Source organism: Pseudopodoces humilis, chromosome 17 (genome assembly GCF_049639895.1).
Source record: "Pseudopodoces humilis isolate 2021_Gansu_Grassland_sample_001 chromosome 17, ASM4963989v1, whole genome shotgun sequence".
Lineage (NCBI taxonomy): Eukaryota > Metazoa > Chordata > Aves > Passeriformes > Paridae > Pseudopodoces > Pseudopodoces humilis.
In genome coordinates this window covers 9,238,453-9,309,506 of record NC_142216.1, presented here as the reverse complement: position 1 = coordinate 9,309,506, position 71,054 = coordinate 9,238,453, and the positions used below count along the sequence as shown (strand labels likewise).

General features: G+C 47.4%; 1 protein-coding gene across 2 annotated transcripts; it reads right to left on the bottom strand.

The window, feature by feature from the left end:
• Positions 1-25,703: 25,703 nt before the first annotated feature.
• On the bottom strand, positions 25,704-42,126 carry PITX1 (paired like homeodomain 1). 2 transcript variants are annotated; one of them, XM_005523513.3, is made up of 4 exons: positions 42,054-42,126; positions 33,469-33,650; positions 30,548-30,753; positions 25,704-27,789 (listed from the first exon to the last, which is right to left on the bottom strand). In XM_005523513.3, the coding sequence occupies exons 2-4, from the start codon at positions 33,629-33,631 to the stop codon at positions 27,250-27,252; spliced, it is 909 nt and encodes a 302-aa protein (XP_005523570.1). In that variant the 5' UTR covers positions 33,632-33,650; positions 42,054-42,126; the 3' UTR covers positions 25,704-27,249. The 2 variants fall into 2 exon arrangements, with proteins under 2 accessions (XP_005523570.1, XP_005523571.1); XM_005523514.3 differs by lacking the exon at positions 42,054-42,126 and adding an exon at positions 33,772-33,903.
• Between the last annotated feature and the right edge of the window lie 28,928 nt (positions 42,127-71,054).

Below are 71,054 nucleotides of genomic sequence, written 5' to 3'. Positions count from 1 at the left end.
TATAATTATCCAGTCTGTAGATCCTGTACACCTCCTTGGTGTGTTCATCACATGTGCAGCTAAAAGTATTCAAACGGCACACAGACCTTAAAGTATCATAAAGGTGGGGGAAGGCCCTTAATCAGTTTTGTTGTGCTTTGTCTGAGTTTATTTAATTTCAAAGGGAAATTTAAAAAGAAACCCTTTTAGGTCATGTCAAGCCAAGAGCCCTGTCCAGAATGGCTTGGGCTCAATTTCTGTGAGCACTCGTGGGAGGTCGTGCTCCTTCCTGCGCTCTTGCAGCCCAGTAATGGGATGTATCCAAAATGCTACTATGGACTTGAAGCACATTCTGCAGGAGAGCTCTGCACTGCTTGATAAAGGGTTTTTGCAAAGCTGACTTGAAATAAATGCAGTAAAACTGTCACTGAAATGTAAATGATTAGAGCAACGTGGCTCCCTTCCCCCATCTCTTCTGCTCAATTCTTGCTTTTAGCAAATGTAATTTTAAAATAACCAGTTCAGGGTGACTTGGTTGAGAGTGTTCTTGCCTTTGGGCCAGAAAGTCATTGGTTCAGTCCTAGGCTGAGTGGGTCAGTGGTTTGGGTCCCACACAAGGGCAGGGGTCCCTGCAGAGCTGCATGTCCTGCCTGCCTGGGGGGGCACTGGGGAGACCCCAGGCTGCTCTCATGGGAGGAGCATCCCCATCAGCACCCAGGAGGTCCTGCCCTGCCTGGCACATCTGACTTCTTCAAAAGTGCATTGGGGATGGGGATCACAGACAACCCCTTTTCCAGGCAGCAGCTGGTGTGAAGCAAATGGAAGGCTCTATGCAGTGACAGCCCCAAGTGCCACCTCCTTCTTGCTGACAGTGCTTTCTTCCTGTGCTTGTTCTTTCTCACAGCACAAAATCACTGAAGATTTCAGTGAGCTGCTGGATGACATCAAAAAAACTTAGTGCCACTCTGATATCATCATTATGAATGGGTTTTGTTTCACCACCCCATTTATTGACCTGTATTGGCCCTTCCTGGACCTCCAGGATGACACACTAACAGTAATGGCAGAGCAGCTCTCACAAGAGAGACTTGAAGTCACAGAACAAGATACCCTTTGAGGTACTGAATTATTTTCTTGGAACAAATGGATATTTTGAGTCTGTTTTCCCTAGGGAAAAGGGCAGTGCTCTCAGCATGAGCAGTGCTGCGAGTCTAGGAAGGCACCATCATATGGTGCATGCTGGAAATAGATTGGTTTTGTTCCCATCAGGAGGACTAAAGTCATTTCCCAGCAGCATGCAGTATCCGTGTGGGATCAAGGTTCATCCCAAATGTGATCAGTTTCCTGCTGGAAAATTCACTGTTTTCACTGTTGTTCATTGTGCCTGGCCCCAACATGTCTGAGGATTCACAGAGTGCTGGGTCTCCCCAAAGTGCAGAGCCCTGAGTAAGTCTCCATTCTCATAGTCTGGCTCACATGTCCCTCCCCTCAGCACACCTGGGAGAGAGATGAGAACTCATTCCAGGTTTATGGGGACAGTGGGGTTGGAGAATGTGATTGCTTTAAATTTTGGGAGGTGAGGAGAACTTGACTTCTTCTTACAGCCCTAGTCCAGGCTGTTCTGGGCTTTCCCTCAGCAATGGACTTCCCTGGATCTTGTGTGGGGAACAACTAACCCCAGGCAGCAAGTCTAAGCCATGTAATGAGAAAAAAATCCCACAAATCCCCCAAATGGAGACTGCTGAGTTTTACATATCTTGGGTTAACCTTAATGTGACTCAAACCTATGATCACAGCTTGATACCCATTGTTTAAAAAACCCACAGTCTGGCCTGGAGTCCAGAAAAAATTCCCTGGATAGCAAAAAATTCCCTTTCACCCAAAACTCCAGGTGACTGTGGTTATTTTTAGGAGTCTCTGTGTTATTTCCTCCCTGTCACTCATCAGGTGACTTCTGCAAATGTGTTGTGTGCACATGGCACATGTTGTGAAGCCACTGTTGGGCTGCCTCCTTTGATCTTTTGGGAGAAAATTATTTTTAAAGTTTTTAAAGAAAGTAAAGATACTAAAGAGTTTGGAGGCTCATCACTAAAAATACTTGGGATGTCTCCACTGCTCCTTGCTCTGCAGGGTGGATGGAGGGGTGCTTGCCAAGGGTGCAGTGCTCCATGTGCCTTAGATGTGGCCCTTCTCATTTTGCACAGCATTTGGGGATCTTTTTACCATGCTCTTTTCTCCCTGTGGATTGCAACATCACCATTGTGAACATACTGGCATAATGGGAAAGATTGTGGAAGTCATGAAAGTAAAATCTTCACCAGATCATGAGAGGATGAAAAGTTAAACTCCTTTTAGGCAGAACGTGATCCTTGGTGGCTGTCAGAGCTCTGCCTACAACCTGTGCTTCAGACCTTCATTGAAATAAGCCAGAATGATTGATGAATAATTCTGAAAATATCTTCTCTTTCTTCTGTGAGTTAATGGGTGGAAGTGCAGCCACCAGCTCTGGCCCTGCGCTGAGGGCAGCTGCTGATGGAGGGAGGAATGTCGCCATTGAGAGCTGAAGTAGCTGTGGGCTGGGAACAGATCACAGCCCAGGTCCTTTTCCTGGAAACTTGTGGCAAGGCTGGGACTAGAGCCCAGGCCTCCAATGCTCTCCCTGGCAGCTCCTTCTTTCTAAGATCGAGCAGCCTCGGTGCAGCAAAAGAGCTGCCCGAGTCAGCAAACTCTAAACTTCCACACTAAGGAAATGGGCTGTGATACCTCAGAATGAAGCAGCTTGTTCCTGTGCTCTGATGCTGATTAGCACCTTGGAACAACCTGCTTGGCCTCATCTGGCAGCTCTAGTGCAAACACACCCACACAGCTCAGGGAAATCGGAGAAGGAAAGAGGAGACCTGTGAGCAGCAGCCGTTCTCGTGTGCAGCACGAGGTGTGCAGGGACAGAGCTACACCCCAAGGCCTGGGCATGGTGACTTGGATGGCAGAGGCTGATGTGCCAGAGATGATGAAGGCTGAGGCACCCTGACCCCTCCAGTCATGCAGGCAGTGGGGATTAGCAGAGCAGGACTAGCTGCACAGCCTCACTTCTCCCCCAGCTCGGTCTCCTGTTCTTGTGCTGTGGCAGGGTCCAAGAAGTGACTGTGGGGGTGACCAAAGGGAGCTAAGTGCCCGGGGAGAATGTACATTTGGGGGTTTGGCTCTCTCTTGGCTGGGTGGTGGGGGGAGAGGGGTGTGTGCCTTGCAGCAGGGATGCTGGGGGCTCAGGGGTACTTCTCTGCTCCTGTGCAAACAGGTTCACACCTTCCATGACCTGGCCATCGGGCAGCCACAAGCTGTGCCTTTGATGGCATTGCTGGTATAACATCAGGTGAGTTTTTCTCAGTTTTGTATGACCATTCCTTGTGATATAATCAGTGGGATTTCAGCATTGCCAGAGGGACATAGAATCCCAGAATGGTTTGGGTTGGAAGGAGCCTTAAAGAACCTCTGGTTTCAGCCCTGCTGCCATGGGCAGGGACACCTTCCACCTGACCAGGCTGCTCCAAGTCCCATCCAACCTGCCCATGAACACTTCCAAGCTGGGACATCAACAGCTTCTCTGGGCAACCTGTGCCATTGCCTCACCACCCTCACAGGGCAGATTTTCTAGAAAATATCCTCTTTTTCACTATATTAATGTCTTCCAGCCATAAAAGAAATGAGACCCCAACATGAGCATTATCTAAATGAAAGTATTGATGCATCCCTACAGAGCAGAGTGGGTCAATCTTGCAGAGCTCTCCCTGCCACTGTTGAGGCTGTGCCTGCCTCTCACCAACCCCAGAGAGCTTGTCTGCATTGCTCTCCAAAATCTGCCTTTCTGATCCCAGCCCTGGGTTGCCATTTGTGGTGTTTGTGCCCCAAAGCCTTCCCCAAGCCAGCTGAGAGCTGAGAACAGGAGCTCCTCGTAAAAGGGTGGGGGAGAAACCAGTGACACAAGCTCCTGCTGAATTTCTTTTTCATGTTCTCATTTGTAGTCATTTTGGGTTTTATGAGGGATACTTCCTAAAACTTTGCCAACATGATGGAAACATGTGGTGCTCTTATTCATGATGTGACCCTTTTGGTGGAGAGATGAGATGAAAATCTGCTTTTTTCTGACAAGTCCACAGCATATGATCCAATGAGATGGAAAATCAGTGGGGTGTGGGGTACCTGATATTCCCCCAGAAATGCCAACTCTGTTCACTCCTCCAGAAACGCATCCTACATAACTCTGTGTGTACAAACTCCAGCTGGTTTTTCTTGCCAATTGTTTATTTAAAGATTTTCACCTCCTTTTAAATTTTTGTCTTACTAGGGGTAGCTCAGCTCTGTGGCCTGTGGATGACACAAAAAGTATTGTTTGGATTTTTCTCTGAATTGCAGGTTTGCTCTTGTGCTGGCTTTCAAGGACAGAGCCAAACTGGGGGGAGCAAACTCTATCCCTAGAAATAGTTATTGCAGGTCTCAGAGCTAATGATGGATGCCAAGGTTAAAGGACCTTTGCTTATTTAAATTAGCAAATCCCTCTACAAAGGGCATAACTAAGTTATCAGCCTCACTGACTCTATTTGGGCCACACCACAGCTGTCACTGAACAGGGACAATTCCCTCAGCATTTGTGTTTGGGTGAGTGACAAGGGTGACCTTGAGCCCGTGAGCCAGGACTGCTGCTATCCCTGGGTGCCCAAAAATGCAGGGCTGGCTCTCAGCAGCAGCACTGCACCTGCAGCAGCATCACCCTGCTTGGCTGTTTGGCATCCCCAGCTCAGGATGTGGGTTGTTGGTAATCCTGGTTTTCATTATTTTTAGTGGTGAAAGAAAACTTTTTTGTAGTGTGAAAAACAATCCTGAGCCTTCCTGTGTTTATAGGAAGGTCTCAGGCTGAAGGAATGGTGTGCAAGGGCAGGAGACTGCAGGACAGCAACCAATGTGAAGGGACACCTGTCATAAAGGTTCTGGAGGTATTTTTTAACTGAAAATAGAATGTTAATGGCAGGAGAGTGCAACAATGACACTGGTGAGTAACTCAGGATAAATACAGGGGCCAGGCATCACGTAAAAGGTAGAGAATGGTAAAATCCTCTAACCTGATGATGGACTGAGTGCTGGGGTTGTTCAGCCTGGAGAAAAGAAGGCTTCAGGGAAACCTTAGATCCTCTTCCAGTGCCTAAAGGGACTACAAGAGAGATGAAGAGAGACTGCTTACAAGGGCATGAAGTGACAGGATAAGAAGGAATGGCTTTAAGCTTAAGGAGGGTAGATTTAGATTAGATATTTGAAGGAAATTCTTCCCTGTGAAGGTGGGGAGGCACTGGCACATGTTCCTTGGAGAAGTGGTGTGTTGGGATACTGCTCGACTCCTTTGATCAGGCAGGCAGGGCAGTGAGAAACAGCCCTTTGAACAATGTCTTTAGTCTTGGGAGGAGCCAGCAGCCATCCTGGTGCTGACCAGAGTGATGCTGGCCCTCAGCTTTGTCCTGGGGAGACTCTCTGAGCAGACAAATTAGAAACGGGGGTTCTCAGCAAGGAGACCTCCACTTATTAATGATGGAAATTAATGTACTTTGTGAGTTGAAGTCTTCTGCAATCTAGACTGGTGAAAATAGGGACCAGGCCAAAAAAGTCAAGGAGGTCTGCACCAGTGTGAACCAGACTTCATAAAATAGAGAGGAGAGGCCCCTTTTGTCAGGCGATGGCTTTTCCTCAGAAGCTAAATGATACATAATGTTTATATAGTGTTTTGCCTCTCCTAAATGCAGGCTAGACATTAATTGATTCCAGGTTTGCTCTGTGAAGTAGGTCAACTCTTTCCATTTTGCAGATAAAGGAGTGGTGGGGATTGCTGAGAGAAGTGCACGGGGGGTCAGCACCGGCGCCGGGCACCCACACGGATGGCTGCCCTCCCCGTGGGACCACGCTGCCACCCTAAATATACACCACTTCTGATGTATGTGGAAATCAGCTGGGACTCTGTAAACCCAGCTACATTAAGCCTGGTTCAAATGAAATCTGTTTATGTCTCCACCGCTTGCCACTGGTCAAAGCAGGACTTAACTAACCTAACGCTGTTTGTGTTCAAAGCCTCTTAAACCCTTGCTCTGACTGTCTTGAAGTGAGATATAAAGTACTTGCTGGGACCTGGCTGGAGGCCAGGGAATTGTTTCAGACCCCCCTCTCTCTTCTGCTCATGGGGCAGTTTAGAAAAAGCATTGCACATTTCAAACAGTGATGGAAAAAAATAATTTTAATTCACTTCTGTTTACATAATGTTGGAAGCTTGGGAGGATTTGGACAGACAGTTATTAATGGTTTAAATTGGCGTGATAAAAATGTTGCCTCGGTTTGGGAACACGAGCTGGCTCTCCAGGCCCTGGTGCTGGCTCAGCCAAGTTCTGGTTGCGGGATTCGGGGAGCGAGGACCCAATGCCTTGGTGGGTCCCACTGCTGTGTTTCCTTTTGGCATCTTGGAAAGAGCCTCCTGCCTGTTCTGCTGAGGCTGAACTGCGTAAACCCAAAGCCTGGATCTGGGGAAACACCCGCTCTTCCCAGTCACCTCTCTTTCTGGATGCCCAGCCTGGAGGTATTTGGTGATCAGATCAGAGGGACTCAGGGCATGCCCACCCTGGGAGCACTGCTCCTTCACTGCAGCCTTGAAGCTTAACTGCTTAAAGATTGTGGTCCAGCCTTAGGGGAGCATGCCCCTTTATTTTTGGTTAGTACCTTGTGTGGATCAGCTCCAAAACAGGTGGAGCCAGTCCCGAATGTGCAAAATGGGAATGAGAGGGTGACTGGATCCTGTGTAAAGTGCCCTGAGCTCTCCAGGTGTCAGAGGAGGTGGGGATGGGCAGGGAGAGGAGGCAGGCACTGTCACGTCTGCATTGCCACATCTGCAGTGAGTGCCTGGCCTGTGTGTTCCTTCCTCACATCCATCCCTCGGAAGACTCAGACACAGTTTTACTGGTCTATCGCTCAGCGGGATCTGGCACCTATAAAACTGCTCTTAATTACTTCCCAAGTTACTCACCAGGGTGATGTTGATTTTGTCCTATAGGACTTTGCCTATTTAGCATAGAGCACTGCCCACCATAATTCTGTTGTCTTATTTATTGGTGCATGATCATACACTGTGTGCATGTGGCTGGATTTTGGACACCACTGGACTGCTCATGGAAGCTGCCCACACGGGTTTTGCTTTCCAGCCTGTGCCTACCACTTTGCAGCACCTCCACACACAGAGCTGTGATGCTGCAGTGAGGCTCTAGCAGGTTTGTAAGTGCCTGCACAGGGGGTAACAGCATGAGAAGCATCTGTGATCCTGGTTTGGAGGGTGACAAATTCCAGGTCCTCCCTCCAGTGTGTCCAGCTCACATGCATAGGAAGCAGGGATTGTCCCCTCTAGCCATGGCACTGACTAGAGTGACTCTAATCCATTTTGCCCTACTTTGACACCTGAGATTAAAACAGGGGCTGTAGTAGCTAAGAAAACAGAGAAAATAATGGTTGGGAAATAAATCCATGCCAGCATCAGTTCCTGCAGCATCTAGACACTGCTTTGAAGCTCTGCCCTCAAAATATTCCCTCCATGATCCCTGGGATTACCCTGAACCATGGCATCTGAGTGCCAGCATTACGAAATTCATAAGCACTTGCTTTATCTGCCTACTTTGCAAGTCATCCTTGCACAACAGACAACAGGACTCTGCTCAAAGGCATGTTGGTGTTGGAGGCTGCATCTCTTACTGCTGCCACTTTGGCTTTGGCTGAAACCAGGGTAGGACTAATCTGAGCCCATTAACTGACTCTGATGTATTCAAAAACCAAATCTGCAATGTGTGAAATATTGTATTCAAAAGAGAAAAATTAATTTATGGGGATAGAGTTTGGAGGTTTTACATGCAGCTCAGTGACTGGTCTTCTCCAGAGGACTTCCTTGAGGTGTCATGACTTATTTCTCCTCTGCAGACCCTGAGCAGTGTAGTTACATGACAATGAGCCATGGACAGAGAAGAGGTTTCCCTCTGCAATCATTAGGTTGCAGTATGTTTTTTTCCTGTGCTGGGAGAAGGTGTTGCATTAAAGATCTGTGAGTAACACTGGACCTGAGGAATGCTTCATGAGCTTTTTCATCACCTGAGTGAATCAAACAGGGAAAACAGTCTTTATTCTGCAAGATAACTGCATCCCACAGATATTTGGCTTGAGAAAGGGCTCAAAGCTTGTTCCAAAATTGTGCTACTGACTGGAATCCAGCCTCACTCTGCACAAGAGGTAATCTTCAGATGGATGCTGGATTTGAATGCTCTGATACATAAAGTCATGTTACCTGGAGCCATCTCCAGGAATATTGTAGGGAAGGGTTTGAACTCAGTGGGAACTTCCCTAGTTTGACAAGTGGAGAGTCCACTTAAAAGAAGATTAGGAAAGGTCCTGAAAATGTTTTTTTTTTGTTATAAAAGGGATCAGTAACTGAATCCTGCCATTCATGCTCCTCTTGCATGTCCATGCACCAGGGCTTGTTCCAGCTGATGAGGTTATCCTGGACTGATGCTATCGTGGGAAGAGGATCAGTCCCAGTGCTTTGAGACCTGTCATTAAAATATTCATGGTTGTGAAAGAAAATGTGGGGAAAACGCAGCTGGGGACAACAGTGAGAGCAGCAGCATAACAGACCAGCACAGAAGCAACTGCAGTGAATGTTTCATGGCTTACCACCCTCAGCATGGGATGTGCTCCAGAGGCTTCTTTTCTGTCCAATTTTCCATTTTGCACTGGAACTGGGCACTTCTGAGCAGACGCCTGTGGATTTCTGTTGGCCTGATGAGCTGCTGCTCTGCGTGGCACGCTCTCCTCTAAAAATTTCTCTAAAATCTCCTCTGGGATACTCCCCTGGCAGGCTGAGCCCATGCCAGGTCCTGCCTCACTGTGAGGTTGCTGCCTGTGGGTGCAGGTTGGTGATCTGGATGGAGACTTTCTGGAGTCAGGTCCTCAGCCTCGGGCTTAGATGCTACAAAGAAAAAGATGGTAAATCAAAACATTTGAAAATCTGTTTCTTATTTACTGTACTGCCAAGCTGCTGTAAGGCTTGCTGGAATCACAATCCCAGAAAAGCAGAGTGGAAAGGATTTTCGTACTGATGTTGTTGGCAGTGAGAGAGACCTCGCTGCCTGCTGTGGGCTGGGACAGGTGGGGATAGGATCAGGGACAGACTTTCTGTTTGCTTGTGAGGGGAAGGTAAACATTGCAAACATTCCTTGTCTCCCCTCAGCCCTTTTCAAGAGGGGTATTTATTAAATATTGGGAAGAACTGAAGGCAGACTGAGTATTTGGGGGAGGGATACTTAGAGACACATTTTAGTGATGACGAATGGTAAACATGTCAGGTCACAGAGACAGGAGAAAAGAAGTCAGATGCTCAGGCCACAGCAAGTTTTGTTGGATGTTTTCATGCTCACAGCATCACCTGAAAGGATCTCCCAGCACTACTTACCCATCAGGCATGGGGAGAGATGCCAAAGTGTGCAGAAGATAGTTCATGGAAGCAGGGAGCTCTTCCCAGTGCATCAAAGTCTCACATCTTCTGTTTCCCCCCTCAAGTGCCTGCATCTCTCCTGGGAATGTCACACATCATCTCACACACTCCAACCAGGGTAAGCTGAGCAGGGAAAGTTTCCCAGAGGCTTTTGGGCTGTGATGCCAGGAGTCATAATTGCCTTGGCAGAAGCAGCCACAGTTGTTCAAACCTGCCCTCTATCCATGAGTCAGAGTGGAAGTGCTGGAGTTGTGGGATGGCTCGGAGCAAAGATGCAAAGTTGGGAGTTGCTTTCAGAGATTCTTACTTCCTCGAGGGAAAGTCTGAAAAAATATTAGTGAGGGAGCTAGAGGGAGTCCAGCAGCCTCAGAGCCTTCCTGCAGCCCATGAGGGCAGCACTGGGCTCTGCCAGCTGGGATGGCAGACAATAGCACCAGGAGCTTCCAGTGCCTGCAGGGGATGGGACCATCTCTGGGGCCCCCAGCAGTAGCAATGCCACGGCAGGGAAGGCAGCCATGCAGTTTGTGGGTGCCCATGGGTGGGCTGTGGCACCAGTGTCCTGTGGGCTGTTCAGGGCATGTTTTGCAGAGGCAGCATTCATTGAGCAACCACCTTCCTGCTTGGAGCACAAAGGGACACAGCCCACAGTGGGACAGAGCCCCAAGTCCTGTGGGAAGGTCTTGTGGAGAACCAAGCTCCCATGTGTGGGGCTGCATTTGAGAGTGTGTCCTGTTTAGGTCAGAAAGCACGAGGAGATGGCTCAGCAGGGTTTCCTGAGCAGAAATGGCTTTGGACATCTCAGAGGATCACTGGTAGTGAATGCACTTCTGCTGAGGGTGTTGCCAGTTCCCTTCTGGCCCATGGAATGGAGGAAAGAGCAGAGACAAGGGGAAATAAACCCTCAGCATCACCAGCTGAGGGACAAGGAATGCAAGCTGCTTGCTCTCCCAGCATCACATCCTTGCCCATGACACCTGGCTCCATCTGAGCACAGGGAGAGGCAGCAGAAAGGACTGGGAACCGAGGAAGTGTGGGATGGGTGCCCGTGGAGCCGGTGCTTTGCAAAGCTTCTGTGGGGAGAGCTTGGCATGAGAACTGCTTCCAACACATGGAAACTGTGATGGGATACACTCAACCTGGCCACACAGGATGGCTAAAGTGGTCAGAAGCTGGTGGTGGCAGGGATGTCCTAAGGTGGGTGTTGGACCAGTCTGAAAGCAGATGGGAATGGAAACCCCAGTACCAAGCTCTCCCCAACCTTGGGGAGGTCCTGTCGCCTCCAGACTCCAAGTTCATGGCTCAAAGCCATCTCTCGTTTAGTCCCAGTGAATTACTGAGCCCCAGGAAGCCAACCTTACTGAGGCTTTTGTAGAAGTCAAGGGCTCAAATTGAGCGGGAGCTTGGGGAAACCATTTCCCTTGTTAAAATAAATGTATTAGTTTAATATGTACCAGGAGAGGATAGGGAGTTCTCCTTGTTAAATATTTACCAGTCAAACCCTGCTGAGGACTTACTTGGAGCAATTCAGCTTTAGTGATTTGCTTCTATTGTGGTCTAAGTCTCCAGCATTGCTGGGAAATTGCCTGGCAGGGCCAGGATGGCTGGTGACAGACCCAAACCCCGGGCAGAGAAACTGCAGCTGGGATGGCCACCCACCTCTCTGGGGACACTGTGCTGTCTTGGCAGGTCCCCAGATCTGCCCTGGGACCTAAATGGAGATGTGGACACCTGTCTGGAGAAACAGAGGGAACAGCCTTGTTCCAAAAGGGGAGCAGAGCACAGGACAGATGCCCAAAAACCAGGCAAAAGAAAATAAACCTTAAAAAAAAAGGTGAGGAGAGACACAAAACGTTGCTCTGTTCCTCACCTGTCTGTCATTCCTGAGAGCATCCCGACATCCCAGACTCATTACAGTGCAGTTTAACAAGGATCATTATTTCTTTGGGGGCTCATCATCTTGGGAATGGGAATAGCTGTAAACAACAGAAATTGTGAATGATTTTAATTTATGTAAAATCTCCCGTCTGCTACCTGATGGTGGAGTTAAGCCATGTCCAATAGCTCAAGATTTCCTGACAAAACTGTTGGATTTATCAGACCAATTTTATATTTATGGGATTTACATGTATATATACTAACCTGACACACATTTACATAAGCAATTTGTCATTTACAAGTTTATATTCGAGCAATCTCTACAGTTCTTAAAACTGGAAACATATTTTTTTTGTAATCGAGTTAAATTTGGATCATTTCTATTGTTGGTGACTCCACCAACACTGTTTTGTAACACTGTTGCTTTCCCTTAAACTCCCTAGGATAAAATGGAAAAAAGAAGGGCATGAGGCATCTCTATGGAAATGCTCCTGCCTTGTTGGTTCCCTGCTCTCCTGAAGGCAGAACTTGCAGATTGTCAAGGATTGTGTCACTGTGTGTTTTTTAAAGAATGACTCTATTAATAATCTTAAGAGAAAACAGATGCACGAGGTTTGCAACTAGAACTGTGGATATTCGAGAAGACATCAATTGTTGGAAGTAAACAACAGTCCTGATTCAACAAAGCTCTTAAGCAGACGCTTAACTTTGAGCATGCACTTAGCCCAGGCTTCAGCGAGGTGTTAACATATGTTCTGCTATATAAGGAGGGACTTAAGTACGTACTTACAGTTAAGCTTGTGCTTAAGTGCCTTGTTGAATTGGGGCCAACAATTCAACTCTCTCTCTGTCTCCCTGACATTAACTGTGCCTGACATCCAGGAAATTCAAACAGGGGCTGCAGTAGTCACCTACCAGCAGGGCTTTTCCCTTCAGACTGGGGTTGCATCTATTTTGCAGCACGCCCAAAGTGCTCTGGGTGGCAGGGTGAGGTCACCCCAAGCACCTCTGTGCCCCCATCATGCCCCATCCCTTGGGATCCCCACGACACCACCTGTAGAGAGACAAAAAGCACATTATATTTTTAAGTCTTTTTGAAGACCCAACCTCGAAATTTATCATTTTTTACTGTTTTTATAAAATCAATAATTTTTTCCATAGTGTTCTGCATGTTCATTAAAGGTGTCTGCTTTCTTTGTGCTTATTTTCAAGTGGTTGGGGTTTAAGTCCTGAGCAGTAATACTTGCACTCTGCAATGATTTAGCCTCCATTGTCAACTTTTATGAATGAAAAGTTATTTTTTGCAATTTTTTGCCTTTGTGGTTTTTTCTCCTGTTACATCCTGCATCTGCGTTATATATAGCAGGTGAATACGGATGGGAAAGGCCCTAGTGTCTTCACAGGTTACTGATGACCTCCTGGACCAGCCTGGAAGCTCTGGATGCCTTTCCAATTACCTTGAGACCCTTCTCTTGGTTGTGATGAAATGAAGGCCACCTTCATTTCAGACCCAAATCACCAAAGAGGTGATCATCATCAAAGAGGATGAAGGTCTTTGCTCACTGCAATGACACTGAATTATCATCATCAAAAAATCCAAACCCCAGCTCACAGTTGTGCCTTGGGATCAATTCATCATCACTTGTTGGATTTTATTTGCAGTAAACCAGCTTTCTCTGAAAACTGAACAGATCTTGTTCCATGAGCCAGGGAGAACTCGGTGAAAGCAGCTAACAGAGTCGATACCTCCAGTTTCAAATCACACAAGGCAAACCCTGAACCAAACATCCCCAGATGTTTCCTGATCTCCTGATCTGAAGTTCTGCCCTTCTGGTAATCAAAGGGAACTTTGGAACTTGCTTCAATGGTGCCAGAGCTGCTTTCTCCCCAGGATTTTATTTATGGGTGGTTTTGAAACTGTGGGTATGGCAGTTGCCTTTCCAGTCCCAGATTTTGTCTATCCTGTTTCTCTCCAAAAGTCACAGCTGGGGAACCATGCTCACTGCCAAAAGAGGAGTTTGCTTTACCTGCCAAAACCAGGCGTGAGGGGCATGTAGCCCACACTTAAAAGTGTCTCAGGGACTGTCATCCAGATGCAACACCAAGTTTTCTTGAATATAAAAATGTAATAAAGACCTCAAGGACTAGCTCTTCCCTGCTTATTTTCTTTGCAGATGGCAGCATCCAAGTTCCAGTTATTTCTGTCTTGGAAAATAAAAAAAGTCTACCAGAGGAAAAGGAATGTGTGTTTGCAGCAAAGTTTGGTACCTGGAAGACTCCAGGCTGGAGTGCACACTCCTGATTTATGGTGTACTTGTTAAAACCACTTGTTCTTGTCATAACAAAACAGATCGAAGTAAAGCTGGGTAGAAGGTCCCTTTCTAGCTGGCACTTCATCATGGCTTCTTACTCTGTCTTAGGTTCTGGGGGTTTACAGTTATATAAAACTTAATGAATCAGTATACTTTAGATTTCCTTCCTAATGCATATGGGTTCAATTAACTGCACTGTTTGCTTATTTAAGTGTTTTCATTAAATTGCTTTACTATATTTTCCCGCAATTGAAAGGGAACATGGTGGGGCTGATGCCATCTGCCACCATCAGTTTAGCAGAACCTTTTTCTTTGTTCAGGTCCATTCTTTTTTATTAGAAGACACCCTCCTACCCCCAGTTCCCTGTGTACCACTCAGTTATTGCATTCTCCTCTTCTGACTGCAGACTGATAAATAAAAAGCTTGAGCAAGGGCCTTCATGTATGGTATTTTTTAAGGGTCTCTTTTACAAGATCGGTTGTGTTGTGCCCCCCACCCCCTTCTCTCCCCCTGCTTGCAGATCCCTTTTTTGCTCCAGCTTGTGAATAAAGAATTGTTGCTATTACAGTGGCTCTCAGCTCTTGCTGCCTGGCTCTGTGGGGTGGAGGATTGCTGTGGCCAAAACATCCAGCCAGGCTGCAGACACAGCCCAGGACAGCAAGAACAAAGCAGGAGAGGCTTTTTCCTCATTTTTAAGGAATAGCTGATCCTAGGCATCTCACCAAACCTTCCTGAAGGTCCTTCTCATGGCAGGGAATGGTGTCCCTGCCTTCACCCACAGCTTATTTTCTGGATCTGGTGCTCTTTGTGCTTCACACTCTGTTCTCCCCCACACACAGAGGAGGTGTTTTATTACATTCCTCCTTGATGTTTTGCTCCATCCTTTTGAGCTGCATCTTGCAGTGTAAATGCTCATTGTGAGTGGTCCTGTGTGTCCCAAAGGGCTGGTGGTCCCAAGAGGGCTCCTGCCCACGTTCCTCCAAAACACCCCACACTGCCCAGGGATGCCCTTCAGGGATGGACAGTGCATTCCCCTGTTTTACAAACTAAACTGAATAAACTCACCCACCTGATTTGGAGCACAGTCTGCATCCTGTTACACAAAACAAATGCTTTATACACATCACAAATAGCAAAAACCTCCTAGAGAATATAGCAGAAGAACAGAAAATATTCACCCTGAAGGACTCTTGTCCAAAGGTTGGATTTTTTGATTTGGAAGTGCAGTGTTTGATATTGCATTGTTTATCTGCCATCTCTGGGTTAGGGAGCAGAGAAGGCACTCATTCTCCTGTATTTTGCAATACAGTGTGAGGTGGAAAACGCCCCAGCATTTATCATTTTCTGTTCTCTGCTACAAGCATTTTATGTAAGAGAAGGTGCAAAGACAATAAAAAACTCGCCCTAAAGGCACACAATGAATCTGTGTCAGGGCCAGCAAGAGAAAGGCTTTTAACCATTGCTTGCAAAAGCCCTTGTCCTCCCCAAAGTCTACGGGAGCTGCTGTGTTTGTGGAAGGCCAGAGGATGCTGTGAGACCCTCACCACTTTTTGTAGAAGGGTTTCAGTTTGTGAAGCAATGTACCAGAATAAACATCTCCAGAAATGAGACAGAGAGAGAGGGAGAGAAAAAGAGAGAGAAAGAGGGAGGGAGGGAGAGAGAGAGAGAAAACACCCTTCATACTCTTCTGTTTACAGTAAAATGAAATTAAGAAAAAACAAAATGTGGGAAAATGCATTTAAACTGAAAGGAAGTCTTGCTTCCAGGTGGTAAGACTTTTTCTTCTTTCTCTTATTTTCAAGGTTTTCTGATCTCTGTTTTTTTCAATGAAACATGCACCTAAGGCACCAAAGATATTGCAAAACACCTCTGCGTTTTCAAATTAACCTTGGAGGGGGAGTGGGAGGTGGGGATTACCCGGAGAAGCATCAGCTTGTACCCACCCCCACCCCACCCCACTTAACAACTCCTGGACACAGGGACCCCAACCTCTGCTAACAGCCCCACAGTCTGCAGGGACCCACATGCAACTGCTGGGATCTGCCAAAATCATATGGAATCACCCAAAAAACACCCAAACTGATGCAGAGCCTGGGCTCTGGGAGACTTTTTGAGAGAGTGGTTTGACAGTCCTGCCAGCCCCAGCCTCTCTCGCTGGTGCCCTTTCTTCTGTAAGTGAGGCATACAATAAATTTAAGCTGCTGGCTGTGGTAAACATTCCCTCCAAACATGCCTGTTCTTGATGCCCCAAATGCAGATATTCAATTGTGGAAGAAAGTGGAGAGAGAAAGAAAATAATAAAAAAAAAAAAAAAAAAAAAAAAATTAAAATAAAAGAAAAGGATAGAAAGAAAACCCCCAACACTTCCAAGACACTAAAAATAGACTCTGATCACTTACCAAATGGTAAAATGAAAATGATTTGCTTTGAATAGTCTCCAGAAAGGCTCAGATACAATGTCTTGTGGAGCAAAATTGAATCAGTTGAAAGTGCAGACGCCAGCTCAGCCTAATCCCTCCCAGCTGCTTTGCTTTCCTTTTTTTCCAACAAGCAGCCCCTAAAAGTCATCTCCCTAATCCTGCAAACTGAAATTCAATCTTGTATTTTTTTTTTTAAATCAAATTTCAAGCCTGGGGCTTGCAGGGTGGGGGAAGAGGAGGAGGGAGGGCCTTGGGGTTGCCTCCTTCCCATTGCCCTGACTGCTGTAAACACAGCCTTGAATTCAAGGAAAAGCTTTAGACTACAATTCACTTGGCTTGAGTAAAACACACAAATTTGATGCCTTTAAAGCCCCTCCAGCAGACGGTAGATAGCTTTGAGATGTTCACTAAATGGCTGTCTGGTTGCTGCCTTTTTTGTTGCTGATTGGGGCCCAAGGAGACCTTGTCTCTGGGCTTTTTTTTTTTGTTTTGTTTTGTTTTTTGTTTGGTTTGTTTTGTTTTTCCCCTGTTTTTGGTGTCTGCTGTTATCAGTGATTTGGGGTTGGGCATTTACCTAATGCAAAGACCAAGAAAAACGATTTCTCACAGAGGCTAGTGATTGCAACCAGCAGTGCATGTATCAGCTCTGCTATCTCAGGGAATACCCAGAGGTATTTATGACACTTTCCCAAGAGTTTCCTGACTCCTGCCCTCCACTCCCCCAGTTCCTGCCTCGTGTGCGGCTTGCAAGGACTCGGGAAAGCCTCCTGGGGCATCCCAGTCCTCAGCTCCCTCCATGGCACTTGGAAGCTAACTCCACGTGCTTCCAAACCTGCTTTGTCAGTCATTGCCACCTGATGGTTCACTGATCCCAAATATTTTTGGCAGCCAGTTGTACTGGTTTGGTTTTGGAGAGTGATTGAGAATAAAATAACAGCAAATTGTTCAAAACCAAATCCTATGGCTCAGAATCCTGATAATTCAAATTCCTGGGTCTGAACTTTTCCAAACTCAGGGCTTCAGAGGTTTTCCCTCATTCAGCCATGCAGATTGGTCCTATGATGCTTTTGTTTGAACCCAGGTCAGGGTCCAGAGTCTGAGCAGGAAAAAAAAAGATGTCTAAGAGTGAGAAGAGGACACTGGTTTTACTGGATAGAAACTCCCTCACAACAGCTGCAGGCAGGTTTAGCCTGGTCAGGGAAAGATTCTGAGTGCCAAATGAAAACGGGAAACAAAATTTATAAGAAAGAGTGGAGAGCTGAGCTGGGAGCCTGTGATGACTTCTCTCACCCTGGCAGTATGATGGCAAAATCTCTCACCGTGAAAATCACACTTTTCACCAATGCAGAGATTATTATTTTGTCTGTTCCAAACACTTCTCTTACTTTTGTTAGTATAATGGCCTTGACCCCACCCAACATAACAGAGGCAAACTTCTACTTGTTCACAACTGATTGTTATTTCTGCTCTGAGATTCATGGGGTTACATGGCATTTACATGACATTTTCTCAGATAATATCCATTCTTGCTTTCTGCACCCCTGTGCCCATCAGCCTGATACAAGACTGGTCACTGAGAGTGCTGAAGTTATGTGGAACTGAATTACGTCTTGTCTCATGAGGGAGAGTGCATTGAGCACCCAGATCAAATGGCCCCATGTGCTGGGTGCTGGATTTTATGATGTAAACTGATGGACAGTTGAGATAAACATACATAATTAAATGGGTAGAGATACACAGGTACATGGGGAATGGATACATTTGAATAACTGGCTTAATTAGACAGAGACAAAGGGTCTGTGCAGAGGGTGGATAATTTGATATTAATGCAGAAGATGTGATGGTGGAAGGAAAGCCTGTGCATGTGACATGGACTGGGTGGCCTAGCCAGGGGTAAAGGTCATTGTGCTGCATGTCAGGAATGGAGGTGTTGTGTTAGAGCAAGTCCTGCCTGGGTGAGCAGAAAACTTATCCAGCAGCTGGATGGATGGATGGATAATGGATGGATGGATGGATGGATGGATGGATGGATGGATGGACGGATAATGGATGGATAATGGATGGATGGATGGATGGATGGATGGATGGATGGATGGATGGATGGATGGATGATGGATGGATAGTGGAGCTGGGAATGAAGGGGCTGATGGGCTGCACAGTGAACCCATGGGATGGATTCGCTATAAAAGAAATATTTTAAGAGGAAGGAAGTGCGGAAGTGGCGGAAGTGGCGGGAGGGAGGGAGGAAGGGAGGAAGGGAGGAAGGGAGGAAGGGAGGAAGGGAGGAAGGGAGGAAGGGAGGAAGGGAGGAAGGGAGGAAGGGAGGAAGGGAGGAAGGGAGGAAGGGAGGAAGGGAGGAAGGAAGGAAGGAAGGAAGGAAGGAAGGAAGGAAGGAAGGAAGGAAGGAAGGAAGGAAGGAAGGAAGGAAGGAAGGAAGGAAGGAAGGAAGGAAGGAAGGAAGGAAGGAAGGAAGGAAGGAAGGAAGGAAGGAAGGAAGGAAGGAAGGAAGGAAGGAAGGAAGGAAGGAAGGAAGGAAGGAAGGAAGGAAGGAAGGAAGGAAGGAAGGAAGGAAGGAAGGAAGGAAGGAAGGAAGGAAGGAAGGAAGGAAGGAAGGAAGGAAGGAAGGAAGGAAGGAAGGAAGGAAGGAAGGAAGGAAGGAAGGAAGGAAGGAAAGAAAACTGGTAGAGAACAAATTAACAAACAGTTAAACAATTAAATTAATAAATTAAAGGCCAAGGGAGAAAGAGATTAGATTGAGAGGGACAAGTTCACAGCAGACAGAATATGAGTTCTCTGGGTAAAGGAGTGGAAAGATAGCTGGAAGAATGGAATAAACATATGACAATAAAATGTGCTGATAGGGTGAATGGGGCATTGATCATGGGGAATGTAGATAGAAGGAGGAACAGATAAAAGAAGAACAATAGCAGAGTTAATAGATGAGCAGTGAATAGAATAATAGATGAGTAGCACCCATAGAGAAGGTATCTGGTGATCGAGACTGCCTGCAAACACACAGACAGAGAACTGTGAAAAAGAAGATGTAAAACACCTAGGGGAGTGGAGAAAGAATGGGGTCAATGCACACAAAAAATATAAAGTGCACAGGCAGGAGAGGGGTGTAGATATGGGAAAAAGCGAAAAAAAAAGCACTTTAGGAGGAGGTAAAATAGTAATGTGGTAAATATATTAAATATAAAATTATTGCAGAATAAAGAGATTATGCTGAAAAAAACAAGCTTGGAACAATTAGCAAGCTAACAGGTTGGACCAGATATTGGGAAGATAAGGAGACAGAGGAGTATTCATGAGCTGGGAGTGTTGAGAAACTAGCCTGATGGTATGAATTAGAAAGATGCTTAATGGAAGAGTAAATCCTGGACAGGATGATTGATGAAGAAGGATGTGGGAGTACTTACAGATGAGTGGGTACCAGGAAGCTCATCAGAGTGGGTACAAGTGAGCAGAGAAATGAATATGGATGGAACAAGTAGGGAGATGAAAATACATAGTTTGGGATGTACTATGGAAATCCAGAGAGATTAATTGAAATTTGCATCGGATTAATTAGGTAGGTAAGTAGTCACAGGCGCTACCTTAATGAGTATGTATAAAAGAAACTGAAAAAATATTGTTAATCGTGGCAGTAGTTGCATTGATGTCTTGGGCATGACAGGCAAAATCAGAAGGGGTGAATACATTAGTGCTATAAGAAAGGATGAGGGTGATTAGTATATGTGAGATAGATTAGACATGTGAGACATGAATGTATGCAAAATAGGCTAAGAGGTCAGGTAAATGAGAAAACATGGGGAAAATGGATTATTAAGTGTTATGAAACTCACCTATGAACACCTACAGGAGTGTGTAGGAGGGAAAATTAGATGGACAGAAAGAGAACAGATCTGTTTGCACAAGAAATAAGCATAGAAAGATTACATGATCAAGGCTGACATGTGACTCCCAAAACAATCCTAAAACTAACATTAATTCTAAATTCTGATACAAACACAGCTCTTAGTTTAATGTTTATTCTAACATAGCACTAAAGCAAATCTAAACCAAAAGTATCTGAACACAGTGGTAATCCAAACCCCTGGCCTCACCTAAAACTGCACCCACTACCTAATCCTAACACAAACTGAGATCTCCCACTGACCCTGATACCAATCAGATCCTACACCTAACCCATGCCTCATCCAAGCCCAGCCATAAACCAAACATAATCCTAAATGCTGAACCAACCGTATCCCAACTCTAAACCGATCTCTACCCAATTCCAACAAACCTTGTCCCTAACTCTAAGCCTTAACACTGTCTCTAACTTAACCTTGCATCTTAGAGGAATGGGTAGAAACATGTGATACATTTTTATTTAGCTGATACTAAATGTGTTAAACCATAAGAAAGAAGATCAGGTAAATATGTCAGAGCTGGAAAAGGTTTATGTATTCTAAAGTTATATGGTTTTGTTGCCAATGGGGCAGCAGAGGAGCAGGGTTGGCTAAATGAGTGGACTGAAGGTAGAGATGAACAAGTGAAATCTGTCCATCTAGAGGAGTTATGGCAGAGAGCTCAAAGGGTGCATGGAGATAAGTAATTCATAGTTTTGATTTCAGGTCGGAGATCAGACAGATGAAGATATATAGAACAGAGTGAGGTATGTAACCAGGGGGTGGACAGGTATTGGTATGGGATAGACAGGTGAGGAATGAGGTGTATGGGGGAGAAAGGTAAAACTGATCAATAGACACAGCAGGGGGGAGCCTTGGAATGAATATGTGTCTGTGATGTTGGAGCTTGTGGGGGTGTGGGGGTAGGACAAATAATGGGGTGGGTCCGGGTCAGGAAAGCAGACAGGGCCATGGGCTGGCAGTTTCTGACTTTTTCAAATGATGACCCCTGCAAATGAGACCAGCAAAGGTGCCAGCCCCTGCCTGGTGAGGTTTAGCTCGTGGTCTGTAAGGGGGTGGAGAGAGCTTTGTGCAGGGCATTCCAGCCCCAGGCTACATTTCTGAACCCACTTCTGGGATGCTCACCAAAGCTGCTGCCTTCTACAGAGCAGGGAGGGGACTCTGATGCCTGTGTTCCCCAGACCCTGGGAGGAGGAATCAGGATGGCCCCCAATCTTCTCATCTGCCTTTCCAGGTTTTCCATCAAAGGTTCAAAACCTGTCCCTGTAAATGTTTAAAGAGTGGGGTCTTGCTTTGTGAGACCATAAGATTGAATTTGGGATCTGACTTAAAAGAGGGACAGCGAGAGCACAACTCTCCAGAATGCTTTCAGCACCTTGTCTAACTTTATGCTTAAATTTAAGCAACTTTCATTTGCTGGCTTTACTAGCAGAGGAGCAGGGTGCTGTGGTTACCCATGGACCACAGCCCCACTGCACTGCAGCCAGTGACAGATGTCCAGCTGGCCTCCCTGAGATCAGGGCTTCACCTCATGCCTAGAAGCATTTCACTGAGTAATTTCCTTGTGTGCTTAAGTATTTTCCTGAATTAGCTCTTAAAAGAATGAACTCTCCTTCTAGACTTTCTGAGAAAAAAAAAAATAAAAAAGAAGGGAGTGGAGGGAGAATGGGAATTTTTGAGGGCTCCCAAATGCCAAGAGCCAGTGTTTGGAAGGGATTTGGGTTCTCACAGTTTCACCCAGGCAGTTAGAGGAGCCTCAGAAGGAGCCAGAGCAGAAACTTCTGGTAGACACAAGTACTGGGTGCTTTCAAAGATCCCAGTATGTACTTAGCTGTATCTTCAGACATCTAAATCCCTCTAAAAGTCTCACTCTAAGTGTCTAAATCCCAGGTACCTAACTCACTTCTAAGAAAATCTCACACCAGCACTGATTCAGTGATTATTTTTAAATTTTTTTTTTAATCCAGTTCTTACTCACATAGAGCTTTTGAAAATCCCACTGCTAATCTCCTATATACCCAGGCAGGTATCACTTTGAACCCTGTAATATAAATTGCTTTGTGCTTCTGGGGGACAGCCACTACTTTGTCTCTGCTCATACTAGGTCAGATTTTGGTTTTTTTGCATATTAACACGTAGGTTTTCTGGGGGTTTTTTGTGACAGGGAAGGTCTGAAGCTGCTCTGTAAGACTTGAATTAGCAACCAGGAACGAGTGGTGTTTTACATGCTATTCCAGGCAGGAATTGCAGGCTGCCATGCATTGCAGGGCTGCATCAGCAGAAGTGTCGGGAGGAGCTGGTTCTGGGCTCCTCATTTACATCGGTGGGGTTTGCCCCGGGCACCAGCCTTCACTCAGCTCCACTGATCTCCTGGGAAGACTTGTGAGCAAATTTGCTTGTCTCTAGCAGAGACTGAACATTGTTACCTGGCTTTCTGCAAGAAATTACTTGAGTGAAGAAGGGGAAAAAAAATCAAATACATATGTTCTTTCATTTTTCTTCTTTTATTTCCTATGAGAATTTTTATTTTTTGTGAAGTTATTTGGTAAATAAAATTTTTGCGCATATGCTTTCTTCATTAAAGAAATTGGAGTTGGGGATAAACAAATTATTTTTTCCTATAAAAAAACCCATCATTCTGCAGAAGAACAGGCTGGCTGCCATTGAAACATTTTTGATAGAAAATCTGCCTGCAGCCCTACTGCTTAATCAGTTTGGAACAGAGCGTAGCCTGTAGCTTGTTAATAAGAGCAGCTTGCCCAAGCAGTTCACACAATGGTGAGCTGCAGAGGAGGCTTGCTCTATAGCTGTGGATTTTATTTTGCAGCTCTGTTAATTAAAATATATTTTACTTTGAAGGAGGTTTTTACTGTTTTCTATGAGGCTGAGCAGAGAACTGTTCTCTTGGATAGATTAAAGGAGGGATATGAAGTATTTTCTTAGGAATAACAACTCAGCTTTGTTTGATGGGCAAGCTGAGCAAAAACAATGCGTAGTTTTGTATTTTTGTTTGTTCTCAGTCTTTGTATATGGGCTGGTTTATAAGTTGTATATATTGGGTGTCTTGATAACATCAAACTAAATATTTCATATACAAGTTGCCAGTCTGAAACAGAAAAGTCACAGATTCTCATTTAATTGATAAGGTAATTTTTACTTATACAAGCATATACTAAAATAATAAGGCCTAAAACTGTGCCACTGAAGTTAATGACAAACCCTTCATAGGTTACATATAAAACCTGTATTTTTATTATCCCAGTTCCACTGACTTTTGTTGCAAGATCGTAGCAAAATGTTAGGGCATTTCTAGGTGTTATTTTTATTATACAAAACCCCATTAAAATCTGTACTGAAGCATCCCATTAATTTAAATGGGATTTTGCATAGTTTGCTGAGTTCCAGGCCACAGATAAAAAGAAGTATGCAATTCAGAATTAAACTGACCACAGCTTTTTATTAGAAGACATTTAAGCTTGGACGGACTGCGCAGACTGAGGCACAAAGTATTTGTGAACTTCATCTGGTCTGGTGCAGCTCCTGGGCTGGTCTGGGACCTCTCAGGACCGTACAGCATTCCCGAGCAACCCCGAGCAAAGCTCTCCCCAGGCAGCTTTGCTTTGGAAATGCTAATAGGTAAGCCAGCACACCCAGAACAAATGGAAAACTCGATTCCGGTATTTCTCTGGCTCCGAGGATCTGCTTGCCTTGACAAAGGCTGCAGTCGGCAGGCAGGAGGCTGGGTCCCACCGGGATGGAGCCACGCGGGATGGAAGTGATGCAGCTTCAGGAATTCCAGCCTGAGCTTCACGCGCTGGAAACCACCGGGAGGAATGTGCAGGGCGAGGGATGGAAAACCATCACCTCCGGTGTGAGGAAACACCCACCAGCCAGACGCCGGCAAGGGGAGTTCAAAAACCAAAGTGAGAAGGGTGGTGGTGAGCAGCGTTTTATACCGGGCGTCCCCCCCGCCCCCCCGTGGGGCTTTGGAGACTAATGAACCATTAAATGACAGCCTGCCTCGGCTGCCCCCAGCGTGGGCACACACCTGGGCACCTCCAAAGGCACAGCGCTGAGGAAAATGTGCTCCGGCAAGGCAGTCCAAAGCCGTGCCTCAAACACTCCGAATACCCAAATAAGTCAAGCTCTAACCATTGTGGGGGAGACCCAAAGGCTGCTGGAAGCAGGGCATCCGTAAAAGTGCACAGGGAAGGTGAAGGAGCTGCTTTCTGCTCAGTGTCTCCTTGGAATTTTCCTTTCCCCGAGCCATAAATGTGTCAAGATGCCCAAATGTCGACCATCAGCAGCAGATCAGCTTTCCGTGATACAGTCACAGGGCGGGGGGACACTGGTGAGGGACAGCAGCACAGAAAGCTGTGTCCCTGGTCCCCCAACTCTTTCCTGCAGACAGTTTCGGGAGGGGCTGGGTGGTTCAGGACTCCGACAACAACTGAAACCTGGGGCAGGCTTTGGCAAAACGTGAGCGCCGCTGCTCTGATTTAGGACTAATGGTGCTACCTCCAGGAACAGGAGAAAAAGAACACCTAAAATCCTGGCCAAAATCCCAGCGGAGGGCTGGCAGATCCCCTCCCGCCTGGAAACTGGGGGAAAACCAGTCCTTGTGCTGCTCTGGTGACACTCCGGTGGCTCTAGTGAGGGATGGAGTGGCCGGGAAGACTCGGAGCTCTCTGCTGAGCCCCCGTGTTGAGAACAAAGCCCGGTGCAGCCCCTCGGCCTCGGGACGGGAGCTGGAGCTGCCGGGGCACAGAGAACTGCGCTCCTCGGGGAGCTCCGCCATCCACGGCCCCTCAAACAGCGCCTTCGAGCCGGGAAAGAGCCCCGGAGATAGCTACTCCTGCCCCGGCTCCGCATGTTTCATCCATTCCTTATATCAATGATGGCATTTGGGGCAAAACATTAATAGTAATCGCAATGGTTAATAAATAGTCATCAAATAGTAAATAAATATCAATGAAATCAGAGGGGTTTATGCTTGTAAAAACTTAAAGGAGAGGGAGAATTAATCGAACAACCTTTAAAATTCAGAATATCGGGGAATTTGGAGAAACTAGGGAAAAACGCACCTTAGCGAAAGGGGACGAGCGGCTGCGGGAGAAGGAGCAGTGCCAGGGCTGCAGCCCACCGGGGCGCTCCAGGCTGCGGGGATTAACTTTTTGGGGAGGAAAAAACCCGACCCACGGCTCGGAGCACTGGGATTTGGTGGGATGCAGCAATGCAGCGGCAAAGAGGGCTGGATCTCCGGTTCCGGCAAGCAGCGGTATCAGTCTGCCATAAAATTGGACCTGGGGAGGGTTTCCCCTGCCAGGGTTGCCCCGGGGAGCGGGGGCAGAGAACGGGGCTTTTCCCTCTCGGGATGCTGGGGGGGACGCGGACAGACGGCGCAACTACCGGGGGGGAGTCCCCAAAATGCCACCACGGGGCTGGGGACAGAAAGTTGCTTTTCTTCTTGTTTAGTCGCTCTCTTAAACACAGCCAGAAAAGAACATTAAAAGCATTTCTAGATTTCGTTTCGGTTTAGTTTTTTTTTTTTTTTTAAGTTTTCTTTTTTATTCCCATGCTCTTAATTTTGAAAAAAAAAATCACAAAACATAACTTATAAAACAATATATATACTGCATCCTTATCCACAACAGCATAACTGAAACATCCAGCGTAACGTTTACCACAGGTGTGAAATACACTGGGAAAGAAGTACCGTGTGCATTTTATGTCTCTTTGTCATCTACAGGTAATAAGTATCGACAAAAATAAGCAACAAATATGCCTGCAATTAAACTTCATATGCCTTTTGTATGCGTATTAATAAAAATCATATTTATAATTTCCATGTTTTGTTTGATGGTTTTTTTTTCCAACAAGCACTTGTAAAAGTATCTATATTTACATAATAACACCTTAAGATAATAACACCTTAAGAATTTTTTTTGGTTCCTTGTTTTTCCTTCACATTTACAAAAGCAAGGAATGCTTTCAGCTTTGCTAAGAACCTTTCCGGACGCCGAGGCTCGCTGTTTCTCTAGCAGACAGGCAGTATCTGAAATCACTTCATAACGAGCAATTTTTCGTCTTTTTTCCGAGACTTTATAAACGGGGGTTGGTTTTCGGTTTTACTTTTCAAAGAGAAAAAACACCCCCTGCATTTAAATGAAGATGAATGATAATTTCATTATCAGGATAAGACTTTGGATGGGGAAAAAAATGAACAGTTTTTGCATTGCTGAAGGGTTTCTGTGCTCTCTCACAACCAGGGATACTGCAGTCTTTTGGAAAGGATGAAGAGGTAGGAACCTTGAGCTGTTTAGTATCAGGAATGACTGGATTAGAGCTTCCAACTAAAGAAAAAACATCAAGAATCATGCATTTTAAAAACAGTTTATTCAACGGCCAAGGACAATGATCCGGCACAATGCAACGGTAGATATAAATATAACCTTCTATAAGTGGTTGACCCTTGTCATTATTATTTTAATAGTTTCATACCTAATATTTCAACCATTTTTCCCCTGCAGATTCTATTCTGCGATTTGGTTTTTTTTCCCTCCCCTCTTCCCCCAACCATTTTTTTTTTTGTTTCCGAGTGTGATTCTGTTTCTCAGTGGTAAACATTAACCAAACTCTTCCCGTGCGACAAGCGGCCAAGAACGGTCCCACCAGCTCTTACCACCGAGGCGTCCCCTCCTGCCGCCCTCGCCGCGGGGCAGCGGCCGCCCTGCCGGCTCCTGTGCAAGTTCAAGTAAACACATACAACCCGCATAATCCAGAGAAAAAAATTGCAACTCATCCATGTACCAAATTTCGGTGTCTCTTGCAAAAGTTTTCTGGTCCGTTTACGGTTTTAGATGGGGTTATTATTATTTTTTAAATTCTTTTTTTTTTTAAAAATATTTTTAAAGCGCTGTTTTGTTGGTTGCATCGTTGTTTTGCCTTTTTTTTTTTTTTTTCCTAGACAGTCGAAGTCCGCGGAGTTTTTGGGGCTTTTTTTTTTTTTGGGGGGTGGGGGTGGGGGTGAGTGCGTGGTTTATTTTATTTTTTTCCCTTTCTCACTTGCTAGGGTTTTGCTTTTAATTATCATCGGGTTTATTTTTTTTTTTCTTTTTTTTGTTAAACGTAGCTTTGCTTCCGCTTCGCTTTGTCGGGGGTGCTTTGTCGGAGGTGGTTTGTGTCAAGTCCGTCAACTGTTGTACTGACAGGCGTTTAAACTAGAGCCGGGGCTTTGCAAACTGCTGTAGCCGAAACTCGAGTGCTGCTTTGATTTCAGTCTGAGGCTGGCTAAGCTGGAGTTGCAAGTGTCCCGGTAGACGCTGTAGGGCGAGCCCGGTGGCCCGTAGGGACAGGCCGGCGAGGACATGGCCGAGTTGAGCGAGGAGCCGCTGATGTTGTTGATGTTGTTGAGGCCGGAGTTGGCCATGCCCGGCACGGCCGAGTGGCCCATACTGGAGGGCATGTTCATGGAGGGGATGCTGCTGGGCGCCGAGAACATGGACTGCGAGGAGAGGGGGCTCATGGAGTTGAAGAAGGTGAAGCTCTTGGTGGAGAGCGGCGCCGGGGTGAGGCTTTTGGTGGCCCAGTTGTTGTAGGGGTAGCCGGCGTACATGTCATCGTAGGGCTGCATCAGCCCGCTGAACTGGGGCACGTAGCCGTTCTTGCACAGGTCCATCTGCTGGTTCCGCTCCCGCTTTCTCCACTTGGCTCGGCGGTTCTTGAACCAAACCTATGTGGGGAGGGGGGAGCGACACGTGTCGGTGAGTGTGGGGCCACGGCAGCCCCCCAATCCACCGACGGTGTTCAGGGGAGCACAGGTACCCGCAGCCAGCGCCTGCTCCTCCCGGGAGCCCCTCCGGGACTCCAGAGCAGGCTCCGCGGCCCCGCACCGCCTGTCCCCGCCGCCCCCCGCCCCCGCGGGATGGGGTCCCGCTGCACAGGGTGCCTGCGAGCACGTCGGGCTCTGAGCATCCCTCTCAGTGCAGCGGGATGCGGCAGCCGGGATGAGGCAGCCGGGATGCAGCAGCCGGGATGCAGCAGCCGCCTTTCTGCCCAGCAGCCCCTCCAGGCTGTCCCGGCCCCCGGCTCCCCGCCGCCCCTTTCCCGATCCAGGCGGGGAGCGACGAGACGGCCCGCTCTGATTAGGGCCGGCTCGCCCGGGCTCTGCCGCGTTTCCGAACGCTAATGCTGTGTAATAAAAGTCCCCTGTTACAGATCATAAAAAAAGGGATTGGATTAGTATGTTTAGGTTTAAAAAAAAAAAAAAAAAAAGGAAGAAAAAAAAAAAAATCAATCCCCGCATCGCCTTCGGATGGATGCAGCCTCTGCCTTTATATCTAATGAGAATGTACAGCCCTAACCGGGAAACAGAGAAGAGGAGCTGGTCCTGATGTTTGATGCGAAAAACCGGTTCCAGTCTCACTCTTATTTATTTTTATATAATATATATATCGATTCCTCGGAAACCATTTGAGTCCCCTGTGATGGAAGCCGGGCAGCTCCAAAAATCTTTAAATATTGGTTTAAAATCTGCATCGTTCTGCGTTCCGCCGGCGAGGCTCCCTTACAACATCCTCCCCGCCGCACCCCGACTTTCTCCTACCGAGCCGGGGCCCACGAGCTCCCTGAAAACACCGGGGCCCCGGCCCTGGACAGGCTGCGCTCCCTCCGGAGCCGGGACGAGGGCGGGGGACGGCTCCTGGGGCCTCCCCTCCCGGCGCAGAAATGGCACAACTATTATTAAATACCGGGCTCAAGGATGGAAACTCCGTGGGGGAACGGATGGCGGAGTCTATTTTAAAAAATAACAATAATAAAAAGAATGTTGTATAAATAGGAAACGAAAGCCAACATGTTCAAAACCTGTAATATGCTCCTCGGAAGGTGCTTCCAGACAGGAATTTCCTGAAAATGAGGGTAATAGTTTTAATTATGGCTCCTAGACATTTTAAAGGAAGGCCCTCATAGCAAATTAAGGTTAGATTTGCAATCTGCCATCTCAGAACATCAAACCCAAACATCTCCACACAGAATGAGAACGAAATTATGTTAATTGCAACTCGTATTTTAGTTATATTTGCTCCCTGAAATATTCAACCAGTATTAATGCTCGGGCTTTGTTTTGTTTTAAACTCAATTAAGACAATGCTTTCAGACGCATTTGTTTCAGATGGGTGTTTACTTTTTAAATGTTTAAAGCAGATTCTCTGTAATCCGATTTGGCCACTCAAAGTTTAATTGCCAAGTTAAAAAGAAAAAAACTAGAAGAAAAAAAGAAAAAGTGGATTTTCCATGCAGTGGGGCTTCGCTCCGCAGTTCCCGTTTCCTCCGGTGCTTTAGCCCACGGCCCCGTGGTGTGCGACCACTGCCGAAACCGCTCGGGGAAATGTCTCGGGTGGAAAAAAACACTTGCGATAGATCGCAAGAGACCGAACCGCTTCGGCCCGGTCGTTCTTTGCCAGGATCTTTCACTCATAAATCTCTTTAAGGAACTGCCGAAGCACACACACACACACACACACATATATATATATATATATATATATATATATATATACACACGTTTCTCGGCGTGTGCACCAACATTACCGAACCTGGCTAAGAGGGGGAGCGACACGTGTCGGTGAGTGCGGGGTCACAGGAGCCCCCGCACCCCACCGACGGTGCGCAGATGCGCGCAGGGCAGCGCAGGTATCCGCAGCCCAGAGCCTGCTCTCCCCGGCCCGGCCAGCTCCTCCGGAACGCCAGAGCAGGCCCCGCACCACCTGTCCCCACGCTCGATTTCACATATATATATTTATTTTTTATATATATATATATTATATATATACGCTATATGTATATGGTGGCATGAGGTCCGACGCGTGTAAAACTCGAGCTCCTTCGCGGTACGAGTTTGTTTCTTCAGCGCGTATTGACTTTGCGACCGCTCCCCAGCCCCTGCCCTTCGCTTTCGGCTTCCACAAACAGCCCGCGGCCTTGGGAGATGCGCGGCCGGGAGGGGCCGGCACCGAGACCGGCACCGTGCGGATTGGATCTCGCCGTCCCGGTGCCGCAATAGCGAGGGGCGGTGGTTTGTTGGGAGATGGCCGTTGCGATTACTGGGAATAACCAGAGCAAGGGGAAGTTGCTCGGATGGGACCTTGCTCCATCCCCGCGCCGCGTTTTGTCCAGTCCGGAGGGTTCTTCCCCCCACAGTCAGACCCTTCCCCACCCTGGCCTTTCGCTGCTCCCTGCACCTCTCGCCGCCCGCTTTACGAACCGTTCCGCAGTGCGAGGCCGGCGGTCGCCACCCGCTCCGGGCGGAATCTCTCCGTGGCCGAGAGCTGAATTTCTCCTCTCCGGCCCGGATCCCAGTTTTGGTCATTAAAATCTAGCCCAGAGCAAACCATCGCAGCGCTCCCAGAAGGGGCAGCTTCCCCGAGCCCCCCGCGCTCCGGCGGCCCCAGAGCAGAGTTCGCCCCCGGCAGGGCTGCAGCCCCTCTTACCCGGACTCGGGGCTCGGTGAGGTTGGTCCAGACGGCGATCTCCTCCCTCATGCTCATGTCGGGGTAGCGGTTCCGCTGGAAGGTGGCCTCCAGCTCCTGCAGCTGCTGGCTGGTGAAGTGGGTCCGCTGCCGCCTCTGCTTCTTCTTCTTCGCAGGGTCGTCGGCGGCCCCGTCCTCGTTTTTCTGCTCTCCGCTACGTTCCTTTTCTGCGAGGGGGTCGAGGATGGTTGGTGTTGTTTTGTTTTGTTTTGTTTTGCTTTTTTATTTTTTTTCTTTGGGTTTTTTTTTTTGTTTTTGTTTTTGTTTTTGCTTTAGTTTTTTCCCAACACAGGCACACAAAGGCAGATACCCCCGCACCCAGAGCTGCCCACCCCTGCCGGAGGGATGCTTGGGGGCACCCACCCGTGTTCCGCTGAGCACAGCGAGCCCCCGCAGCCCAAAGCGGCCTTTCCCCGGGCGGCTGGGGAAGGAGCACGGAGCCGTGCCGGGCCCGGGCAGGACGGACCCCCAAAGCGGCTGGAAGCGGGCCCGAAGGGTGACTGCATTCGAGGGGAGCGAGGTCCGCTATCACCGGCCGCTCTGCCTTTCTTACGGCACCTTCTCGCTCCCTCCAAACCAAGGTGCGATCTTTGCTCTATTGTCTTTGTCGTGCTCGGCCACGACAGGAAACTTTGGAAGGGCAGAGGTGGAAAACCCATGAGCAATTAATTGCAAAAAGCCCCTCTTCGCTCCCCCACTTCATTATCTTTTCATAATTATTTTATTCTTGATATTTTAGGATTTTGGTGTTTATTTTAACACAGGGCTGAGCAAAGCCCTTCGCAAAAACCGTTTCGGAAGAGGGGAAGAAAAAAACATCCAAGAGGGTTTTCTCGGCCGGGATTTGCGCGGGCTGGGAGCAGGAATTCAATACCGGCCCTGCGAACCCCCTCTCCCCTTTCGTAAGGGGCTCTCTGGCTCTCCCAGTCCGGTTTGAGCCCGGTCTGTCCCGGTTAAAGCGCTCGGGGAGGGACTGAAGGCCCTGAACCAAAGCGCTCCCGGGCTGGGCCCCGGCGGCCGGGGCGTGCAGGGCCGGGGGCCGCGGCAACCCCCGGCCTCGGTCCTACTGCTGCTGCTGCAGGAAACCGCGGCGAGTTTCTCCTTTAGAGATTTTTTTCCTCCTCCTTTTAAGCGTTTGTGGTGTTTTTAACCCTCTTTCAGAGCGTTTTCCCTCCCCGCCGGCGGGCCCGGGGGCATTTCTACAGCTCGGACCTCTGCGAGGTAAGCGCGAATCTAAAAATAATTGCATGCTGAATCCAGAGCCCGGGAGGACTCGTCCTTGCAAAGTCACCCTTGAATCGCACCTTGCTGGGAACCCTTCACAGGCAAAAGGGTGAGGCTGCGAGCGAGCCTCAGCTGCTCAGCCGACCCCCAAAAGGGGCCGATGGCTCTGCGAGGTTTGCAGGGCAAGCAAGGCCTCTCAGCACAGAGCCCATGGCCCCAGGACCGCTGGTCCCCAGACCGGCCGAGCCGCATGGCCCGGCGGCGGCGGCGAAACAGAAACAAAAATATCCCCGCCAAAAGAAATCCTCCCGCTCTGGGCTGCGAACAGCTCGGATAAACCGGGCCGAGAGGGAGCGGGGGGCGATCAGGAAGAGCCAGAGGTACCGATGGGCTTTGGTAGTGGTCCCCTCGCCCCTCTCCCGGGCTTTCCTAAAAATCCGGCCTCACCGCAGGGCTGTGATACAATTCCAAATCGTAAGGCAAGGCATCTTTAATGGGATTTTGTAACTATTTTTCCCATTAAAAAAAAAAAAAATCTGAAGGTATTTTGCAGGTTCTCGGAGAAGAAAAGCAGGCAGCTCCTCAGCCCTCCGGCAGCACCGAGGGGTCACACATAGGGGTAGGGCAAAATGGAGCAAATCTCCCTCTCTAATCTCCAATAATCCCCTCTAATCTCAGTGTCCCTTCCAGACGCCGGTCCCTAACTTTGTTTGCGAATCAGGCCGGGAGGCACAACCCAAACCCTCTTTATCACCGAGTGCCACTTTGGGACTGACTCTTACATAGCCACTCTCTAGGTTAAAACTCCGAAGAGCAACAATAGCTATTAGAAAATTAAAAATCTATAAAACATAAACTCTCTCTGAAACAGTCTTGCTGGAGAAGGAATATCACGCTTCTTCTTGAAGCTTTTGTTCCTCTTTTCTACCTTTCCCTTGTCATTCTGAAAATGTTGTTATTTTAATTAAATGCAATCTGGGAGAGCACAGCGTTTCCTGTAGCCCTCGCACACGGTGGTCAGGGCATGGGGATCCTTCTCCTTTTCTAAGGGGAAAGTTCTCAGCCCCCAAGCAAAACCTCTCCGCGGCCGCGCACATCCCCTCCGCAGCGGCCTGCGCTGCCTGCCTTGGCCCCCCCTTGCCTCTCTGGCTTTGCCTGTTCTTTCTTTCTTTTTTTTTTTTTTTTTTTTTTTTTTCGCCGACAGAGAGATCTTTTTCCATCTCTGCACCACCCGAGCTGGAAAATAAACCCGGGCAAAAGCTGACATTATTTCAGAAACATCCGGCAAAACTGTACTCCCTGAAGAGTCCCTCCTTCCCCCCGACCCCATCAATTAATAACCACAGTTTTTAATTTAAAAACAGACAGAATAAATAAAAGAGAGCTGCTCCCGGGATGGGACCATGGAGCCATGTGTCCCCCCCGGCGGGCTGTCAGCGCCGGGCACGGTGGGGGCGGCAGCTCCAGGAGCGCCCCTGCCCCCCGCTCCGATTGCCGGGGCTCAGCTCCCCGCGATCACCGGCAGCTCTTGCTCACCCCTGTCCCTCCATCGGCTCCGGTTCGGGGGGTGCAGGCGCAGCACCCCCGGCCGCCCGCGGAGGGAAGGCGCGGTGGGGAGGGGGAGGCACGGAGGGGGGCGCGGGGAGGGGGAGGGTTACCTGGCACCTCCGTGTCGGAGGATTCACTGGCTGAGTTGTCGATCGGGTCTCTGGGTTCCGAGGATCTTTGCAAATGGAAGCTGGAAGCCATGTCATGAGAGGGTTGGGGTCTCAAGCTCTCAGGCAGTCTCTCCAAATTCATTCCACCTTTAAAGGAATCCATGGCAGGGGCGCCGGGCTGCCTGGGGGAGTTTGCAGGTGTTTATTCCACACGGAAAGGAACAAGGAGCTTTTTTTTTTTTTTTTTTTTTAAGAAGAAAAAAAAATCAACAAAAACCAAAAACAAATCCACTTATTACTAACAGTATTATTTTAAGGGTGTCGGAAGCAATCTGGGCAGCGCCTGGAAGGCGGTTGTCTCTGCTGGGGAGAGGCACGGCGCTCCGGCCGCATAGGCAGGGAAGTGGTAAAGATCCCTTATAGAGAAACGCGAGTTGCGAGTTGGACAGTTTAAAGCTAAAGAGATTAAAGTGACCTGCCCTAGAACAAATGCCTGTAGTTAAACGGGGCTCCACCCCCTGAAGGTTAAAACCTCCCCGTCTCGCTCATGCATCACTCCATCTAGCGCTGGCCCAGCCCGGCCGCGCGGGACCTGCCTCCGCTCTCCTCGCCATCCGCGCCCCCAGCGCGCCCGCGGCCAGACCCGCGGCCCCCTGCCCGGCCCCCGCCGCCTGGCCGCGGCTCCTTCGGGGGTGCCTTCCCTCCTCCTTCCCTTCACCCGCCTCCTCCCCCAAACTCGGTGATGTATTAAAAATATTTCACAAACGAATGGAAAAGCGAACAATTCTCTGGGGATCCCCGCCCGCCCTCAGCACCCCATCAGTTCGCCCCCCTTCGTAATCCCCCACCACCCGGCAGCGCGCAGGTTGCGCCCCGCGCAGCACGGCGTCCCCACGGGTATCCCCACACCCTTCCAGGTTGGACCTCACGGCCGCGGAACCTCCGCACCCAGCAGTGGATGCGCACCCGCGCACTCCCCAGTATCTCTGCGCGGGTCTGAGCCACCCCATCACATGTTTTAGTCCCACCAGGAATATGTTCCTGGAGGTGTGCTTGGGCTGTGGGCTCCGTCTGAACTGGTTTTAACCTTTTTAAACATTATTTTCTAAGCTGCGGGGGTTATAAAAGAACTGCCCGGGCCCTGCCTGACGTCCGGGGGAACGCAGCTCGGGGAGCAGCGGCAGTGCCGTCTCTCCCATCACATCATCTTTCAGCACATGATTAATAACGAATCATTTTCCTGCTGCAGCCGAACTCGCGGTGACCCTCGGGAGGGGTCCCTGTGACTGTGCCAGTCCAGGGACCGGGGCAGCCGGCGGGGAGGGGGTGGGAGACCCCTACCTTTCCTCGGCAGACCCCATCTCCTGCAGCGGTCACTGGTGCACCCTGTCCCGAAGTAGGGGCGTGTGGAGCACGGCCGGTCCCTGGAGCTGCCCAGGCAGGCCGGGAGACGGCCTTAGACCTCCTGGATAACACCTCGGTGTTTTGGCGTAGTGGAAAATCCTACGGGGGAAGGAAGGTGGGAACCGCGGGTACCAGGGGTGAGGGGAAAGGGGAGAAAGGAAATGGGACGAAGACCCTGGCTGTGACTGCCTAGGGAAGCGATCCTCTCTCCTCTCTACCTTCTCGGCTCACTTTAACTGATCTATACTGACACCCTATTTTGCTTTCAAATCAAGTAAAGATGTGGGAAAGAACTTTTGAACTGTTTTATGGAAAAGTGGAGGGAAGCAGTGCTCCAGCAGCGCAGGCTTTTTCCAGCCCCTCCGGAGTGATGGAGCCGGGCCCGCCCCACCGGCAGCGCCCCGCAAGGCCCGGGGACCCCCGGCGGGGGAGAGCCCAAAGCTCCCAACCCCTTCACCTCTGGTCTTAAGCACCGTTCAGGGGATGCACATGTGGGTGCTATCAGGATCAGCTCTCCCGAGCTCTTTTTCTTTTTGTTGATTTTTTTTTTCTAGTCACATCTTGATGTCCTTCTGCCTTTTTGCCGCTCCCGGCTGAACTTCGCTCAGGAGTCTGCAAACAACTGGGAATTTCGAGCACCAGAGGTGAACCAGACAACCTAGGGGCTGTTTAAGATGGACGTGGTTTAAAACGCAAATATTTACCAGGGTCTCTGGGCCTCGAGGGGCTCAGCTGATGCAGAAGGCACGGGAAGGATGGAGACCTCCTCCAGCGTGAGAAGCAAGAGGTGGGAGCGGCCTTTCTCCCAAAGAGGAAGGAGGTGAATACACTGCAAATGTGCATCGTGTCTGAGACCCTTCACCGTCCCCTCTTTCCCCTTATTTCCGTGGGCGGCAGCCCGGGGTCGGCCTGCGGGGGCTTCCCCGCCCTCGGCGGAAGGGGGACGGGGCCCAGAGCGCCGTGCTGGAGGGAGGCGGTGGCACTCGTTGACCTTAAGGGTCTTCTTCAACCTTGATGTTTCTATGATTCCACGAATCTGCCAACAGCCCGGCTCTGCTCCGACTATTTTAAACCCGCTGCTCACAGCAGCCTCTGAACCAGAGGCAACATATTTTTCGTTCCTTTTAATTTTCCTTTGTGCTTTTTTTTTTTTTTTAATCATGAACCTAATTACAGTTTTTATTCTGTACTATAAAATCTCGTTTTAAAATATTCGTTCTCGGCTCAATTCCTCCCTGCTAGTCGCAAAGATAGGCTCTGCCCGGGCACCGGCGTGATTCTGCCGAGGCGGCGGCCGCGGTAATGCTGGGTCCCGTTGTCTTCCCAGGCGATCGCAGGCCTCGGCTCCTCCTGGGCTGGGTGTCACCTGGGTGTCACCGGGGCAGACATCCCCTGATACGGGCCTTAAACAGAGAGTAACGGGCTGGCCCTGGGGACCCGGAGCAGCTCCCGGTTCTCTCCTGACAATCTCCAGGAGTGTCCGCGCCCGGGCCGTGGTGTGGGCGGGCATTCACTGCACACCTGAGCACGGCTGGGCAGTGGGAGAATATATCATGGATCTATCCAATCGATATCTTATATTTATCTATTCCATACCATGTATCTGTCTTGTCTGTGTGTCTCATACGTAAATCATACGTGGATTTAAGGCATCCTCTCACTCTGCGCTCTCTGCAGCGGGCACAGTCCTACAGCACAGAACCAAATCCTCCCGGTCATTCCTGCTGCTGCTCGCGACACTTATGGCACGACAACAGAGCACGTCCCCAGGGCGGTCACCCCCAGATCTGCGCCTTCTCCTCTTTGCTCCCATCCAAGGGCGCGCTGCTCGGGATGCGACAATTCCTTCCGCTATGCGCTACGTCACGGCTCCATTCGCGTGACGTCATTCGCTGCATCCGTGACGTCACGTCTCACCTCGCAGCCAGCTCTGATGTCCCACCCGGAGCCGCCCGCTCCTCCCGAGACCTGAACGCGGCGCGGCGGCCCCGCTGGCCGGGCAGGACGGGGCACTCGGGTTCCCCCTTCTCCCAGAGCCCCGCGGGGGCTGAGGAGCTGCGGGAAGGAGGGGCCGCGGCAGCCCGGCCGCAGAGACTCCGGCAGGACATCCCCGGGGAGCCGCGACCTGCGTGGGCGTGGGAAGGGCCGGGCAGAGGCGGAGGGAGGGTGGGGCCGGGCCCCGCGGAGCTCCAGCGGGCACCGGGGCTGCGGGACAGCTTCGCGTGGGAACGCTCCGCGTGGGGTGGCCGGAGAGCACCGCTGCTCCGCGACCCCGGCACCCCCGGCTAGGAACTGCGTCAGGGATCTAGAAAAGGCTGGAAACCCGCAAATAAACCCGCTCTGCTTCCTCCTGCTATAAATAACCCCAGAACTAAGGATGGCGCTTAGAAATAAATCAGCGCTGGCCACGCCAGTGACAGCCCCATGAAGAAGAGACGCGTCTGTCCGAGAGCAGGACTATCACTGTCCCCGAGGGGACAGGGCCGTTTCACCGCCAGGTGTCTGGAGGGGGTTCCTGCTCTCGGAGACGGGCTCCCATCCCCGGCTGGTTGCGGTGGTTGCAGCCAATGCCAAGCCACCTGGGCCGTATATCAGGTGGTGAAGTTCAGTCTCTGCCAGTTTTTCCTTTTCAGATTTATTACCGTTGTATAGACTCAGATTCAGTCTATAAATTATTGGGAATTGTTACAAAAATGAAGACGCCTCCTCTCAATCGCACCTCTACCCGAGAAGAGATGGAAGCCTTCTGAAAAAAACAGCTGTAGTGAGGCAAGAGAGAAGGGAGAAGCCCTTCAACTCAAACTCTACCAAATTCAGTTCAACCAAACCCAGCCAAACGCAGTCCAAACAACTCCAAACAAACTCAGTCCAACCAAACCCAATCCAGCTCAACCTAACTCAAGTCCACTCAACCAAACCAAACCAAACCAAACCAAACCAAACCAAACCAAACCAAACCCAAACCAAACCGCAACGAATGCAACCAGACCAAGCCAAAAGCAAACAATGCAATCCCAGCCAAACCAAGCCCAAACCAAGACCGTCAACCTCCCCCGGCGCCCCCTTCGCCGAACGCAGGAGATCGGACTTGCTGCAAGAAAACGCCTTTTAACAATGGAACCATCCAAAAAGTGCCCCGCGGGTACGCGGCTGCTGCTGCTGCTGCTGCGTGGCTGTGACCCAGGGGATGACCACGCGTGATGCACGCTGGAGTGTGTGCAGGAGCACGGAGCACACCGCGGGGGTTGGTGGGCTGCACCGTGGGGGTTGTGTCCGTCGGGGAACTGTTCCGGGGGTGTCCTGCCCCAAAACACCATCACCCCAAATGAAAAGCACGACCCTTACACGCGAGGTGGAGATCCGCGTTTATGCCCCTGCGCAAGGCAAAGCTCTGCTCTCCCCTGGCCTGAAGGGAAAATGAAGCAGAACCCCAAAACGGCGAAAGGAGCCCCAGAACCCCCCGACCTCCTCCGGACCCAGAGCCCGGTCCCCCACGGGCGGGGTGGAGAGGGAAGCAGAGAGAGGGAAGAAACCCAGGCTGAAGTGCGTGTTAAATCGCTCAGGAGGAGAAGGTGGAAAATTACGCTGGCTCCCGGCCGGCCTGTCCTCTTCTGCGCAGCCAGGACAGCAATTTTCCTAAGAAGTATAGCAAAACGAAATCAGCCTCTTTTGGACTCGTAGCCTTCGTCCCTCCGTATGTCAGCCAAGCCTCCGCCTTCCGCGGGAGCGCAGGGCCCCTCCGCGCCTCGGATGCTCCCCCGGGCCTCCCACTGCCTCCCTGCCCCATCCCGCTCCCCTCGGTCCGGCCGACCCTGCCCCACCACCTCTGCTCTCCCCGCCACTGAAACACGACGGGAAACACACGAGGATGTGTCTGGCCTTGGACATTTCCCGGGGCACCTGGGATTCCCGGGACTGCCTCCCCGCCCCGCCATCCGCATCCCTCTCCGGGGCTCCCCCGTGCGCGGCGGCCAGCGGCAGCGCTTGAAAAAACTCGGGATGAAAAAGTTGAAGGCTTAATGTTCTCTGACAGATACAAATGATACCCCAAGGCTTTCTTGAAATGCAGCGACTGACGGCTGGAGAAACGGTTTTCTTATTCGGTTTTCTGCAGCTGGAAGCTGCCGGGGGTAGAGTGGGATGGTGCTGGTTCACTTCGGCAGTCATTCTACCAGAACCCCGAAAATAAAATCATTTTGTAGTTGTCCGACCTGGGACAACTTCTTTTACCCCCAAACCTCTGGCGGCACAGTCTCACCCTTGCCAGGAGCTGCCTTCCAGCCCTCCTCGCATATGTCAGACCACAGGCACTGAACTCTGCTCCAAGAAAATATGAATTTGCTGATAGCAGAGGTTTGGATTTATCTCTGATAAACCTGATGTGAGTGCGAGTGTCATTGCACTGCAACGACAGCGTCGGAGGATGGACAGCTCAGAAATACATTTTCTTTTTTTTTCCTAGGTGGGGGAAAAAGAGGGGAAAATCACAATATAGCCACACAATTCCCTCTCTGGGCAGAGCGAACATGCTTTTCTGATTAATTGACAGAGGAAGGGGCACCGGAGTTTGTTAGGCAGCCTGCTCATATTACTCTGTGCATCTTTAGATCCCGAAATGTGGCTTTTTTGTGGGCTCAAAAAGATGCCTCAAACAGGATAATCAGAGGCCCGAGCACTCCGTTGGCATTTGTTGAAGACTCCTCTTCAGGAGAAAAAAAGACGCTACATTTAGAATGAACGACATTAGGTTTCCTTGTGGGTTTCCCCCACCTTGTTTTGGGCGAGCAACCTCTTAATTGCTCCAGCAGTTGGATGGGAGAAACACATTTCCCTTCAAGAGGACATTTCCTGAAGGGCTGAAATATATTAATAATGCGTTGGACTCTTTAATGTGCTTAGAACAGCAGCGAATCTCTGCAAGTCCTACACATTTCCTCCCTTAAAATGCAAAATCAGAGAAATAATTAACCTTTGAGCATATTCAATTAATCTTCTATATTATTTTATTTCTCCTCCTTTTATATTTTTTTCTTCTAATTTTTTCTCTTATTTTCTTTCCTTCTCCTCCTCGCCCCTACCCATATATATATATTTTTTTTTTCTCTCTTTTCAATTTTTCCTTCTGACTTTTTTTCTTATTTCCCCCCAAAGGGCTGATCTCTCCCCACTGCTCGGCAGCCCCGCGCTGCTCCCGGCGCAGCTCCGCTCGTCTCCACTGCCCCAGGAGCAAACAGCGCCGACATAAAGGCACGGGACACTTTTCCTGCCAGTTCCACTGTGGGAACGGCCGTATCTTAACGGGTACATCTCGGAGAGAGATAGGAACACACCGCCTTCCAGAGGGCTGTGCTAATCAGCGCGCCGGGTTAGATATAAAAGTTCAGGGCAAATAAAACGAATTAGTTTTATTAGCACGTTTAGGAGGCGGTCTAACGAAGGAATTCGGCTTTACTAGAGAATGTTTTCTCCTCCCCTTTTGTTATTTAAAAGCAATATATATCCGAGTGGTTCATCACGGGAGGGAAATAATGAATTGTTTCATCAGCGGTCATTTTCTGGGAGAAATGGGCTCCCTACTACAAGCCCGATAAGAAGGGGTTATTTATATAAATATAAATAAATATATATATATATATTTGGAAATACACATTTTCATAATAACACATGCATGAACAATAAAACGCGCTGTAAAAGAGAGGTGGCAGAGCCACCAGGTTATTGTTCGGCAGTGGGTTTCGGGAGGAAGAGTCTGCCTCGGTCTCAGGCGCCTCTAACTCGTCTAAAACTTTCCCAGGGAAATGTGGCCACGGCTCCAGCGCGGGATTTCCAAGGACTTTGCTCATATTTCAGGCAAATGAAGGATTTTTGGGGAAGTTCTGCCAGTGAAGTAGACCTCAGGAAATATTTGGAAGTCAGTTTTTATATAGGCGGCTGGAGCTGGCGCAGGGAATAACCTGGAGAACATGGATTTTGGTTTGTTAAGTGGAAAATATATATATTTAAATTGTTATTTAAAAAAGCAAACAACATCTAGGTTCTCGATTCAAGCACTACGTATCATTTTATGTTCAATTCGTGACTCGGACTTTGTTTGCAGTGTGGTTGGCAAAATTTGGGGAAAGGGGACGAAATAATAGAAAATGATAGACATAATAGAAAACTCGCTCAGTGTAAAAGTTTTTAAGGCGAGTCTGAAAACGAAATCCCCGAAAGATAACATCGGTGGGCATTCCTCACATCCATTTAAGCGGGGTTAACAGGCGGAGAAAAACCATTTCTCCCCCAGTTCCAGGACTTTACTCCGCCACAGGAGCTGCGTGGAACCCGCGATATATGTACTTCCCAAAAATGGTGCCTGTTTTTAAAATTAAAATAAAAACAAAACCAAAAATACCCAAACCAAAAAGGGGAAAGCACGGGGGTGCAGAATATTATTTTCCTGAAAAGGAAAATTCATCGACGGCCCAGGGTCTCCTCTCCCGCCCGCCCTGCGCATCCCCGGCAGCAGCCGGCTCTTCCCCGCGGCAGCGCAGCCCCGCTGGGGCACCGAGCAGCCCCGGCCCGCATCACTCACAGCCCCGGCCCGCATCACTCACAGCCCCGGCTCGTCCCGGGGAGCCCCAGCCCCGCCGGGGCGGCCCGAGGCTCCGGGCATCGCTGCAGCCCCCGCCGCTGTCTCCCCCGGCCTCCCCGCCCAGCTCACCGGGGACGAGCCGCGGAGCGCCCCGAGCAGCAGCGCAGGGGGCTGGGAACGTTTCGGTGCTTTTGGAAAAAAAAATTAAATATATATATATATACATACACATAACAAAATTATAAAATGAGGCAACCCCTCTGGAATTGCCTTTTCCAGCGCATTTGTCAGAGCTGACGAAGCGCAGAGGTCCCGAAAGAATTTATACACGGTATAAAGATGTCAAGGATTGCGCGGAGAGCGGAGCGGGGAGCGCGGGGCGGGAGGCGAGGCGGCGCTGAGGGGCCGCACGGCCCGGCCCGGCTTTGTCTCGCAGTCCCGGAACGCTCCGCGGCCCCGCGGCCGCCGGGAGAGCCCCGCGGAGCTGAGGGGAGCCCGGGGGCAGGACGGCTGGGCGGGCGGGGCAGGGCCCGCGGGCGGCCGGAGGGACGGGCACGACACGCGTGGGGCGGGCCGGGCGCGGCGGGGACGCGCGTGGGGAACTCACCGGGCGGTGGCGGGGTGCCGGGCCCGGCGGGCGCTGTGCGAGCCCCGGCCGCCGCTCCAGGGTTTTCTTGGGAGATTTCCCCGTCTCCTCCTGACGTCAGCCCCGTCCCAGGGTGCCGCAGACGGGGGAGGGCCGGGGCCAGCGCCGCCCGCACCGGGAGACCGGCGGCGCCGGCCGCCCCGCATCTCCGTCCTGCCGCCGAAGGCATCCCCGAGCCCGGCCCCCCGAGTCCCGCCGCTCCCGCCCGGCCGAGCCTCTCTCGGGGGGCGGCTTCGTGCTCCTGGCTACACGGCCCCTGCCCCCTTCATTTCCTCCCGGTTGGGGCTTTTGGCCGAGGGGACAGGGACAAGGAATGGCCTCTTCTTTTACTTCTTTCCCCCCACTCCTCCCCCCCGCCGACGTGCTCTCTTGTTTCAGGACCTCAGTGCGGAACTGGGAGCACAGCGCTGAGCACCTGGGGGAAGGCTGCGGGCAGCAGCCGGGGCTGCCCGGGCCGGAGGATGCAGGGCTCCAGGAGATGCTTGCCCGGGTGATACCGACACACCGAGCTCACTGCTCGTTCCCTCGGCCCGCTTTCATTTTCCAGGGATGCTTCTGGAGTTCCAGACACTGCGCTTCTCATACCTACACCCTGGAAATTTGCCTCTCAAGAGAAAAACACAAAAGTCATGCAGTGACCAAGCAAACGGCAGTGGGGGTGTGCTTAGGGCTTTCCTCAGCAGAGCGGGTCACACACTCCTATACACACAGGGTATAACTGTAGCTGAAGACTAAGGACAACGAATATGGAATGGATCAGAAAGATAAATAGCATAAAATCACAAACAGTCCAGTCCCACACTTGCCATTTGTTATAGAGAGAAGAAGTAAATGGGATTCACATGTCGAGCATTAGCTGGTTGTTACTCTGTAAGATAATATTAACTTCAGTGCTTGCTGGTTTACTCCAGTTTTCCAAAGGCAGTTCCAGGAGGCACCCAGCCTGTAATTTAGGATGGCACATACTGTGTGAAAGAGGCTTTGGCACTGGGGCCTACCAGCACATCAAGGTGATATTAACATAATAAAACTTTTGGAGAGGGAGTAGGAGCTCATAAATTAATGCATTCTACTGTTTTAATGCTGGGAGCTAACAATGTGTTTCCTGTTCAGCTGATCATCCCCTCTGCAGCCTAACAGCTGTTTTAAAGGTGCTGTGAAACTGAAGAGGGAAGATGATTGTCTTTAAATCAATGTTTAATGACGTGTTATTAGGAGAAAAGTCTTCCTCCAGCAGATGTTTACGTGTTGAGGATGGAGGGGAGCTTCCCAGGCTGCCTGCCTGCCTGCCTGCCTGAGAAGCTCAGGAGACACCCTGTGTCCTACCAGCCTTGCAGATGGCCCAGCACCGGGGCACAGCTCACTCAGCACCAGGAGAGGCTTTGCCCAGGTCTGTGGGTGGGTGCTAAAGAAATTCTTCAGGGAGGTTGGACCAGAGGACCTCCAGTGGTTCACTCCTACTGTACCCAGCCTGGGATTCTGATTCTGTGAAGGTTTTCAAGTAATTTGAGTCATGAGCAGGTGAATATGGCAAATACTGAGAGCATCCTGCCCGTGTTCAGCCTGGGTTGTGGCTGTCACGATTCTTCCTCCATGAAGATCGGATATGGATGCTGGAATATCCCTCAGCTCAGGAGCCTCCTTCTGGAGGGACAAGCTCAGAGTGAACCCCCTTTTGGAGGGGATCAAAAGACCTCTGGAGAAGCAAACAACTGTCCAGAGACCACCCAGCAGTGGGGCTGACTTGTGGCCTCTGGGCTGCAAGGGCAGATTGCACACAGATTCCACCACTCCTAGTCTGGGAGACAGTCCTTGCTGGAAGTGTATTATGGGTTGGAAGCCTGACTGAGCTCAGCAGCCACATAGGTCAGTTGGACTGAGACATTTCTGAACACTAACAGCATTTACAGCAAGCTTCAGGTAATAAAAAAACAAGTGTAGCTTTGAGGCAAGATGTAGGAGTGAACTGAGATAAGGTGGAAATAGAAGGTATGATTATAAGCAAGTGCCTAAATTATGTTATTTCCTTCATGCTCGATTCAGAGGTGGATTAATTAGTCTCAGTGTCTGCTTTTCTCAGCTTCCAGAATCAAAGATGGTCATTGGAAAGCTTCTCCCCCAGAGAAGACATCAGGTGAATCAAGGGGTGTCAGTAACATACCAGAGCTTGTGCCCAAAAGACAATGAGGAGTGTCCGGTGCTGCAGGGGGTTGGGAGGGAAGGGCACCTCATCACCAGGTGACCCTCCCAATGCCAACCAAACCAGCATCAAATCACCTCCTAGCCAAGCCAGTTTCCAAAAGTATTTCCACAGCCAGGGTGGTATTCTGTGTGATGGTGGTACAGATTGTTCCTACACAAACAGTAGAACCCTCTGCAGTTTCCTTTTTAAACCATCACAAACGTTCATTAAAAGAATGTCTCTCCATATTTCCAAATATAGTGAAGAAATGACTCTCCAAGCTCTCTCATTCCTTTATTTGCAGCCTTCCCTGTTAGTCCATCCTTGGAATAGTGTCTAAAAGGCCATATTGCTTCTCTGGGAGAAACTGGGATGCTTGGAACATTACTGGATTGTAACATTTCTAAACTTCCCAGAAGAGGCAAACCGTAAAGGAATAAGCTTCTTTCTGTGCACGCACATTTGTTTCAGAGCCAAATGGAAAGGAGAGCTCAGAAAAAGAAATGACAAATTGTTTGGAAAATATTGTCCTTCCCAAGACAGACCTAACCATATGGGGGGAAGGGAGTCAATAATGAATTTTCCCCTCTATATATGAGTCCAACAGTCCTCCCATTCACTCCGCTGGGAGCTTGGTGTGAGTCAGGCCTGCAAGATCATCCATTCAGGGCAATATTTCCAGAACTTCAGTCCCCTCCCTGCTTCACTCTTATTCCCCACTGAAAGAAATCTACATCTCAGATTTTTGGGAAGAGCAGTGGGATGAGAACCAGTGCAGTCCCTGTTTCCCCCTAACCTCATCCAGAGCCTGACATTGCTGATGGAAAAGGTGTCCGTCATGAAGGAAAAGCAGAGCAGCTCTGTCACTTAAAAAATAAATCCATGAGTTTATGGGAGGAAAATTAAGTATGAGGACTGGGAGAAGTCCTTTTTCCAGCCCTGCCCAGTCTCCTGGTGTGATTCCAGCATGTTGTATGAGGTTTATGTGCCTGCAACCAACTATGCTGACCTCCCACCAGGACGTGGGCAGGTTAAGGCAGGAAAAGGTGTTGGACAAATAGAAGAAGCTATACAAGAGCAGAGTTTATTGGCATTTTGATCATGCTTATGAAAGGCTCTTGCAGCTGCACTGGATCAATAATGCTGGACTCAAATTCTTTGTGGAAAAGATGAGGTGTGCATCACTGTCTTGTGGTTAGATGGAAACAGAGAAAGCACTTCTTGTGGCAAGGAAATCCCTTCACTCCTTTTAAATCACTGAATTTACCATCATTGCCATATTTGAGAAGTTAACACACGTGATATTTATGCACCCCCAACTACTAATAGTGACAGTTATGCAACAACAACAACCACAAAAACAACAAGCAGCAGCAATTGTGTACGCCATCAATTAGCAGCAGCCAGAGCCTTGAGAGATGTTGGAAAAGAAGTTTCTTTTGTGTGTGTGGTTGTGTTTATTCCCTGGTGACATGCTGCTAACAAGCTGCAAACCAAGGATCACCCACAACAAACAGAAACAAACAAAGTTTTGTAGAGGGTGGTAATACTTAGCTTAATTCTCTTTAAAAATAATTATAGCCCTGTTTGTGACAACTGGAAAGGCCACATTTACTCCAATAAAATTCCTTGTTATTCTTCAGGATGACATCTGGAGATGTTTCCTTATACAATGTAGATGTTAATGGGAGTAGATCTCAATCAGTGAAATATTGATGTATTTCTCATCTTTGCACTTGCAGGATTTTCGATTCTGCACCTTGTGGTCAGTTGTTTACTTGCCAGTGAAATCGCAACATGTTTAACGATGTTCCAGAGATCTGTCACAGGATTGACTGCCAAAGAACAGAGTCTTGGGGATTTGGGCATTAGGGAAAAGTTACTTAAGGTCTAAACATCAATCCAAATATTCCTGCTGCAATCTATTCCATGCATTATGGATTTTGGGGAAAGTGATAAATCCCCTTATACCTTCAAATTAACCCAGATGCCTCCTGTGCTCTCACAAGGTGTTTGTTACCTTTGTTACCTCTGACTCCAAATACTGTGTTGTGCTTATTATGCACCTATGCTTTGACAGCACAGCAGTGTCTCAGCTCATTCATGGTCTGAATGCCACACTGGATCTGAATGTGCCCTGTATTAGACCCTGGCATCTACTCAAAGCAGCTTCTTAGATCTTGTCAGGAAAAAAAGCAAACCCATATAGATAAAATATAGATACTCAAGCCTACCTTCAGTTGATATTCATTTAGCTTTGGTTGTAACAGGGTCCAAGTTTATACTCACAGGTAAATTAATTCCTGAAGAGATGCTGAGGGCAGAGATGTGCATGACACATATCTGTCACTGGGTATGTACTTTATTCCTCCTTCCCCAGAGATTGGCTTTGAGCCAAGATGAGAAGAAGGAGAGGGGACTTTGCCCCAGCCAGTCTTGATTCCTGAAATTAAAGAGTGGAACAAGACTTTCTTAGAGCCAGGACCAACCTCCTCCCCTGCCCCATGGGACCTTCTCTGTCTTAAATTATTATTGTTGTATCTATTAAGATTAATGACTTCCAAGGCTGTTCTAAAACTATTTAAGTGCCTGATGATCCATCTGAAACTCATCTCCAGACTCTGCACAGGTCCCAGACATTAATCTTTATAGGTAACTATGCTGGCTTGTGGGTGGAAATGAGGTAAATGCACATTATTTGGCAGGACTTATATATGGGATAGAGCTCTCTGGCAGCAGACACGGGGCCTCATACAAATGAAAACTGATGGCTTAATATTTTGCTACATTTTGTCCTCCAAGAGTTATTGCCTTCTAATTGCAGGGATGGATTGAACTGTAGAGTGTTCTCCTCCTGGGAGAGGTGGCCATGTGTTAGCCTTGAGCTGTCACCCAGGGACCAGGGGCCAGGAGAATCCCCTGCTGTTCTCACTTCTTGCCCTGGCTGTGCTCAGCACCAGCACATCCCACCACAGGTGTCTGAAGATGGGGTTAAACACAGGCTGGAGTTCCACTAGAGGCAACATTTCTGAGGGAATTTGCACTTTCTGTGTGGTTCCAGGGAGGATGCAACCAACTGCACTAATTTCTAAATAAGCATCTCATTATTCATGGACCTACCATACGTAGCTGTATTTAGATGATTTTTAATTGCCAAAACCTATCACCAAGGTCTCCTAAATTCAGTGAGCAGAAAGAAGAGGTGACTTCCAGAGGGAGCCTGAGAGTGTCCAGCAGAGCTGATGTGAAAAAACATCATTTTTTAATGTCTTCGTGTATTTTACAGCAGAACAAGGCACAAAGGTGAGGATGGTCAAGGTGGATTTGGCAATTGCACAAGAAAAGACTTGCTGGATCTTGTCACATCCAAAATCCTTGAATCTCAGGAGCTTCCTCAAACAACTCTGTTTTGCACTCATGGTGCTACTCCTGCCATCCCATCCTGGCTGTCCTCATGCTCCAGAGAACACCATCCTGCCAAAGATCACAGAATCATGGAATGGTTTGGGTTGGAAGGGACCTTAAAGCCCATATGATTTCAAGTTTGGGTGCAAATATTTGCTGCTTAGAAAGCAGAGGAATCATCCATGTCTGTAGGTTAAAAACACATTTAGTGTTTTTGCTCTCCTGAGGAGGACATTTATAGAAGAAGACTAACCTGGAACTCTCTCAGTGACTGGGCTGACCACAGCATAATTACCAAAACTAGGTGTAAGGTTAAAATGAAACACCTGCATGGAAAATATTTGCAGAAGAGAAGTCCTTGTTTGCCTGGGAGCAAGAGAATGAAAGGCATTCATCCAGCTCAGTGAAATACTGTGGGATCTATGGGTGGGAAGTGCTAAGTATTGCAATTATTATTTACTATATATTAATATTTGTTATTCAGGAGGATTTGTGTATGGAGGGAACTTGGAAGATCTGGTCTGGCTCTGTGTGTGCTGCAGCTCTCAAGGGATTTTTTAGTGTCTACCACAATTATAGATGAGGATTGAGTGAAACCTTGTGGTTTTGCTCTACAAAACATTAAATTCAGTAACTGCCCATGTTTTCAGGGAAAAAAAAATCAGAAAGTATTTGAATGATATTTCAATGCTATGGCTGGAGTGAAATATTTTTAAAAAGGGTCACATGTGGCTACTGGGGAGAAGTATAGGCTTAGGCTCCTGGTCATAAAATCAAGCACTGCAGATGAGGGTGTCAGGTACTTCAATTACCCTGTTTCCCCCAGCCTGCAGAGAAAATCCACCTGCATGCCCTGGTTGCAGAGGTCTTTTTGCCTCTGTGTTGCTCACAGTGGTTGGTATTTTATGTGAAGGTGTACCTGGCTGCAGATTTTCTTGCTTCACCTTTTTGGTACCTGCAAAAGAGAAAAGCAGAACACTTCCCTGTGAGCTTGGGGAAGCTGGATTTTCATGTTTTGAAAGATGACACATCTTTCTTGGTGAACTGCAAAAATTGCCAAAAAACATTTAAGGTGTGTTTGTACAGTTGCTTACTGTACCTCTTTGGATTAGTGAGTACATTTAGATGTTTAGCTTTAAAAACCAGAGTTTATTCCTCTTCATTCTTAAGTAAACACTGGAAGTTCAGATCCTCCAGGCCGGATAAGACCTCTGGTTCATCAAGTCTGGCATTGTGCCTCTGGCAGTGACTCACATCTGATAGTGGGAGAAGCTGCTGCCGTGAGCACAGTGGGATGGGGGATGAGGGATGGATATGGGCTGGATGCAGGGACCAGCTGGGTACTGCATCCTCCAAATCTGCCCCTCCTGGGCAGCAAACCCAGGTTTGGTTTCACATTGTTACATCTTCATCAGTTTTAAACCACTATGAAATATTAGATATGCTTATTCATGAGGGCCTCATTGACTTCGTCAGCAGTGCCTGCAGAACTGCTGCTGTCTTTTGGCCTTGGCCATACCAAAACTCTGCCATGAGAAACCTCCAGTTGTTTCTGTTCTTGCTCTACCTGATGTGCTGGGGTCCTTGGTCATGGCTCACTCATACAGAAATTGCTGTTGTTAAAGCTTGCAGGTGGGAAAAGCATTCCACAGGTTCACTTCAGTGTTTCTAAGTGCTCCTCCCAATGCTACGGTGTGTCTGAGCTCAGCTGCGGTTTGGTTTCTTTAAACTTCAACCCTTATGTGACATATAATAACCCTAAACTGCATTACAAGCCAAGATTACAAGGTATAACATGAGGTGAAACAGTATATGGGAAATAAGGATGCATGAAAGATTTTGTACAAAGGAAGTAACCTACTGTACATAAACTGGGTAGTTGCTCAGGGCAAACCTTTAGGATTTGATGAATTATTATCACTGAGATCCAGGGTTAAAGAGTGTTTATTTATTATAGCTCCTTAGTCTTCCTCCTCCTCCCACCATGTCCCAGCCTTGGGGCTCTGAAAAACTCAGAAATCCCACTTCTCCCTGACTGCCTCATCACCCATGCTCAGCATCTGGGATCTCCATTTAATGCTGGAGCTCATACCTGTGCTGCTCTCCTGCTGTCCACTGTAAATAAACAGGAAAAACATGGTATGACTGAAGCTTTAACTCACCTGTCCTCAGAAAACTTGTGTCTCTGTCCCCTCATTCCCCATCCCTGCCCTGTCACCCCACTGGCACTGCTGAGGCTGAGGAATTGTACCTGATGCATTTCTCAAGAGTTATGAAAGGTGATATTGTTCTAGTTCTGTCACCAAACACTGCTGCTGAGCATTTCCAGCCCCCTAATTACAAATGTAAATGCAGAGAGTCAGATCTCTATGGATGGCTTTTCTGTGCTGCCTTCCTCTTGTTTGGGTGACTGACTCTTCCTCATTAAGGTCTGAATAGAAACCCTCCCATGAGAATGACTGGAAATCCTGTTTTCTGGACAAGTACAGATTTTGTGGGGTACAGGAACTTCTGGGATTTGACTGAAAGAGTAATTTGATGCTGTCAGTCCAGATCTGTCACATGACAAGGCAGAACAAGAAATTTTGCTGCAAACTTGCAGTGCTTCCATTCCCTATTTTCCAGCACTTCATTTGGGTAATCTGTTTTACTTTTATACATTTCATGTTATATAACTTCAAACTGAAAATCAATACAAAATAAACCAGCTCCACTTTTCTTTCTCTTTTTCTTTTTCTTTTTTTTTTTTTTAATTTTTTTTAAGTGCAGGTTGTATTTGTTTTGGTTGGAATTTGGGAGAAGTGACTGTGCCCTAGAGGCAAGAGGTGTGACCAGCAGGGCAGGGTGCATCCCTAATCCCCTGACTGCACTGACACTCCTGGCAGGGCTGGGAGCCTCTTTGTCTCTGACAAAAGGAGCATCACGTTCAAAGCATGTATTACTTGATAAAGTATTCCTCCTGTAGAGATAGAAAGGAAATAACCTTGGAGGCCAGAGACAAAAATTACATTATCCATTATGCCTGGCAGAACATAGCCCAGGCTTTAGTCATGGGTAGTCATAATCTAAACTGCTGTCCGCCCATGTCTTCCCTGGAAGGATTATTCAGCAACCCAACAAATTTCATCATTGGGAAATCTTTCCTTTCCTAATCTCATCCCATTACTCTTAAATATGCCCTCTATACAACTGCAGATAATTTCTCTCCCTCCTTGATGTTTACAACCTCCAGATGCTTTTAGGCTCCTATCATGTCCCCTTTGCTATCCCCCAGCTGAGTGAGATGTATTTGGCTCTACTTTCCTCTCCTTAGAGCTCAGCCTGCGCTATCACAGCTGCATTGATCACAAGTGCTATCACCACGGTCCTCTGCTTTCCTCCAAACCTCTTTCCAGCCTCTTGCCTGCCCGTGTTCTGCCATGAGGGTCTCTGGTTGGAGTGCATTTCACAGAGCTGGATCAGAAGGCTGTCCCTGTGGTGTGTCCCTGTGTCCTGCAGGACACACACCGGTCCCCATCATCTGGCTGGGCTGTCATTGGTTCTCCTTTCCCATCTCCTGCATCTTCTTAGACCCAGCAATGATTCTGACTGGATTTGCCTTTCTTCTCCCAGAACTTTTCCCAGCTCCTCTCCATCCCAGGGAAAAGAGAGACGGGAGCCGCTTCTTCCCTCTTCCCTGGGCAGCAGGACTTGCTGAGCTACTGCAGAGATACCACCGTGCTGTTTCATTTTCTTGACTATCTTTCCAGCCAGAGAAGTTAAACCCCAGCGGATGTTTTGGGGGTTATTGATGTCAAAGCTGTCGGCGGGGGCAGAGTCCCGGGGTGTGTGCAGCTGGAGAAGCGCTGCCCAGAGGTGCTCCCCGGAGCCTTCCCGCAGCTTGCGGGATGCTGTGAGGTTCAGTGTCCCCCTTTGCAGCACTCCCATCATCCATCGGCAGCCGTGAAACCCGAAACGCCTCCTCGCAGCCCAGGGCAGGCTGTTAATTCCTCGCAGTGTAAATTCCCACTCGGAGCTGTTTCCTGACAGCGGGCGGAGGGCGGGCCGGTGTGGGATGCCTGGACGCTACAAATTAGAGCGCTGAGTGGCAGCTCTCGCAGGGATGCTGCTCCCTTCTCCTGACACGCTGGGCTGCCTCAGGCTACAGGCTCTTGATCATCATGGCATGTTCCCCTCGGTGTCCCACAGTTAATTATTTCTGTGTTGGGCTGCAGCTATCATCTTCCCCTGGCCAGCAGTGCCTGCAGCAACGACAAGAGCAAGAGCAAGAGCGAGCAGCTGACTGGGAGCCCTGCGTGGTGGCGGTGGGGCACCTGGCTCCATGGAAGCCCTTTCCCTTCAGGATTGCTGTCCCAATGCTGGACTGGAAGTCTCAGCAGCAGGATTTTTGCCTTCCTTCTTCTTCAGCAGGTGAGGAGAATCCAGATGCGCCTCACCAGTTGGTAGGAAAGACATTCTGGAGCAGGCAAATGCTCAAAGGCACGGTCACATCTTGTGTAGCCTATGGATGATGATCTCTGCCTTCCAGAAAGTGTCTCTGGAGGTCAGATTCTTGTGTCTTGCATGAAGGCAGTGGGGAGCTGGGCTGGGAGGGGACATTGAGCCCTGGCTCAGAGCAGCAGCAGCCAGGTCTCACTCACAATCACCCTGGTCATGATGGCAGGACATGACCTTCCTCCTGAAGGCACAAACCAGCAGGATCAGATCAGGTTGGAGCCCTCTGGTCCAATAAAACCAGCCTGGGAGGACTCAGTGCAAACCACCACTTGCACATGCTTATGTGTGGCTAATGCCTGTGGTCACTGTGCTGGAGAGGAGCTCCCTCAGGCAGAATCTGTTCTGTCTGCCAGGACCTCCTCTTGAGGTCGGTGGTTACAAACACATTTGAAGGGGACCAGGCAACATCCCCTCCATCAGAGCTGCCCCCTCTCGTTTATGTGGCAGTGACACTGCTCCTTGCATTTCACATCTGTGTGAACCCCAGACAAGGTGTGTCCTTGGAAAACCCCATCTCACAGCTTCCCATTGCTAACCCCTCCAGCGAGGGCAGGAGCTCCCTGCAAGCCTGTTCATGCTGAAACACCCACCAAGGGCTGTGCATCACCAGCTGTCACTGTCACACAGGGAGAGGGCAGTGCCAGGGGCACCAGGCAGGCACAGCTCCACGGGCTTGCTCTTGCATGGTGTGGAAGAGGAGGCTCAGCATCTCACCCTCCTGTCACACAGCCAGCAGAACTGCTCAGCCCCACGGACACAGCTCGGCACACATTGCCCGCTACTGCAGGCAGGTCTGCTCTCGGGCCAGAAAGCATTTGCCCTTCAAAATATGCTTTGAATAGCATGAAACTGGCACCTCCTTTTAATTATGAAGTTTGGGAGTTATATTGACAGTGTGAGTCATGCTGCCCTGTGCTTTGGGAAGGCAGTTGCCCGTGTTACACACACACAGGCAAACACAGGTGGGAAGGACGGCTGTCATGCTTACCTTTTCCTCATTTTAGCAAATTAACATCATTAAGAATACAGACAAGTTAATTGAGAGTGATTTGGGAAGTGTAACTTTGTATATGTCTATCTGAATTTGCTGCAAGCCTGTGTATTTTAACAACCATCATGCTGTCACTTTTCTGTTTGGTTATTTCAGTTTTATAGTTTGCAAATCAGCAGCTATTGACAGCTCTTAATTCTCTCTGTTTGATGTATCTGGATCTGACTAAATTTGAGACTTAATTTATGCTTTTGTCTTTGTCAGGAAAGTATTTCTATTAATTGTGGGTAATTTTATTGACATCAGGCAGTTTTGTACAGAAATTATTCAACATTGCATTTGTGCTATTTTTTCCCAAAGGTTTTGCTTAGCTGCATGTTTGCACAGCAGAATACTTCCTGCTTTTTTTCCTTATACCCATTCTTTCAATGAATACCATTTCACCGTGATCTGACAAGCTCATACTGCTCCAGTGCAACAACTTGCCCATACATATTGTGGTGCTGTATTAAAGAGCTCCCTCATTATTTCAGTGCAATGTGTATCTCCAGCATTTGTCAAGGCTTGTTTGATTCAAACGTGTTTGTCTTATCAGGAGAGAAAAAAACCAACCAACCCTTTAGAACTGTCAATGGGGACAATTAATAACATTAAAAAACAAAAAGAATAATAGCACACCATGAGGAATGCCTTGCTGTTACGGCACCAATGAGGAAGTAAGGATACTGGAGCCAGTTTGGAAATGAGCTCTATGTTTGTTCCAGGCTGACTGCCTGCCCCAAACAGGAAGAGTCACATAAGAAGATGGGCAAGGGCTGGAAGCACCAGGGATGTGAAAGCTCTTGGGTGCCCTCCCTTGGGGACCAGCACTGGTCCAGGCAGGACTAAGGTCACCCCTGCCCAAGCATGTGGATGGCTGAGAAGTGTGGACTTCTCCTTAGTGCCATTTCTATATAATGGAATTATTTCATGAGTTGTTTGTCAGGAAAACTTAAAGTCCCAGTGAAAAATCTCAAGTGGTATTAAAACGTCCTCAAGTGGCACCATCTGCAGGACTACTTAGAAGATGTAAATTAATAATTCAATAGTTGTAGTATTCCTTATTATAAACTCACATTTTTAGCCAAAAGTAGCTAAAAAACTGAATTTCATGCTTGTTGACCATTTTGTTTTCATGCTGACAGATGGATCAGAGACAAGAATTTCAAGGCTTTTACCTACGAGGCTCGACTCCTATCTCTTGTAATAATTTTGTATTGACATAGTCTCATTCCCAGCACAGATGCTGTAGAAATTACACAGGTGTCAATTTTGCTCCAGAAAACTTCCATGGAGCTCTGGTAAGTTGAGGAGGATGTGTCAGTCTTCTGTGGTGGTTTTACACCTGCAAAGCCCCCAGATTCAATTGCTTTCCAGGGTGAGTGTGTGGACTGTCACATCTTGCCTTTTTTTTGCCTCAGGAGCCCATCAATAAAATGGATGTCACCGTATCCCGTTTCAAAATACTCTGTGGTAGCTGTTGTAGGTGTTGGTAGCTGTCAGGAGTAGTTCCAGGCATCTCTTATACTACATTAATTTTGTTGTCAGAGAGTAAAAGGACACAGTTTTTATTTCTCAGGATATACTTTAATTTCTTATTGTTTTATTCGACCCCCTGCCATGACCCAAATCTGATCTGTCCTAGTGAACAGGACCAGTTCTCATGTCAGAGGATTCAAATGTGTATGCATTGCAATCTGAACAGCAGAAGTTAAGTGAGATGACTTTGCCATTGGAAAAAAGCAAGTGTCTTTTGTTTAACACTTGCTTTGCTCTTGCCATCGTGCAGTGCAAAACCAGGAGCTCCCCTTCCAAGTGAATTTGAGGCTACTCAGTGTAACTCCTGGTGTTTTGAGTCTACCCTGAGGAACAGAAGACTGAAAATGAAGACACATCCTAACTGAGCTTTATAAATTTTCATTGACTTGAAATCTCTTCTGGACTTTTAACCTGTGGACTTCTGTGGAATTCCTCATTTGCACAGCTCTGTGCTCCGTGGAAGCTCACAGAAAACTGAAGACAATGGGTCCCTTTGTTTTCAAGGAAACAAGTCCCTAAGAAGAAAAGGAAGATCAGCCTGTGAGTACTAGGCTAATTAATGAAAAATATTAAAGTATCTTGAACCAGATATTGCCAAAGCATGGAGCATAAGCATGTGCGTGGCTCCTTTTGAGCCTCTCTTTCTTTTCCTTCCTTAGCCAGCAGAGATTCCTGGCAGGGCCGTTTGTACTACTGATGTGGTGCTCTTCTACTCTTACTAAATGGACCAGAGTAATTCCCACTGCTCTCAGCCTGGATTGTTTTGCCAGCACTCTGTTCACTTGGAAAACTTTGGCCTTATTGCACACATTCAGCACACACTCTTTTAAGTGTTTTTTCAGTACTCTCCATAGAAAGAGGGGGAAAAGAATGATCCTGCGGAAATTTTGGAAAGAACTGAGTATAACCTTGGTGTTCAGCTGATATTCAAGATATTCAGGGCTATGTTTTGCTTTTCTCTACAACAGCTCCAAGATGGTGGACCAAGGCAAAGATTGTCTAAGGTATTAGATTGGACTCCTTGTTTCAAAGTGCACTTCCACACTCAGGTCCATCTTTTCATCTTATTGCCCTCAATGTGTGTGGAGACCTGTGTGAAAGCAACACCTGCTTTTATTCCTTTTCTACTATTTCATCCCATTAAATACATTCTTTCCTGAAGTGTTCCATGATGACGTGGTTCCAAACCTTGACACATGGGTTTTACTGGGTTCTTTGCACATGTTCCTGGCAATGATCTGCAATCCCTAATTATGACTGCTAGCAGAGGTTCAGTACAACTGAACACAAGACTTGAGCCCCAGAGCTGGTCTTTCTGCCTGGAACTGTGATTTCATGGTATTTCATTTCAGTATGACTGCCAAGGGTTTGTGCTTCTCTAAGGTGAGGTTTGTCCCCATTTCCCCATGACCACCCCCTTGTGGAGCTACTAGGTCCACAAGATCCAGCCTAGGTTAAACCAAATGAAGCATGAGAAAAAATGGAGAGTACCGTGACATTTTCCCCCAGAGTCTTGGGACTGGAATGACCTGGGAAAAAGGTGCCCCAGGGAGGTTGAGCATCTCTCTTGCAAAGAGGTGGCATTGCCTGGGGCACCTTTACTGGGATCAGCTCCTACTCAGCAGCATTAGTGCCAGTGCTGGAATACCCAACCCTCCCTCTTCATAACAAGCCAGAAAATTTTCCACTATGCCCCATGTGTGCTGCAGTCCTGATAGGGAGCATGGTGATGGTGACTATTGTGTCAGAGCTCACAGAATCTTTCAGGAGTTCTGGGTATTTGGGCTTATGCCCTGAGGAGCATTTCCATCGCTATTGCTTCTTTTTGGTCCTGTAGAGGTTTTGCTGTATCTTTTTCCAGTTCAAATCCCTGTTTCCCTGGGGAATAAATTGCAATTACTCCTTGCTTCCTCCTGAGTTTCCCTGGGCGAGCTTTGAATTTTATGGGAGACATGAGCAGCTGCCATAAAATCTCAATCTCCTTTGTCCCTGAATAGCATCATGCATGCAATAAATTGCACATCCCAGGTTTTGGAGCTTTGATGCTGTAAGATGATTTGTGCCTTATCTTCACAGACATCTAGATCAGCTTCACCTTCCTTGGGAGGTTTGAATAGCTGAGGCTGTCAGGCTCCTGTGGAGGATGGCCCAGCTTTGGAAAGGGCTGCTCTCAAGTTCAACAGAGCCTCAGGCCAGGCTCTGCTTAGGAGGCTTAATTCCCTTTCCCACTAGACCATCTGATTATGAATAACTGTGACTGAATGTTGTATGTCGAAATCCATAATCCCCTGCAAATTGTTTAAAGTCTTGTCCATTGAACTGCGGACCTTTATCAGACAGCAATTTATGGGATTCCATGTCTGGCAAATACAAATATAATGTGTGCTGGGACATGTTTTGGTGTCAGATTCTCTATATTATTGGATAATATTATATAGTTCCAGGCTTATGTGAGTAATAACCCCAATTAAAATGTGATCTTTGCCAAAAAGTGTAAATAAATCTGGTTTAGACAGCTCAAGTATTTCCTTGTCAAGCTCTTTTATTTTTTAAGACCCCTTTTTTATTTTACAAGTTGCTCTTCTCCACATTAATCCATGAGCAGCATGTTGAACATCATGGGCTCTCCTTTCCTCTTCCTCTAAGAGACAAATGGGATATAACACTTCCTTGTCCAAAAATCCTTGTGTTGGATGATGTGAATGAAAAGTTGTGAAGTTGCGCCATGTTGTGAAATAGATTTTCCAATATTTTTTCCTTTCTGCTGAGGTTAACTTTTCTGTGTTGGGAAAGATGTCTAGTCTGGGGAAGACATCTGATCTGGGCAGAGGATTGTGGTGCAGATAGCCTCAAACCAGACCTACACAAGCTAACAGCAAGCCAGAGGCAGCACAGCAGTGTGTTGCTGCTCCAAGTGAGTTATCCTGGGCTTGGGGCTGCATTAACGGAGCCATTGTGCTTTTGGTACCCAAGCAGTGTGCTCTGGGCAGTGTGACACGTTTTATAGAGGCATCAGACTCACAGATCTCAAACAAAGTACTTAATTTTTAATATATTTATTTTATTTTATTTTTTTTTAAGTGGAGACATACTAACATGCTTAAAATAATGTTTGCAGCCATTAGGCTTTATTCACAAGTAGTGCAGATCTTGGGGTTTGCTTGGAATGGAATTGTGCTAAGTATAAGGACTTATTGCCTGCCTGACACTTGGATGCTGTATTTTATTCTACCAGTAAATAATGAGGGCAGCAGAACTGCAATTTAAGTTCTTAGAGAAATTCTTAGAGAAATTTGGTCCACTCTTACTGGATGTCTGGACTTGGAAAACCAACTTATTTCCTTGCACCTAAAAGGTGTTCAAGAAATTAACTTTTCTAGTCATTTCAGCTTGAAGAGGTGGCTCACATGAGCATTTCCATGAACTTTATTCTCTGGAGAAAAATGCAGCTAGAAGCTGAAAACAAAAAAGAAATAAAGTAAAACATGGTCAAACATGCTGTAATTATAAACCTGAGTATTGCTGTAATGAGACTTAGACCAGCTCTGGTTCAATGTGAGAGAAACTGGAGCGAGTTAAAATGTGTGGTGTGGTGGTGAGGTTGTGCTTGGGGGGAAATGAGAAATCCTGCAGGATCATATCTCTGCAGGGAAATCCCACCTCTGCAGGGGTGGCATCTCTTTTCTCTCTGATCCCCAAAACCGTTCTGATCCTTCAGGACCCAGCTATGGGGATTTTTGCCTTGCTGTGGACTGAAGTAATTCTCTTCACTTGGGCTCCTGCTGGTTGGGGAGGGTATATTTTTAAATGGTGTTAGTGGAAATTTTGATTCAAGGCTTTCTGAAATCCCTGGAACTGAAAGCTTGAAGTTCAGGCTGTTGCATGGTTTCCCTGGACATGTCTTCTTTTTTTTGCCTGGAAATTTTATACCAGTGGAATCGGGGGATTTTACATATTTATGCAGGATTTCCAGCATCTGGTGGCTGGCTGGAGCAGTAGCTCTGCCTGCCTGTCACAGACAGGGCCCCCGAGGCATGGCAGTCCCATGGCTGTGTGGGCTCTGTGTGTGTGTGTGTCCACCAGGACAGCCTCACCCAGAGCCTGCCAGGAGCTGCAGAGCACACAGCTCACCTCAGAGCTAACACAAGCTGCTGCTGTATCACAGCTGTCCGGGTGGGAATCAGGAGGGATGGTGCTCTGAGGGGTGTAGGTTACCTGAGGGAAGGATGAACACCAGCCATGGGGCTGTGTCACACGGCAGAGCGACAGAGAGTCAGTGACCTGGGCATGCCTGGGTCCTTCATTCTCCAGCTCACTGTGTGTTCCAGCAGTCCAGGAAGTGCTTTATCTTCAGGTAAACTCTCCAAGAGAAATCGTTTCCTCTTTAGCCTCTGAACAGTAGCTCTATCTGAGGGAGCTAAACCAAACCAATCAATTAGGGATAAGAAGAACACCAGTTATTAGATAGCTGATGATAAATTTTCACTGGGCTTGGCAGAAGCCTGCTATATTGAATCCAACCAAAAATTGACTCCATGGGTGCTGAGACATGGAGTTTCCTTGGCTCTTTGGCTCTGTCCTCATGAACTGATTTCAGCTTCAGCCTAAGAAGATGAGAGAGCTTTCCAGTACCTCCCTCAGCTCTGCTTCTCCCAGTGTCCATCCCTTAGTCCTGCTGGCATTTCATGGCACATGATAAAGATCTCGAGAGCACTGGTATCCTGGAAAAGCCAAACCTTCTGTTTGTCTAAAGTATGACTTTAAGTTTTCTATTTCTGAAGTATTTTAATTTTTTTCCCATGTTAGCTGGATTTCTTTCATTTTTTTTAAAAAGACAATTCCAAGTCCTTTGCAGAAGCATGAGAAAAATGTTTTTTAAATGGATTTAGATATTTTTGTCAAAACTCTGTTAATTCTGTGAATTTGACAATCATTTCAATAAATTTTTCATAAAACTGGGAAGCTCTTAATCCCATATATTCAATACAATGAACATATTTTCTTCACAGGGTGTTCTGCTGCTTAATAAAGAGTATTTACCTTTCTTTCCCCTAGACCTGACTGGTTGTCTGTTCTGTGGAGGATGGTATAAATGGATGGCTTTACTAATTCATACCCAAGGAGTAAGCAATAAAAAGGAGTCAAGATCCATCCACCAGCTTTGTAAATGTGAGGCCTTACTGTCTTTTCTTTTAACAGCAAACTAGGGTGTGCTTTCAGAACCAAATGACACCGGTTCATTGATATTTTTTATTTGGAGCCCTGTTGCACATTTTAGACTCTTCCTTGCTGAGGATCTGCCTAAAGCAGGTGGTTAAAAGCAGAAATCCCTGTTGAGAGCCCTCCTTTTCTGTTTATCTTTCCTCCAAAGCCAGCATGGATGCTCTTACTTGTATTTAACATTTCAGAATTTGAACAAACTGGAACAACTGATGCTTACCCTTTCTTTTTTCCTCAAAATAGTGATAAAAATGTTTTGAAGGGGCAATAAAAATTGTGGTTGAAGTTTATTTTTGCATTGGGCTAAGAAAAAGTAGAAGTGAGCCAATTTTCACACAATTTCAACTTCCAGGACAGCTTTCTGTGTAAAAAATGTATTCCATACCCATGGTTCTATGAAGGGCCATTCATTAAACTTTTGTGGGACATGAGCAAAATCCAGAGAGCTTTTCTAAATATGGGAACTGCAAACTAACACACTGTTTAAGAGAGACAATAGAAATCAATTTAATGGGGTAAATCTGACCAGAGATTAACTTTGTTCAGGATATTTTCTAATAGGAAAGAAGCAGTGGGGTCATCCAGATCCCTTTGAAAATTTATTGCTGTGCTCAGGAATTCCTTGTACATCCCAGGGCTGGGAATCTGAGCAGCAGGCTGTTGTGGCAAGTAAAAAAAATAAATGGTGCTATCTTGATAGCCAGATAACACAGTATCTGCTCACATAAAGTCATTTGGAGAATATTGTTTGTGAAAACCTCTTTGCTTTGGATCCATTCCTTCTTCTTTCCGTTTTCTGATAAAAAATCCTAAACACCCAGCAGTTAAAGGCTGCCATAAAACTGAGAAGAAACACTGACACTGGTGCTTTATCATGCTCCATCTGGGAGGCGAGCCAGCTCTTCCTACTTCAAGTTTATTTCTCCTACTCTGCTTTACCTCAGATAATGTCTCATAAACAGTTAAGAGGGTCATTTGTAAATGTCTTGGAATGGTTATTGCTCTCATATAGGCTTTGGATCTTTGTGCTTAAAGTGAGTGAACATCAAGGTAAAAATCAAAACAAATTCCCAAGCCTGGAGCAAGGACTATTTGGGAGTGCCTCCTGTTCCTAGGACAGAAAGTTGCTATTTTTCTCCACCTTAGTTTTTAAATTTTAAGTATCACCTTTCAGATGAAGTGATGTTTGCTTGCCAAGCTTGGTGTATCACCGAACAACTTTTAAACCAAGGACCAGAACACCTAAAGAGAGCTCGGCTGGAGCATTTTAACAGAACATGGTCCCAAACAAGTGGGTTACTAAGCAGCAAGTCTCTGGGGGAAAACTGCTAATTTCAACCAGGATTAGATTGTTAAATGAATTAAACCCCTGGCAGCCAGCAGCAGCAATGTCTTTGTGAGGGCTTGGAGACTTGTTTTCTCCCTCTCCTCACTGGTGCCTTATTCACAGGCGCTCCTTTTTTTGGGAGAGGAAAGACCCCTGCCTGCAGGTATTACTGGCTGTCTGCAGAACCCAAGTGCCTGTTCCAAGAGCAGTGGCTACATGATTTATCTTAATATATCATTACACATTTATCCCCTGACCCTGTCCATCAGTTCATGATCCCCAGGCTGGGGATGCCTGCGGTGCTCTATGAGCCAAACTGCAGTGCCTGAGCCATGGGATGCAGGACAGGGGCAAGGAACTGGTACAACACAGCCCCTCAGACTTTTGATGTGCTAGAATAGCATCCCCAAGCTCTGTTTTGAGCAGAGGCAGAAGGACTCCATCCCCACACTGCTGTGTGTGTCAGACCATGTGGTGAAAAATGGGCCTTTGGCTAATTTCTTGTGATTGTGTTTGAAGAGGCAGCTGCATAAAAAGACATTTACAATAATCTTTCATGTTTTCCAAAGAAAAAGAATCCACCTGTGTAATCTTTCAAGTTAAGCTTCCCTCAGGTCTTGTTTAACATTATGAATATGGCAGCTCATATAAATTTATTATCTGAACTAAATATTATTCCTTCTCTGTCTTCCTGATATTTCTCCTAATCCTTATCAATGAAACTATTAAGGTATAATGATTTTACAGGCTGCTGCTTCTTTGTCTTGTTCATTTTATTACTTCAGCTGTATTCTCTTCAAATAAATTAATTAATATCACAATTAGAAACCCAAAGCAACATTACACAACCCACACAGCTACATCAGTCATGAATGCAGAAACAGAGATGATGAGATATTTACTTGTGATATCCTAGCTCTGAAAGGATTCCTTGGAAAACAGCAAAGAGAAGAATGTGTTGAACTGGGAGAGGAAACTGCCATCTACTTCTAAGTTTGATTGGAATTATTAGAAGATGGGCTATTTGGAGAGGTTCTACTCTGAGCATGTCTGCTGCTTCTTTGGCTGTAGGAGAAGGGAAGATAATAAATTCCCTGGATTTATTGTGTATGGACAGGGTGGTGGGGTGAGGCTCTGAAGCTCTGGAGAAGGCTGCATGCAGTTGGAGGAATCAAACTGCAGGAAATGCAACATATCAGAAATTTTTATGTACTGTCAATACCAAGGAACTCTGAACTGTTTTGACTAATGAGATGTGAGGCTGAGGCTTGTAGACTCAAAATTCATCTCTTTGCCTTCAGCAAAAGGGGTATTTCTGTGTCTTGACCCTCCATAAGACAGGAGTGATGAGAGATACCTACTTTAGGCAACATTAGAGATTCCAGCTGATGATTTTAGTGCACCCTGCAGCAAACACTAAGTAATTACTATGCACTAATTTTTTTCAGCTCCCTGTAGTTTCTGCTCACTCAGGTAATTTTTGACTGCTGCACTCCGTGTGGTATCACTGCTAAAGTTGGTATGAGTGGATGTGTCCAGATCTGAGTTTAGAGAAGCAAAATCCCTTCTTGTGCAATACAATATATGTCATTGTAGGCTGTAGGATGTATTAGTTATCCTTTGATACATGGAAATAAATGACCGTAAAGCTCGCTAAGTCACACTGCCTGTATTGATTGTCTGTGTCTGCAGAGATACCAATACTGGATCTCAGTGATTTAAAAACAAAATTAAATGCTCCAACTAATTATAGTTCTCTGCACATATAGTTGTCCCTGAGTATTTGCAGCTGTCAGGTTCAAATATTTCTAATAACTGTGGTTATGACATTTGTTCAACAGATGAGGTAAGAAAAAAAGATAAAGGGGCAGCAGCCCAGTTTGAGGAATGGAAAGGAGATCAGATACAGAACTCGATGCCATGGAGCATTACAACACAGGTTTGAAGGTGGACTTCAATGCACCAGATTTTACAATTAAAACTAAATAGCAGGTGGTGTGGTAGCAACACTGAGAACAACAAGGAGAAAACCCATGTGGAGGAAATGCTGAGAAATACGTGTTACCCCAAGCCCAGACCTGAGAAGGCTGAATGTTAAGGTTCCTCTTAAGGAGGGGTTTAAGGTCCTTGAGGAGTTTGTGTCATTTCTGTCATGTTTTCCCAAGAATGAGGGCAGCAGTGTACAGGTGGATGTCTTACTCTAAAATTCATAATCACCAAATCATCTGTGCAGAAGCCTTCACCTCCTTCACCTCTGGGCTTCCCTGCAGCACAACCTGGTGTTTGAGTGCACTTCACCCTGCACCATTCCTGCATTTGTGGTCCTTTTCCTGAAGAGTTCTTCATTATTTCCAAACTGTGCTTGGAGGTTTCAGACTTGGAACACTCTACCTGTGTCTTGCATAGCTGACTTTTCTCTTTTTCCCCTCATTGCAAATAACTTTCTAAACATTTCTGTTCTCAATTTCTGTAATATGCTGCGTGTAAGACATGAGATACCAACAGAAATCTACTTTTTCAAAGGTTTCCTTTCAAGAATTCCCATCATGACACTGTTGACAGGAGATACCTTAAAGAGAAAGCACCACAAGGAAAAACACATGTTTGATTTTGTTTTTTTTCTTTTGTTGGGGGGAGGAGTGGAGGGGAGAAAGATTAGTGGACTATTCTCAGTGTGTACGTCTCAGATCTGTGATCTTTGCTGCAGAATGCAACTGTGCAGATCTATCAAGTTCAGCCATGCTGGGGTATGCCACACAGGTGGATGGTTTAATCTTGACAGTTGAGCTTCCAGCTGAAAGGAGACAGAAAAAATGAGATGAAAAAACATGCTAAAACCTGTTCAGCTCCCAGACAGTCTTTGGAGCTGTGCTGCTGGATAACATTGCTCATGGAACAAAGGCACAGCAATGGGTGGCTCTTTCCATCACAGGTACTGTATTGGTTTTCCTAAAGCAATTGTGAAATAGCAAGGACCCTCCCAGCTCACAAAATAAAGGAGGTGGGGTGCAGTTCTGCTTTGATGAGGAAAAAGCAGCAACATGGATATGGCCTTGGAATGCAGCTGAGATGCTGGAGCAGAGTGTGTGTTTCACAGGCAAATGATGACACTCCAAACCTGTACATTTAGGGCTGGATCTTTAAAACTGCACATCATGCACCCACAGAGTTTTCATTTAATTTAAATAGGAGGAAACATCCTTTTCTCAGGAGGAACATTTCAGAGCTGTCTTACTCACCCACTGGCTTCACACTCTGCTGCCTCTGGAATGCGTCAGGTTTGGGTGCAAGTTGCATTTCTGCTGCAAACTTCCAGTTGCATGTGTAGAGTTAGCATGGCTCAGGTTAACATTGAAAAAGGGAAATGTTAATGAAATGCTTAAGCACATACCTATGACACAATCTGAAACAGGTGGATGTGGAGCCATTGAAGGGCTTCTGCTTCACTCAAACCATATGTGAAACTCCTATTGCCATCCTAGGAGCAATGATCAAGGGCAGGAGATGACTGCTAGTGAGCATGATTTAAAACTGACTTTAGAAACAGTAATTTATGCTTTGGAGCCTCCTCAGATGTGTACCCAGTAGGAAATTCTGTAGCTACACCTGTTTACACATCTTTCAGCTCACTGAGATGCTAATGAGAAACCCAGCCATCACGGGCACAGGGAGAGACTGGAACAATTACTGAGCACCAGAAAGAAAATGGGCTCCAGTGACTGATTTATCAGCAGGCTTTCCTAAAGGACAGAACATTCACGCCAGGAGTTTTGAGGGGCCACTGGGCTGCACTCAGATTTTGTGGGACAAGGCTAGAAACTGCATTCAACAGGGCTGGTAAACACAGTGCTCTGGAGCCAGGGACTGCCCAAGACAAAGATCCCTTTCACCTCTCTTCCTTTTTGCTTGCACCCACATTTTTAAATCTCCATGTGCCCTTCATGATTGTGAAGACTTTTAGACTTGATGGGGCTTCAGATTATATCACTCCTTCTGCTGAGATATTTCCTTCATTCATTCATTCTTGGCATTTGAGGGGCTTCACTCTGCACCAGTGTTCACTGGGGGCTCAGCATCTGTTGAACATCCCCCTGCCCTGATCCTGGCCACCGGTACTGCTTGATAATTTAAGCAGAGAGAAACCAGTGTCCTTAGACTTGGGATGAATGTGAGAGTGGCCTTCCTTTGGCAGAGATGAGACATGCTGCACTGTCTAGGAAACCACAGAGTTGTGCCAACTACTTCCTTGCAGGACAGAAATAAGGCTTAGTCTTAGATGACCTTTTTCCTCTTCCAAACATCCCCATGGTGTTTTTCCTTCAAAACATTTCTCCTTCAAAATCTCACCATCTCCCCAAAAAGCTTCCCCAGGGAAGTTCAGGGGGAGCAGCGGGGGGATGAAATGGAGACACACTTTGTAGAGCTGGTGAAAACCTGTAGATGTGCAGAGATATTTCTATTAGAGATGTCCAAGCTGGGGCTGGATCAGGGGGTGGCACCTGCATCCCTCTGCAGAGCAGTGCAGCACCTTTTCATGCCTCGGGAGTTGGGGCTGGGAGTGGTGGGAGTGAGGAAAACGCTTGGGGAGGTTGCAGGATCAAATGAGTTGCTTAAGTACTAGTCATTATAATTTTGTTTGTGAAGCATCATTTTACTTTCTAAAGATAAATACAAACATGGTGAAAGATGAATAAGGCTCAGTAAATGGCCTTGGGGGTTTAGGAAGCTGTTCCTGCAGTTTTGGGATGCGATTATGTGATGCGAATATGCTCCCATCAAAACCACTTGGAGACTCCAACTACAATCTCATCACTCCCCTTCTAAAAATCAGATTGCAAGCCAGCAACAAGACTTCTGCTTAATTATAGCCTGAAGAGTGATGTTTGGGCTGTGAATCATGTTAGATTTCACACTGATAGACGAGGAGTACAAGTGCTGATACCATCTGCAGATTTGGCATGGTTCACACACCTCAGCAAGGAGCCATCCCGCTATGCTGTGTCCCTGGCAGGTCCCTGGTCTCGGTGGGACCCACCCTGGGACCAGAGAGCACATTTATTTTCTGTGCCAAGTACAGCTTTTCTACTGTGCAACCTTGTGTTCACCCCTCCTTTAGTCTCTGAAGACCTTGGGAATTGGAAGATTCCTTTTTCTCTTTGCATAAGCAGGACATAAATTCAAAGGGTTCTGCTGAATATTTGTTAAGATACATATTTATGTGCAAAATCCTCCCGACCTCTCAGAAACTATTTAGTTAAAAGAGGATAAAGATGATTTACTTATGCCTTAGGGCTGTTGCTATTTAAACACTGTACATTTATGTCTATTTACTCTGGTATTTACTAAAAAAGTGTAGTTAAATTAGCAGTTGCTGCCTCTCCTAGACCATTTCTGAAGGATCTTACAGCACTTCTTTAAAGGAACAAACTCAGGAATGAACAAACCACGTCATTCTGGCTGTAGGACAGTGAAAGCAAACACCCTTTTCTGTGGCTACAGGGAAATAAAAGGATGTCTATGGATTCCTCAGTGTGACAAACTGCTGATTTTGGTGAAAACCACAGCTTTGTTGTCACCATACCCTGTGGTGTCACTGTGTTGTCACCACATACTGCAAGAAGCCTCGGTGGTGTGGTTTGCTCCATTACCCAGGTTTGCACACAGGTTCCCATCCCATGATCTCCATAAATGGTGCAGAAGGGGCAAAATCTCCAGGATTCTCCCACTTGGAGCTGGACAGGGTTCTTTTTTCTGAGGGGTACTGGCAGTAATGGCAGTGGTGCAGTCGATAAATGGCTGGCTGTGCTTAATGACCTGAGGCACGCCAGCTCCTCTCAGCTGGCTCCCAATCCCCAGGAAATGCACCTCGGCTTGATTACTGTCGCCTAAAGAGTCACACATGTACTCTGCAAACCTTCTTTTCATTAACTTAACCTGTGCCCAAAGAGCTGCTGAAGAAACAGATTTTTTCAATCAGATAGTGCATTTTCGATTAAATGACTTGGTTTCTACCCATTTTCTCTTTCTTTCCTTCCGTACAGGAGTTATCTGTGTTTAATGCTGTAATGGGATCTTGCCATAAACTTGGCTGTGTCCTTCTGAAGTGATGGTGTTGATAATTAAGACGTGTTATGGTTTTCCACTAAGTATACTTGTGCCATATGGATATTCAACATGTCTCAGAGCAAAGACTGGTCCTGAAAATTGAGGACAAGGTGCAACACATAGGAATTCAGAGTGAAAAGTACTGTAGAATTCTAGACAAGCAGGAAGCTCTGTATTCCTGTACCTGCCTGCCTGGAGTTCCCCTGCAAATGACTTTGGCAATGGTTTAAGAAACGAGCAGGCAGGGTTGTTGTAAGTGTAATGAATGATGTATAGCAAATGTTTACAAAGCAGCTGAGGGAAAAAGCTGCTGGGGCAGGGCTTGGGTTTTCAGCTTGCAGTAGCTGCACTAAAGAGTGGGACCTGGAGATCTTGTGGCTTTGGGGGAGTGCTGGCAGAGTTGAATTAAGCATTAATCAGAAACCTTTTTTGAATAATGAGGTAAGACATAGGAATGGATTTCTATTCAGGAAACCTTCTTCTCCCTCTAAATGAATGTTTTTCAGAGCTGTTGAACCATGGGTGTTCCATGTTCAAGGCTTAGGCTCTGGTGGTGGGTGGGAAATGGCATGTACTCCTTGCTCCAGAATCAAGAACAAATCTGCCCATTCCCAGACAGAAAAAAGCCACCAGCACCCAGAAACAGACTGTGACGGCCCCAAGGACCGGGCTCCCTCCTGTGCAGCTCTGCTGGGAAGCAAGGCAGGGTGGTGCTGCTGCTTTACTCCAGGTGTTATTTCCTAGCTTGCTGGTGAGGACAGGATTGGCATTTTGCAGGTGAGGTAACATTCCTTTGGCAAAAAATTATCCCTCAGTCTTGATACCCAACTGCATTTGGTGAAACTGCTACTGGTTTTCATCTCTCCAAGCCCTGGCCCAAACTTTTCAGCTTGTCACCCTTGGCATTGCAATGTAAAAATGACTCACCAAGCCCAAAGATATCTGGAAATGGCAGATTCAGGATGTGCTTAAAAAAAACCCAAACAAACAAACAAAAACCCAGAAAACTTTATTTATTAATTTACTTATTTTTCTCCTGAGCAGGCATCAGCTCTCCAGGTCTGGAGAGTGCTTTGTGTGGAAGTTCTGGTTTTGTTTTGCTGTGGTTGAAGTACAGAAATTGGGTAAGTAAGTGAGTTGCTCTTCTAGCAGACAGGTGTGAGCTGGATTCTGGGGGCTCCTGTACAAGTTTCTTGTTCACATGTGGTGTGAGGAAAAGGATATGGGTCAATTTATTCCTTTTTCTTTTTAGTATCATTCAAGAATTAGAAAAGATCCCTCATTCCTTAAGTGTTCTTTGCTTTGCTAAAACAGCCTTCTGAAGATAGCGGTAAAAAAGAAATAAAGTTTGAAGCAGCTCCTGTGTATAACAGGTTAACTAGCTTTGAAATGAAATGTGAAGTAAATAACTTTGAAGCATAGTTATTCCTTTTTCTTGTTGAATTCTTAGATCTTGCATGACATGAAGATCTTGTTTTCAGGAAAAAACCATAAAACCCCCATATCCTTTGGCATGTTTAATGGAAATCAATCTGAACTGAAATTTCAGCTGTTAGTAAATCAATGCCATCCCCATGTTCTCTGTGAATACTGGCCTGTTCCTTAAGGATCATGTTTATATTTATTTAAAAAAAGGCTGCACAGTATTTGGCACATAGTGAACTATGGTGACACTGATGGTGCTTTATAGCTATCACAAAGGATTGTGGGCTCCTACAACCCATCTTTGGAGAACACCCATGGGTTGTGTGAGCCTGCTTGCCACCTCCCTTGACAAGATCATGCTGTGTGATGCTCCCGTGTCCCTGCTGATGGCTGCTCTGGGAAGAGGCACAGCTGAACCTCTCCATGCATCTCGCATTTCCCAGAAAGTGCTTTTCCAGTGGCCTCAGACTGCTGAAATCAAGCTGCCTGTGAGTGGTCCCCACTGTGCACTGCAGCTCCACCTCTTTAGCAGTGGAGCCTGGCGGACTGGGCTGTTTGCCACGAGCTCTCTGTCCGGGGAGGTTGTCACTCATCCCCTGCAGCAGCCTCAGCCTGGAGCCATCCATCACCGTGGCAGCAGCAAGCCCTCGCTCGTTCCTTTCTATGGATCACAACCAAAGGAAAGAGACATCCAGGGAAGGGAGGAACAGGTCTATGTGTCTTGGTGTCATTCTCTCGAAGGTGCTTTTCTCAGGGTGCATGACCCCTGGTGGGGCCCAGCCCCACACACGCTGTGAGGGGGCAGGGGTGGCACGGCACCAGGCAGCTGCACAGAGGGGTCTCTCCAGATGATTGGACCTTCCCTGGGTGCCACTGGCCCTTGCCAGGTTGAGGAAATGTCATACATGAAATTTGCCATCTAGAAGTTACCTGCTGGTTTGTATGCTTAGGTTACTTGTCTCATTTATTGCTTTTATATTAATTAGTTTTCCACATCCCACAACGTCACAGCTCATTTCTTAGATGTGTGTGGGACAGATTTCCAGGCTGTGTGACATAGACACCAACCCAGGGAATTAGGAATATGAATGTCCTTGAAGATATCAGCTTTTTCCTTGTCCCACATGTCTTGAAGGATTAGCCAGAGGCTTCTTAAAAGTGCCGTGGGAAGAGGGGTGCTGTGGGATCCAGTGCCAGTGCCCTCCTTGAGGATTTTTCCTTCTGGAAATATGTGAGGAAAGGATATTTCTGGGCAGGCATTCATGGGTCCAGTGCATCCCTCTGTGCTTGCACTGCATGCTTTTACCTTGTTGACTGGCACATGCAATTTTTTCCCTGTGGCAGTCTTCCTGTCCCTACAGACAGCACAAACTTGGGGAGAATGAAGGAATAAATAATTTTTCTTGGGTCTGCAGTGCTGCAGGAGCTGCACAAGGGCTGCCTGCACAGCAAGCACGTGCACTGTTTGCCCCATATGCAGCCATCTGGTTCTGCTGAAGGTTTTGATCTCTCAGCCGGGTTTGATTTATGTGGCAAGAGCAGCGGCATTCCCCTTGGAGAAGCCGAGCACAATGGTTAACACTGCCACTGCTTAAGGGTGAAGTTGGATCCCACTAGGGCTGAGTTTTAGGTTGCCCCTTATTGGACACATCTGGTGAAGGAAAGGCTCTCTCCTTGCCGCTGGCCCACTCTGGCTGGGTTTGGGCCAGGCAACGTGAAACCCCTTTGCATTTTCAATGCCTCATGCCTTGGTTTGTGGTAATGCCGCTTTCCCCATCGAAGTTTGGGAAAACGATACGAAAGGGTATTTTTGTGCTGGAAAAATAAACTAATGCAAGGGGTTTTAATTTGGTATAAGGAGGTTTTTTTTCTCCTGTTGTGAAGGTGGGAGCATCAGGTGGAGTGTCCATGCCATGAGAAGCCTCAATAAAAGGTTTTGTGTAAGCAGTGCTCCTGGGGGCTCAGTGACATCTTCAGTTTGCATGTCGGGAATGTCACAATGCCACATTGCTCATCTTATGTCCTGACTCATCCTCATGGACACTGATGGTTTTTCTCCTTTTCCTTCATTTCACAGAGGCTGTGAAACACCATATTCAATGTTTGTGTACTTGAAACTATTGTGTGTGTTTGTTTTTTTCCAGATAATATGACTTATCGTGGTGTATTACCATAACTTTTTACTATTTCCTTTATTACACATCATTTTGCAAAGTTCATGAATGAATAGTC

What these genes read in the sequence shown, in the direction of transcription:
- PITX1 (XM_005523513.3), bottom strand. Translation starts at nt 33,631, where the DNA reads ATGGATTCCTTTAAAGGTGGAATGAATTTGGAGAGACTGCCTGAGAGC. An exon ending in CTCCGACACGGAGGTGCCAG is followed by an intron (nt 30,754 to 33,468) that starts GTAACCCTCCCC and finishes ACCCCCTCGCAG; the next exon opens with AAAAGGAACGTAGCGGAGAG. An exon ending in TCACCGAGCCCCGAGTCCGG is followed by an intron (nt 27,790 to 30,547) that starts GTAAGAGGGGCT and finishes CTCCCCACATAG; the next exon opens with GTTTGGTTCAAGAACCGCCG.